The 72,089-nt window shown below is 36.9% G+C and overlaps 4 protein-coding genes across 10 annotated transcripts; 1 reads left to right on the top strand and 3 right to left on the bottom strand.

The window, feature by feature from the left end:
* Positions 1-18,191: 18,191 nt before the first annotated feature.
* On the bottom strand, positions 18,192-25,699 carry LOC137717417 (plasma membrane ATPase 4-like). 2 transcript variants are annotated; one of them, XM_068456784.2, is made up of 17 exons: positions 25,579-25,699; positions 25,343-25,437; positions 23,045-23,164; positions 22,682-22,918; positions 21,828-22,589; positions 21,611-21,733; positions 21,415-21,519; positions 21,186-21,330; positions 20,895-21,059; positions 20,315-20,553; positions 20,184-20,216; positions 20,015-20,096; positions 19,765-19,925; positions 19,479-19,652; positions 19,034-19,216; positions 18,756-18,937; positions 18,192-18,621 (listed from the first exon to the last, which is right to left on the bottom strand). In XM_068456784.2, exons 2-17 carry the CDS (start codon positions 25,397-25,399, stop codon positions 18,525-18,527), a joined length of 2,865 nt encoding a protein of 954 aa, XP_068312885.2. In that variant the 5' UTR covers positions 25,400-25,437; positions 25,579-25,699; the 3' UTR covers positions 18,192-18,524. The 2 variants fall into 2 exon arrangements, with proteins under 2 accessions (XP_068312885.2, XP_088554668.1); XM_088698542.1 differs by lacking the exons at positions 25,343-25,437; positions 25,579-25,699 and adding an exon at positions 23,272-23,406.
* Positions 25,700-47,785: 22,086 nt separating this feature from the next.
* Positions 47,786-50,801, bottom strand: LOC137717237 (COP9 signalosome complex subunit 5a). Its single transcript, XM_068456535.2, has 6 exons — positions 50,304-50,801; positions 49,715-49,996; positions 49,485-49,632; positions 49,306-49,388; positions 48,276-48,353; positions 47,786-48,158 (listed from the first exon to the last, which is right to left on the bottom strand). The coding sequence occupies exons 1-6, from the start codon at positions 50,706-50,708 to the stop codon at positions 48,051-48,053; spliced, it is 1,104 nt and encodes a 367-aa protein (XP_068312636.2). The 5' UTR covers positions 50,709-50,801; the 3' UTR covers positions 47,786-48,050.
* Positions 50,802-51,142: 341 nt separating this feature from the next.
* LOC137717235 (protein KAKU4) lies at positions 51,143-58,902 on the bottom strand. 6 transcript variants are annotated; one of them, XM_068456534.2, is made up of 13 exons: positions 58,479-58,902; positions 57,468-57,541; positions 56,794-56,909; positions 56,196-56,281; positions 55,994-56,112; positions 55,548-55,730; positions 54,502-54,721; positions 53,820-53,866; positions 53,629-53,659; positions 53,429-53,507; positions 52,753-52,826; positions 52,028-52,127; positions 51,143-51,950 (listed from the first exon to the last, which is right to left on the bottom strand). In XM_068456534.2, the coding sequence occupies exons 1-13, from the start codon at positions 58,735-58,737 to the stop codon at positions 51,524-51,526; spliced, it is 1,815 nt and encodes a 604-aa protein (XP_068312635.2). In that variant the 5' UTR covers positions 58,738-58,902; the 3' UTR covers positions 51,143-51,523. The 6 variants fall into 6 exon arrangements, with proteins under 6 accessions (XP_068312635.2, XP_068312634.2, XP_068312631.2 ...); XM_068456533.2 differs by having other exon boundaries at positions 53,617-53,659; positions 58,479-58,876; XM_068456530.2 differs by having other exon boundaries at positions 53,617-53,659; positions 54,451-54,721; positions 58,479-58,868.
* Positions 58,903-62,038: 3,136 nt separating this feature from the next.
* LOC137716837 (uncharacterized) lies at positions 62,039-62,962 on the top strand. The gene has a single exon (XM_068456206.2). It carries the CDS (start codon positions 62,354-62,356, stop codon positions 62,810-62,812), a length of 459 nt encoding a protein of 152 aa, XP_068312307.1. The 5' UTR covers positions 62,039-62,353; the 3' UTR covers positions 62,813-62,962.
* Positions 62,963-72,089: the final 9,127 nt, after the last annotated feature.

Here is a 72,089-nt window from a genome sequence, read left to right as displayed (position 1 = left end):
AGTGTTTTGTATAAATTAATAAAAAGAGTCATATTTCTACACATATTAAACATTTGCTTATATTTGTATTGTATTCTTCTCCTACCTATGGAGCTCTAGTGTTTGTTTCTTTAACTCTTCATCTCTATCCCAATTGTTGAAACACTACCACCACACTTCTCTTTACTCAGGGGCAATTGAACCAAGTGATTACTACATCAAACGCATAATTGCTGGTTTTTGTGTTGCTCTTAAATTTGTTGTTATGTTTCTTGGGTAGCAGTGGAACATCACAGTGCATCACTCTCAAACACCCACTCTTTGGAATCGACCTTCTATGCTGGGTTTCTCGAATGTCTCTCTTATTTTGTTTTTAATGTTTTTTTTTTTTTTTTCAAAACAAATCTGATTACATCTAAAGCTTATTTGGTGTTTTTCTAAGAAAAAAATAAACGGGTTTATTGTTCTGATTTTATTTAATTGAATGAATTGCAAGTTAATTAATTTGTTCCTTTTATGGACCAAGAATGTAAAAGGTATGGATCTGGCAGTTTTTTTTTTTTTTTTTTTTTTTTACGAATTGAACAATGCAAAAGGCATGGTTTTAGCAAGTTGTATTGGAAGATGCAAGACACAGGGGAGGAAAAGATAAAGAAAGGTATTCATGCATTAGTGTTTAATATTGATCAAATAGTGCATGAATTGTGTGGCAAGTATGCTGGGAAGAGAAACACCGATGGAATTTGGGGATGCAAGGATTGTGGAAAAACTGAAGGTAGCACTGCGAGTTCTTAAACCGTTAAAAGAGCAAAAGAGGAGGATTTTAGTAATTAAGGGTATATCCGTACTTTCGTTCAACTTTTGGTTATAATTATCAACATCTTAAAAAGGTGGTTATAATTCGATAGAGGGATCAAATTTTGGTTATTTTTCCAAATTTCCCTTTAACTTTAACTCAATTGAAGCAATGGTCGCTCAACTAAAAATTCATTACCATTGGTCTCTCAACTCATCAAAACGTGCAATTATGATTCCTCAACTAAAAATTCATTACTATTGGTCCCTTAACTTTAATCCAACCGGAGCAATGGTCCCTTAACTTTAACCCAATTGGAGCAATCGTCCCTCAACTTTAACCCAATTGTAGCAACGGTCCTTCCAACATAACTTGTTTTGACAAAATTCTAACAAAGTTGACGAAAAGGATCATAGCTACACATTTCGATGAGTTGAGAGACCAATGATGTTGGATTTTTAATAAGATATCATTACTCTAATTTGATTAAAGTTGAGGAACCATTGCTACAATTACTCTTGTTTTGTCATCTCCACTCCTCTTTTTGAAATTTATATATACTAAAACCCAAACCGGGTGGTACTGTTCTATAACAATGTTTTGACGTAATTGCCCTTCATTGCTGCTGAGTCTGAGGCTTTTTTCCCTGTTTAGAACAGTGAATTTACAGCTTTGCCCTCATTTGGTCCTATCTGCTGCTTATGCTTGGCTTGGACTTTGTTTCGTTTTGTTTTTAATGGGTTGTGTTTGTTTTTGCTACAGTTGCAGCACAGTTTTGTCAAGCCCACGTGTTGGTCATCGCGTGGTACTTTGATGTTGTTGTTAGCTTTTTATACAGTAAAATTACACCAGTGCTCTTTGTTTGGTTGTCTTTGACGGAATTGGACTGCGTTTCACTTTTTTTTTTTTTTTTTTTGTGTGGTTGTATTTGTTTTTGCTACAGTGCAACACAGTTTTGTCAGGCCCACGTGTTGGTTATCGCATGGTACTTTGTTTGGGTTTTGTTTTGTTCCGTTTTGTTTCCTCTCATTTTCAACTTTGCTTCATTATCGCTTTCACCCGTTTTGTTTCCTCAAATTTCCGTGCTGTTGCTTTCAGTTGGTGTTTTGTGCGATTCTGCTGCCTGTGGTTGCTCGGAAAATACGAAATCAATGTAAGGTTTTTATTTACACCCTGGGAAGACATCTGTGTTTAAGGTGACAAGTTTTGAAATTATGTGCTTTTAATTCGAAGGATAGTGTGTTTGCTTATTGTTAATTATTTTTATTTCGTTTTGAATTTGTTAGTTTATCTTTTGTGCATCTGAGTATATGATTCGATGTTTTAGACTGGATTTTTGTGGTTTTGAGTTTGTGGGTTTTTTTGGGTGCGTGCGAAGATGTTATCCAATGGTTTGATTCAACATTTTTCCTCAATCTGTTGCAACTTTGCTGTCCCTGTGCCCCTTTGTCAAACTTTGTTTTCTGTTTTTTTTATTTTTGTGTTGCTTTTGTAAAATTGAAGTGGGAGTTTGACGGATGTTGATGAATCCCGCAGTTTATCGGCAAAGAGAACAACACCTTTTGTAATGTTTGTAGTCATTTACCCACATATTCATAAAGTGGTGTTATTTTTATGGAGGATGGTTGTTAATCTTTTGTATTGTTAATTTCGCAGCGTGTGGGTTGCTCAGAGACCACTGGGTTATGCTTTTGTTCACTTGGATCATAGTAGAAATACAGAGGATGCATTTGGTGAATTAGATGATATGTTTAGTATTTGGCTATTGATTTTTAATATGGGGTTTTCTTAGTTTATATCATTTGAATCCAGCATAAGGGAGAAGCATAAGTTCATCGGTAGCATTGTTGTGAAGCAGCATAATTAGATGGTATCTATTTTCAGATGCATATTTCAAAATCTTCCTTATACAACCTGTGATTTTTCACAAATTATACATGTTCAACTAGGTCTAGGTTTCTTCTTTATATAATGTGGTTGTCACCTTCGTTGGAATTTCTTCACTTTTTGACATGAGATATCTCAATCAAAATAATGCTCATCATATAACGTATAATTTAGTAAAACAATATTGATACCATTGCTTGAGTTGTGAGCATTCTGTTTTCCTCTTCTAGAATTGTGACTTGCGGTCTTGCTTTTTATGATTCACTGTTTTATTTTTTCTGTCAATCCTTTACTTATGCATTGATGGGTAACTCTTTGGTTCCGTTTTTTGTTGAGCTTTTTAATTAGCCCAAGCTAGCTGTCCATTCCTAATGGATGGGTTTGGTTTCTGGATTAAAAATGTAGTTTCTAACTATGATATCTAAGAAAAGTAGTCTTTTTTTCTCCTTTTCAGCTTATTAAATATGATTTCCTAAGTGTTTATGTTTTTAATTTGTCTATTTGCAGTGTGGGAAAATTCTTATTATCTCCTTGACTCTACAGTTTACTGTCTGCACACATGTTTGACTTTTTGTTCTGCTTTTGGTAAGTGATGTTTGTTCTTTGTAATATGTGGTTTCTTTTTTAGTCTTCCCTTTTGAATCATTGCTTTGCTGCTTTTATCAAACGTTCCCTATTTGATAATAATGTTAATTCAGGTTTAACATCTTATATTATTTTTGAACTTAAATAAGTTCACAGTATTAGATTGTTAGTGGGGGTTCAATTCAAGATCACAATGCAATGTGCTTTGTTCTACAATTGTGTTCAAACGTTTTGGATTTCTTTCTTTATCTATAGATTTGCATTAATATTGTTTGTTGTCAAGTTAGTTCTCTTCCATGCACATCGATATATAAAGCTTGAGATTTAGGTTATCAATCATGTGATCTTCAAATGATTTATTAATTAGTTGGTTAAATGTGTAGTGATCATTTGGGGCTATAGAATATTAAATTTGTTGTCGATGCTTTGAAATTTAGCTGAGTACCATGGATACCTGATTGTTTCAAATTTGTGTTTATTTCCGCTTCACATTAATGTAAAGTTATATTTATGGAAGGAAAAAAAAAACAACAGTTTACACCCATGCCACCTGACAGACATAGTTGTTTTTTATTTATTTCTTAACTTATTAAAACTAACTTAGTAAGTATTTTTCTTTTTCGTTTATGCATTTGCAGTGTGGGAAAGTAATTGATTATATCTGCTTAACCCTGCTTTTCCCTTTTGGGACAAGTGCTTCAGATTTTGTTGTACTTTTGGTAATTGATTATTTGGTTTCCTCTTTAGTTTGCTTTTTCCAACTATTGTTTTATTGCTTTCATAATGTGTTAAGTGTTTCATAATAGTTATTTTTTGTCATGTGTTAATTTCTGATCATTTGTTTTACTATCCTAATATGAAATGTATTTTTTTTTGTCAAATTTAGTTCTTTAATTACTTTTGGTTGGCTTATTTCTTTTCTGAGTCCTTTTTATTTTTGAAATTTCGAGTTTATGTAGTGGTTATCGGTTTTGTAATAGTTATGTTAAAATTATTTTAACCATTTATTTAATTAGGAATGAAAGAAATCAATCCTTTCTTTCATATTTGTTTACAGATTTGTGTTATACTAATTCTTATCTTTATAAAATTTATTTCTCTTTTAACAGATTCAATGGAAACAATTGAGGTCAACCCTATTGCAAAATTGCGTCCTTACATTAAAGCGGAGAAAATAAAGATTCGTGTATGTAGGATATGGAAATATAGCATTTCTGCAACTGTTCGCAAATACGTTACACTACAGTGTATCTTGGTTGATGAAACGGTAAGCCATCATTATCTCATAATTCAAATTAAGTATTTTAACAGTTATAGTTATGTCGTAAGTTTTTTTTATTTTTCATTTGTTAGTTTGTCAATTTATATTTATGTTTATATATATATATATATATATTTAACAGTTTGATTTTTTTAACATGTCTAAAGTGTTTTGTAAATCTTGGTTGTGATAGTTGACATAATTTCAGTTAGTTTATTTACCCACTGTGCTCATTCAATCTCTCTGTACCAAAATATAATGTTTTTCGCTATTTACTTTGTGACATCCCACACCGTCCAGGGGAGTGATCCTTATATGTATATTCCCATCTCTACCTAGGACGAGGCCTTTTGGGAGCTCACTAGCTTCGGGTTCCGTAGGAACTTCGAAGTTAAGCGAGAAGGGGGCTAGAGCAATCCCATGATGGGTGACCTACTAGGAAGTTGCTCGTGAGTTCCCAAAAACAAAACCGTAAAGGAATGGTAAGCCCAAAGCGGACAATATCGTGCTACGGTGGTGGAACGGGCCCGGGAAGTGATCCGCCCCGGACTGGGATGTGACATACTTGCTCATAAGTCTTTTAATTCTGTTATTATTCTTTTTTTTTTCTTAATATGGCATGTGATCAATTACGAAGAACAATGCAGTTGAAGCATCTGCGTCAGACATCGATTATGAACTGGTAGCCTCAAAGATTGATGTTGGTAGTTGTTACGAAATCATGAATTTTCGTACGATCAAAATCATAGAACAGTATAAAGTGGTGCCGCATAAAACCCAGGTTATATTCACTGGTACAACAGTGTTTAAAAAATTGTCTACCGTCTTTCCACCCATCCCTCGACATAGGTTTTTCATACTAGATTTCAACATGCTTTATTCACGTCTGAACAGAGATGATATTCTTACAGGTAACATCAATACGTGTGTATTTGTCTATATATGTATATATGTGTGTGTGTGTGTGTGTGTGTGTGTATCTACATGTCCATCGATTAAAAACATTTATGTTGTTTGTTTTTTCACTGAAATGAGTTTTGATATTATTTTTGTATTAACTTTTTAAATTGTAAGATGTGATTGGCCATATAACTGCGGTCCAGCAATTGGAATCAAAACAGATTAATCAAAGAATAGTGCAGAAGTGTGATATACACATTGAGAATATCAGGTTGTTCTTTTCTTTAACTGTTGCAATTCCAATTTGTTAATATCATTTTCTCTGTTAGGCTGGGAAGAAAATTTAGTGTTTGTTTCTCATTTGTTTTGTGCACAGAAAAAAAGAATTGTCTGTTACATTGTGGGCAGATATTGCAGAAGCTTTTTGTTCTTTATCGATCCAAAAGTTGTCTTTGCCGATTATTGTTGTATTTACAAGTTTAAAAGTCAAGATTTACCTAGGTAAGCTCATCTAACTAATACCCATTTTTTCTGTCTTTATTTGGATATGTTCTTACATTTCTTGCTGTAAACTGTTCCACTATTTTATCATTATGGAATTTTAGTGTATTGGATTGTTACTCTTTATGATAGAATTTTGATGTCTTATTTTTTTTCTTTTTTCTTTCTTATTTATAAACTGTTAGAACCTGTTTGTTACAATTTGTATTTCGTTTCTAGCATTATATGTTCAAATTATTTTACCACATTTTTATGTGCATCCATTACAATATTTTCCTCACATTTAAACATCTATCATCCAATTAAAAATATTTACTCATCTATCATATTTGCTAATATTTGTTTTACAATTCTGTTATTATTTTTTGCCATCAACAGAGAACATCGTCTTGAATAGTACTAGCTCCTCCCTTTTTTTCATTGATCCAGACTGTAACATCCCGTCCCAAATTCCATTTTAACGTACGTGTGAATTTACAATTTTACCCCCTAGTTCGTTAAACTTACGTGTAGTTTTGTGTAGTGTGGTGTTGTAGGACCACACACACACTCATACACCTCGTCTCACTCCCCCGGGATTCCCTCACTCCCTGTCTCTTCTCTGTCTCTTTCCTGTCTCTCTCTCTCTCTCACTCTCCCCGAGTTCTTCTTCTTCTTCCTTCTGCAAACACACAGACACACATACAAACATACTCAAACCTTCATCAATCAAGAAACCAAGACCACCCTCGTGCTCGTGAGGCTGAGAAGAGTCCAGTGGTGCCATTTCCAGGTAAGAACTTTGACGTTTTCACGTCGATATCACCATGGCCGATTTGAACACTGTTCATGCAAACCTAATCTAGCTTGTTTTAGGAGATTCTAAGCTTGTAGTTGTGTTTGTGAGGTTCCCAGGAGCTTGGGAGTAGTTCGTTGGACGAATTTTGATGTCGGGAAGGCTAAGTTCAAAGTTGGCCGACTTTTGAAGTTGTGGACAGGTATGATCGAGCAATTTTTAGCCCTTGAAACTAGTCTATCGTGATTCTACTAGTCCTAAGCTTCATTTTGGCTTTTGAATCGTGAAAAATGGTTGAAAAACGAAGGAGAAAACTAAGTTTGAATTTTTCCCAGTTTTCCGGCGCCGGCGACGGCGCCGGAGTCTCGCCGGAGAAGGAAGGGGAATATTCCGTTAAGTTTAACGGAATATTCCTAACGGCAGTGACGGCGTCAGTTAAGGGAATATTCCGTCAGTTTAACGGAATATTCCTGACAGCGTCAGTTGACGCCGTCAGTGTGCAGGTCACGTGGCCGCGCGTGGGGGCGCGTGCGTGGTCCAAAAATTATTTTAAAAATATGGGTGTGATCCTGAGGTTGTGTAGATCACATTGGTATATTCATTTGTCCAATTTGAGCAATGTATGAGAAGTTATTACGAGAAGTTACTTAGGTACTTTTAAATTAACGTTTTCGTAGCTTTTTCGCGTATAGGTGATTCGTTTTCCGAAGACGAGCGTTCATACTCGAGGCAGGGGGGCTACGACCCTTCTAATTATCAGTGAGTGGGCTTTTGTTTTCCGTATATACCTATATACATATTAATTCCCAGAAATAGATTAAAAAGAGTAATTGTTTTATGCCATACATTTTATTATTATTACTTATGCATCATCACATGTATTAGTAGTGGCATACATACATATATATATGTGTATTTGGTGCTGTGGACGCACAGGTAAGTGCCAGGTAAGCGGTGTTCACGTTGTTATGCATTCCTGTTTATTATGCAATAGTAGTTTGAGATGCTTAGAGAGCTCATAATCTGCACCCCCGGTGTTAGTGCTCCCGCCCGAGGCCAGGGCACAGCCTTCACGTGTATGTTCACCAGCACCGCATGCTCGCCTTGGATCCAAGATAGGTGCAAGCCTGTCGTACAGACCACGTTAGGTGGTTCCGACTTGTAGATGACCCGCGATTTATCGCCCAGCTTCACGTGATCGTAGCACTAGAGCATACATATATATATTACACCCAGCCTGTCGTACAGACCACAATAGGTGGTTCCGACTCGTGTGCAGATTCATTTATTGAGTTGAGAGTGGAGCTCTAGATGCAGTCGTACAGGTCACGTTAGGTGACTCCCGGCTGCTAGATTATATGTTATTGATGTGATTTACGCTTGAGCATTTATATTTGATTATGAGTTTCCGTTATGGCATATTCTCGAGCATGAATGGCATATCATGGAGCATGATTGACATATCTATACATACGTATATATGTTCATTTTCTGGGAAGTATACAGGTTTTACGGCGAGGGGTTAGAATGTATTTTGCTAAAGAGTTTTCAAAGAACTTTGTTTTTGCCCACTCACGCTTTTGTTTTTGCGCCCCTCCAGGTTCTAGTGGTCTAGCAAGTTCGGTGGTTTATCCCAGAGGGCGTCCCGGCATTTCTGACAGACATTCACCATTGTAGGGTCACCTTCGGGTGTAAATATGTCGTATCTTTTCCTTTTGGACTGTTGTAGACTTGCTCTGAATTGTGTCTCACATACACTAGTACTTTGTATGCTAGTTAGTTTTTAATTATTCGTACTTTTATATTACTATCTTAATAGCTTCCGCACGCACACATGGTTACGTCACATTCGTGTGACGGCCAGCATGCCCTGATCTCGATCGGGGTGTGTCAGCTTGGTATCAGAGCTTAGGTTTTGGCAGTCCTATGTCTTTGTGAGTAATCTAATAGTTGGTGTCTTCTGTCAGAACCATGCCGCCTCGTCGGGAACCACGTCGCTCAGATGAGCCTAGTTTCCCTGATCTTACTCAGTTGGGGGAAGTGATTGCTACAGCCCTTCAAACAGTGATGCGCCCTCCCCAGAGGACTCCTCTGGAGACTATGTATAATTTGAAGTTGGAAAAGTTTAAAGGTAACGAGGGTCACAAAGGCGCAGAACGTTGGTTGGAACACATAGAAAAGACTTTCCGTGTGTTGCATAACCAAGGGAACCTTCCTATGGAAAGGTGGGTTGAGACAACCTCTTGGTTTCTGGAGATGGAGTCTGCAGCTTGGTGGGAGCAAGAACTTCGTAGGTTGACTCCAGCTCAGAGGACCGATTGGAATGTTTTCAAGGATGTGTTTCAGAGGAGATTTGTACCCCCTGAGTATATTGATCGTAAGAAACAGGAATTCACCGAGTTAAAACAGCGAAAGATGACGGCTAACGAGTATTATCGTAAGTTCACTGATTTGTCTCGTTACTATCCTGATGTCGCTGGTAATCCGGCGGAGATGCTTCGTCGTTTTCGCTTAGGCACTAGGAAGAGATGGCGTTCTATGGCGACCACTACTCACTGTGAGTCCTACCAGGAGTTCTATGAGATACTGTTGAGGATAGAGGACTCAGAGAATATGTCGAGTAACAGTGATGAGAAGAAAGATGACAAAGGGAAAAGTCAAGTGTCGCTTGGGCCTCGTCAAACTCAGAACTTTAAAAGGGGTGGTGCCAGTTCGAGTTCGTCTAGTGGTGGTTTCAGTGCCTCTGGACAAGGACGTGGAGGTAGGTTTTATGGAGGTGCTCGAGGCCAGAGACAAGGTGATGGTGGTCGAAACCGAGTCCCATTTTGCCGTAGGTGTAATAACCGACACTTCGGCGAGTGCAGGCAGATTAGCGGTAATTGTTTCACGTGTGGACAGGTGGGACATAGAGCGGTGAATTGTCCCCAGAGTCAGCAGCAGAAGCCGCAGCAGACCTTTATGCCGCCACCTGCACCAATTCGGCAAATCCAGGGTCCGAGTAATTATGGTCAAGCAGGTAGAGGTGGTGCCTATCACTATAAGGGTGATGTTGTTCCCTATGCCCCGGGACCGTATCCGTACCCCCAGGACCCGTATTCACAAGGTGGTTATCCCCCGTATCCCAGCAACTTCATGCCGTATCCTCCAGCTCCAGTTAGTGGTTCTCAGTGGTACCAAGGAGGACAGTATCAGCAGAGTGAGAATGCTACTAGTAGTGCAGGGTCTTCGAGACAGATGGGTCAGCCCAGTCAGGGGCGTGGAGCTCAAGGTCGCGGTGTTCAAGCGAGCAGAGGTCCCGGTGGACGACAGCAGGGCCAGGGGCGTATTCACAATATTTCCCTGCAGGATGCTCAGAACAACCCAGACTTGATTATGGGTACGTTAAACATTCTTGGTTATTTTGCTAGAGTCTTAATTGATTGTGGAGCTACACACTCCGTAATTTCTCATACATTTGCTCAAGTAATGCAACCTCGCCCCACACCTCTAGGGTACGATTTAGAATTCGCTATGCCTAGAGGAGAGAGATGTGTTGTAGATTGTATGTACCCAGGATGTCCAGTGATAGTAGAGGGTGTTGTTATGCCCGCTGATCTTATCCCGTTAGATATTGTCGATTTTGATGTGATTTTGGGCACAGATTGGTTGCACTTCTATCGTGCCAACATTGATTGTTATGGGAAAGTAGTTACGTTTCACCGTCCTGGATTACCTGAGGTTACTTTTGTGGGTGAGCAGAGTGGAGTAAGACACGGCGTTATTTCTGCTTTGCGAGCAAAGAAGTTGTTGTCTAAAGGTTGTCAGGGGTATCTAGCTCATGTGGTGCTAGAAGAGACCGTTCCTAGCAGAATTGAAGATGTGAGAGTGGTTAGACACTTCCCTGATGTTTTTCCTGAGGATTTACCTGGTTTACCCCCAGATCGAGATGTGGAGTTCACTGTTGAGTTGCTTCCAGGTACTAATCCTATTTCATTAACTCCTTATCGTATGGCTCCCGCTGAGTTAAGGGAATTAAAAGTGCAGTTACAGGAATTAGTGGATAAGGGATTTATTCAGCCTAGTACTTCACCTTGGGGCGCTCCAGTGTTGTTTGTGAGGAAGAAAGATAGGACTTTGAGGCTGTGTATCGACTACAGGCAATTGAATCGGGTGACGATTAAAAACCGTTATCCATTGCCTCGTATCGACGATTTGTTTGATCAGCTGAGAGGTGCTTGTGTATTTTCTAAGATAGACTTGAGGTCTGGGTACTATCAGCTGAAGATTAGTAGGGATGATGTTCCTAAGACGGCGTTCAGGACTCGTTACGGTCATTACGAGTTTCTGGTTATGCCGTTTGGGTTGACGAATGCACCAGCAGCTTTTATGGATTTAATGAACCGGGTATTCCAGCCTTACCTGGATAGATTTGTCATTGTCTTCATTGACGATATTCTGGTGTATTCTAAGTCCAAAGCGGAGCATGTCCGACATCTTACTTTGGTGTTGAAAAGGTTGAGGGAACACCAATTGTATGCTAAGTTTAGCAAGTGTCAGTTCTGGTTGGATCAAGTTGCGTTTTTGGGGCACATCATTTCTGTTCAAGGTATTCTGGTTGATCCTCAGAAAGTTGCAGCTGTGGAGAGTTGGGAGCAACCACGAACCGTCACTGAGGTGAGAAGTTTCATTGGTTTGGCGGGATATTATCGGAGATTCGTTAAGGATTTTTCGGTAATTGCTTTGCCACTGACGAGGTTAACAAGGAAAGACGTTAAGTTTGAGTGGAATGATAAGTGTGAGCAGAGTTTCCAGCAGTTGAAGCATTGTCTCACTCATGCACCTGTTTTGGCACTCCCGGACGATAATAGTGATTTCGAGGTTTATAGCGATGCTTCCTTGAATGGTCTGGGATGTGTATTGATGCAGCATGGTAGGGTGATTGCTTATGCTTCGCGACAGTTGAAACCCCATGAGATGAATTACCCTACACATGATTTGGAGTTAGCTGCTATCATCTTTGCGTTGAAGTTGTGGAGACACTATCTTTACGGAGAGAAGTGTAGGATCTTTACAGATCACAAAAGTCTTCAGTATCTTTTCACCCAGAAGGAACTTAATCTTCGTCAACGGAGGTGGTTGGAGTTGCTCAGCGATTACGATTGCACGATTGATTATCACCCTGGTCGTGCGAACGTAGTAGCCGATGCACTTAGCAGGAAGTCACATGGCCGTATCAATGCGTTGTACGCTAGTCGTATTCCTCTTTTGGTGGACTTGCGTGCTACGGGAGTAAGGTTAGAAGCAGAAGATCAAGAAGTGGCGTTACTTGCTAATTTTCAAGTTAGGCCAATCTTGGTTGATCGGGTGCTTGAAGCTCAGGTAGCTGATGAACAGATTCAAGAACTAATTCGAGCTCGAGATCGAGGAAGGAGGCGAGATCTCAGAGTACGTGATTCTGATGGCATGTTGATGTTAGAGGGCAGAATGTTCGTGCCTAGTAATGTGGAGTTGAAGAAGGAAATTCTTGATGAAGCACATATCTCGGCTTACGCCATGCACCCAGGAGCAACTAAAATGTACCATACCATTCGACCATTTTACTATTGGCCGGGTATAAAAAGGGAGATAGCCGAGTATGTGAGCAGTTGTGCTGTTTGTCAGCAGGTTAAAGCAGAAAGAAAGAAGCCGTTTGGATTGTTGCAACCGCTTCCCGTTCCAGAGTGGAAATGGGAAAATATCACTATGGATTTTGTGTACAAGTTGCCGCGTACACATAATGGCTTTGATGGAATTTGGGTGATCGTTGATCGGCTCACTAAATCGGCACATTTTATTCCAGTAAGAGAGAAGTACTCTTTGAGCCGGTTAGCAGAATTGTTTATCTCAAAGGTTGTGAAGTACCATGGTGTCCCTGTAAGTATCGTCTCGGATCGTGATCCACGATTCACATCGAAGTTTTGGGTAGCTTTTCAGGAAGCTTTGGGTACGAGACTACTTTACAGTACGGCATATCATCCACAGACGGACGGACAGTCCGAGAGAACTATTCAGACCTTGGAAGATATGCTGCGAGCATCAGTGTTACAGTTCAGTGATGCTTGGCACCAGCGGTTAGATTTGATGGAATTTGCTTACAACAACAGTTTCCATTCGAGCATTGGCATGGCGCCATTTGAAGCCTTGTATGGTAGATCTTGTCGCACTCCGTTATGTTGGTCAGAGGTTGGCGAAAGAGTCTTAGTAGGTCCGAAGATTGTTGAGGAGACTACTCAAAATGTTCAGGTAATTAGGTCTAACCTGAAAGCAGCTCAGGACAGACAGAAAAGTTTAGCAGATCGACATGCTACAGACAGAGTGTATGAAGTCGGAGATTGGGTATTTCTAAAGCTGTCACCATGGAGAGGTGTTGTGCGGTTTGGAAAGAAGGGGAAGTTGAGTCCCAGGTACATCGGACCGTACATAGTCACAGAAAGAGTTGGTGAGGTAGCTTACAGGTTGGAGTTGCCTCCGGAGTTGGCTAAAGTGCATAACGTTTTTCACGTGTCTATGCTCCGACATTATGTTGCTGATCCGTCGCATGTGATACCTCCTCAACCGTTAGAGATAAATCCAGATTTGACGTATGACGAGGAACCGTTAACGATCTTAGATTGGAAAGAGAAGGTTCTGAGGAACAAAACGGTGAATTTGGTGAAAGTTCTGTGGAGGAATCACTCGGTTGAAGAAGCGACATGGGAGACAGAAAATAGGATGAGGGATTTGTATCCTAGATTGTTCTTCGATCATTAGAGGTGTATTTGGTTATTTTGAATTTCGGGACGAAATTCTATTAAGGTGGGTAGGTTGTAACATCCCGTCCCAAATTCCATTTTAACGTACGTGTGAATTTACAATTTTACCCCCTAGTTCGTTAAACTTACGTGTAGTTTTGTGTAGTGTGGTGTTGTAGGACCACACACACACTCATACACCTCGTCTCACTCCCCCGGGATTCCCTCACTCCCTGTCTCTTCTCTGTCTCTTTCCTGTCTCTCTCTCTCTCTCTCACTCTCCCCGAGTTCTTCTTCTTCTTCCTTCTGCAAACACACAGACACACATACAAACATACTCAAACCTTCATCAATCATGAAACCAAGACCACCCTCGTGCTCGTGAGGCTGAGAGGAGTCCAGTGGTGCCATTTCCAGGTAAGAACTTTGACGTTTTCACGTCGATATCACCATGGCCGATTTGAACACTATTCATGCAAACCTAATCTAGCTTGTTTTAGGAGATTCTAAGCTTGTAGTTGTGTTTGTGAGGTTCCCAGGAGCTTGGGAGTAGTTCGTTGGACGAATTTTGACGTCGGGAAGGCTAAGTTCAAAGTTGGCCGACTTTTGAAGTTGTGGACAGGTATGATCGAGCAATTTTTAGCCCTTGAAACTAGTCTATCGTGATTCTACTAGTCCTAAGCTTCATTTTGGCTTTTGAATCGTGAAAAATGGTTGAAAAACGAAGGAGAAAACTAAGTTTGAATTTTTCCCAGTTTTCCGGCGCCGTCGCCGGCGCCGGAGTCTCGCCGGAGAAGGAAGGGGAATATTCCGTTAAGTTTAACGGAATATTCCTAACGGCAGTGACGGCGTCAGTTAAGGGAATATTCCGTCAGTTTAACGGAATATTCCTGACGGCGTCAGTTGACGCCGTCAGTGTGCAGGTCACGTGGCCGCGCGTGGGGGCGCGTGGGTCCGTGCCTATTCAGGCGCGTGGGGGCGCGTGCGTGGTCCAAAAATTATTTTAAAAATATGGGTGTGATCCTGAGGTTGTGTAGATCACATTGGTATATTCATTTGTCCAATTTGAGCAATGTATGAGAAGTTATTACGAGAAGTTACTTAGGTGCTTTTAAATTAACGTTTTCGTAGCTTTTTCGCGTATAGGTGATTCGTTTTCCGAAGACGAGCGTTCATACTCGAGGCAAGGGGGCTACGACCCTTCTAATTATCAGTGAATGGGCTTTTGTTTTCCGTATATACCTATATACATATTAATTCCCAGAAATAGATTAAAAAGAGTAATTGTTTTATGCCATACATTTTATTATTATTACTTATGCATCATCACATGTATTAGTAGTGGCATACATACATATATATATGTGTATTTGGTGCTGTGGACGCACAGGTAAGTGCCAGGTAAGCGGTGTTCACGTTGTTATGCATTCCTGTTTATTATGCAATAGTAGTTTGAGATGCTTAGAGAGCTCATAATCTGCACCCCCGGTGTTAGTGCTCCCGCCCGAGGCCAGGGCACAGCCTTCACGTGTATGTTCACCAGCACCGCATGCTCGCCTTGGATCCAAGATAGGTGCAAGCCTGTCGTACAGACCACATTAGGTGGTTCCGACTTGTAGGTGACCCGCGATTTATCGCCCAGCTTCACGTGATCGTAGCACTAGAGCATACATATATATATTACACCCAGCCTGTCGTACAGACCACAATAGGTGGTTCCGACTCATGTGCAGATTCAGTTATTGAGTTGAGAGTGGAGCTCTAGATGCAGCCGTACAGGTCACGTTAGGTGACTCCCGGCTGCTAGATTATATGTTATTGATGTGATTTACGCTTGAGCATTTATATTTGATTATGAGTTTCCGTTATGGCATATTCTCGAGCATGAATGGCATATCATGGAGCATGATTGACATATCTATACATACGTATATATGTTCATTTTCTGGGAAGTATACAGGTTTTACGGCGAGGGGTTAGAGTGTATTTTGCTAAAGAGTTTTCAAATAACTTTGTTTTTGCCCACTCACGCTTTTGTTTTTGCGCCCCTCCAGGTTCTAGTGGTCTAGCAAGTTCGGTGGTTTATCCCAGAGGGCGTCCCGGCATTTCTGACAGACATTCACCATTGTAGGGTCACCTTCGGGTGTAAATATGTCGTATCTTTTCCTTTTGGACTGTTGTAGACTTGCTCTGAATTGTGTCTCACATACACTAGTACTTTGTATGCTAGTTAGTTTTTAATTATTCGTACTTTTATATTACTATCTTAATAGCTTCCGCACGCGCACATGGTTACCTCACATTCGTGTGACGGCTAGCATGCCCTGATCTCGGTCGGGGTGTGTCACAGACATCCCGGAGGTTAACTCATATAAATCAATGTTAGTGCACTTCTAAAATCGTCATTCCTGTTCAAACCTCTAAACATGCTAATTTTTCAAAATTTCTTATTTTCTTTTTAAACTTGCAGGTTCTCAACCTGTAAAGTCCCTGTAAAAATACTACCTCCTTCTTCAAGGCAGGCAAATGAGGCTGAAATTCTGCGTACAGCAAGCAGAGTAACAATAGATGAGCTGGCCATTTTGGATCCTGATTTGTATAAGGTATACAAACGATTTATGCTTTTCTATCTTTTTTTTTTTTTTAAAACATTTACCTTCATTTTTACATATTGAACAGAAACTAATTTTGTTGTTACTCTTTTATGATACACATGTCATAAAACATGTGACAGAATGATACATTCCTATGTAAAGCATCTATCAAACGTTTTGACACACGTTATGATTTGTGGTACAATGCTTGCCCTAGCTATGTCAAACAAATGCATAAGGACCCGTCGACCGGACAACTCATCTGTGAGAAACACCCCAACCAAATTCCAACACCATGGTAACATTCAACATGCAAGTTTGTTATTCTGTCTTTTTTTACTTTTTCTACGATTTTCAATGCCATGCTATTTCTTTCCAACTAAAAAATGACTTCAAATCTGTAACCTCTGTTCTTTAAACTTCTTTGCTCTGATTGTTAACAATGAGTTATAAGCCATAAAAAAAACTCATGGAATTCAGTTTTTAAATATAGGTACAAAGTTAATTTGATTCTTGAAGATAGCACTAATGAAATTAGTGCTTTGATAATTGGCAAAGCTGGAGAAAAACTCTTTGGTATGCCTTGCAAAGATTTGGTCATGAATTAGAGATTGATTGACCAACAACAACTGCCAAATGAGTTTTTGCGACTGATTGGACAAAAGAAGATTTTCCACTTGCGATTCGGAAATAGAAAAAATAGTTTCAACTCAAGTGACGTGTTGGTTTACAATGTGTCTGATGATACAGCTATAGAACCAATAACTCCACAAATCTTACCAAGAGCTGTCACAGTATCTTCCACTACTGTATTATCTTTGACCTCACCACCTAAAACAAGCAGAGAATCACATAAACGAAAGAGGAAGTCTGTGAGGAAAGCTCTTTTTACTGGGAGTGAACAAAGGTATAGATTCAAACTCCATAGTATCATAAAATCTGATACTTTTATTTTACTTCCCTGTGTTCAAATATTCATATGTTCTGGCTATCTTGCTTTGCTTAATATATACCTGTCAAGAATCTTTTCCTTTTTTTTTAAAGACACAATTTGAGTAAAGAGACACGAATTATAGTTGGACAACATTTTTTATGTTTTATCCAATAAAATGTGCTCATCTGTCATCGTCATTTTAAACAGTGAAGCAGGAGAAATTTCAGAAGTTGACCCGAAAGAATTTGATGAAATACCTATCAAATTGCTGGAAAAAAAAAATCACTTCCAGCTTCTGCAAAAACAGATAGTCCCTCCAAAAATTAACTAGGTCAGTATGGTTTCATTTTGCTAAATTCTTTGCTTCAAAACTGCTCAGCTGTGAACTTAATCACTATCTAAATGCCTTGCATTATTTTTCTCTGTACAGGTTGGTTTCTCAATGTCAACATTGATAATGGTCCTGCTATAAGACATTTCCTATTTTGCATCTTTTGCTACTCTGTATTAAACATTGTCTAATATCTTTGGTGGTTTGTAAATACCACTTTCTGCACAATACTGGACAATATTTTTTGCACCTCCATATACCAGCATTTGTTAATTTTTTGTGTACAGAAGCTGGTTTAGTTTTTAGAGCACAAAGAACAACTAAAGTAGAATATATAGCTCTAATATTTTTTGTATCCCTGTATGAAAGTATCTGCTAATATTTTGTTTGTAAGTATGATCATCCTAATCCAAAAACACTTATAAGTGCTGTGATCCAATCATAAACTTTCATGTTTATACCTACCTTCTCACAATTCAAGCTTTTCTCCAACATTTCCATTTTCTTTGTTATTAATGTTGTCATTGCTTTGCAAATTCATTTTTCAAGTCTTTAATAGCATTTCATTCTGTTTTAAAACCCGCAGCAACGCGTGGGTATAAATAACTAGTTGTTACTATTTTTTAAATCCTTTCTTGGGCTGCCCTATATTCAAACAAAATAATATATACCTCACGCCCAGAACTCGAGGTAAATACTTTTAGTACATATGTTTGTTCCAGAGCATCACGGAAATGACTAAGTTTGGACGAATTGGAGTTAAGACTGGAAAGTCAGATGAGATTAGGCATGATTGTATTGCTATGAATTAGATTTTTGCATACACAGTAAGACAGCTGCAATAATTTAGAATCAAACTCATCTTTCATTAAAACCTAACGTAAAAATTCCAACACGAATTTTGCAAATTTCATATCGAATGCTTCCTTATTACTTGTTTTGTATTGTCCTACTCTGTACAATAATAATGCAAAAGCATTCGCAGCAGCTTTCACATTGAAAAGCCGATATTTGAGTAAAAACAACCAAACTGTAAACTTCAAGTTATTTGGCTACAAAAGAGGATAATCCTCTGGACAAATTTAACATCAAAAGTAAACTAGTTGTAACCTAATCTAAAGACACAAGGTTATTGCTACGCGCTTCATCATCATCGTCATTAATTTTCGCTAATCGCTCTTCAAGGTACAAGCTCAAGCCTCTCTCTCTGTGTTTCCCTTCTGAAAAGCTCATCAAACTGTATAATGCTGTTGAATTGTATCGATGTCAAGTCCTTTCAGCTTCACAACTGACTCAACATGACCCTTCAGAGTATGCAACTCACGAAGCCTGCAACCAAAATGAAAAGCTCTTAAACAATGCAAGACGAAGCATTTTCCCGGAAACAAGAAACAGAACCGGCTGACATCACTACTGAGACAAGCATGTTTCTTTATCTATGTACGAGTGCAATTGGTCCTTACCTTGCAACCTCAGCCCTCCTCTTGGCTTGTTCTGCAATCTCGGAAAGCTCCCTGTAACTGTTCTTCTCATTGAAAAGGTTGTTCGTTTCAGGTGGCTGAAGACCGTGAAGGGTCCTCTGCGCTGCAGCCCACTGTGCTTCTCTCTCCTCTTTTCCATAATCTTTCTTTGTAGTGAAGGCAGTCTGGTAGGAAGACACAATAAGGTAAATTGTGGCAAGAAACATGAATCTAACTTATAATGCCGAGTAGCGCTTATAATGTAGCAGAAAGCAACATACCTTGTTCTCCAAAAGATTATTCCACGCTTTTCCGCTTTGAATGTATCGGATTGCGAATTTAAGAAAGTCAAGAGGGAAATATGTCACTATACTGTAAAGCCAGATGACACCAGCCCACCCCCAGCCAGCTCCCTTTATCCGTGCAAAACCCCAGTTTGCATAGACTGCTATGAGAGTTGCAACCTGCCATTTTGCGGAATGAGTTATTATAAAATAAAAATAAAAGGGAAATTATTTTGTCATACGCGTACCAGTGCAACCAATTGAAGCATCAAACAGGTTTTTAAGCTAGCTAACAGAGTAAAAATCTTGCTTTGAAATGTACAAATTTCTAGATTAATCGCCTTAACATTAGTGAAAATTACTACAAATTATAAAACTTCAACACATCCAGTAGAGCAATTAGGTAAAATTGTAAAGGTACTCGGTTGGCAAAAATGCTTACCAGTTGAGCAACCATGAAAGCTCCAAGTAAGAGAAGTCCAGGGCGTTCAACAAAAGACCAGCTACGAGACCTTGTGACGAAAATAAGAGCTTGGCTCACAATACTCACTTGTAAGTACAACGCCGCCATCATTTGCTCAGGCCTATCCCTCAAAGATCTCACATGAAACTTTTCCTGCATTATGAAAATAATTAAATAAAATCAGAAGAATGAACATATTTGCCAAAATAACTGTGACCTAAATAGCTTATGTATTAATGTAAAACAAAGAACTATATATTCCTACCGAGAAGAAGTCGGTATCATTCATAAGCCAGAAGAACACTACTGTCATTAGTGCCAAGTAACCTCCAAGGACAATGCCAGTAGCAAAGATCTCCCTCAGTTTCCAGCTGTCTGGCTGTGGAGATGGCTTCACTCGATCCTTTGAGATTGTCATGATAGTTCCTAGCAGATTCGTAAAAACAAAGTCAGACTCGTTTAAAACTATGGTGTTCTAATGGTAACTGATACAAACAGATGGTGGATAATCTTACCATCATTTAGGATGGCGATGATCAATACCATGAAGGGTGCAAAGTCAAACTTCCATATCAAAGCAATTAACATAAATCCAAACTGCATATAACTTAGCAACATGAGAACAAACCACAACCAAAAATAGGAAAACTCTAACATCTAAATACCGATCATTGCTTCACTTACCACTATACGTATGGTAATTGAAACAGCATAGATCTGCAAATAGAACAAACGAATTAGAATGACCTGAGAAGATTAACAAATTATCTATGGACCATCTACAGCTCCACTCAATGAACATAAAAGTAACTTACAGTATAGTTCTTCATCCTCTGGAATATGGCTCTGCTTGTCAGTACTGCACTTATGATCACACTTAGCCCTGGTTCAGTGAGAACAATATCCGAAGCACCTCTTGCAGCATCAGTAGCATCAGCTACGGCAATACCAATATCTGCTTTTTTCAAAGCAGGAGCGTCATTGACACCATCTCCAGTCATTCCACAGATGTGCTTCCTCTCTTGCAGCCTCTTTACAATTTCATATTTGTGTTCTATTATATTAAAAAAGACGTGTCAGAACAATGGTCAATGACTCAATATCAAGTTAACAACATTCACAAACCGTGCACATTTAATTAATATGAAACAAAAAAATCAAATTAAAAAGTGGACAATTGTGATAGTATCGCCAAACAAGCACTGAAGGCAGAGCAACATGCCCAATAACTTTCATGCTGTGAGCAATCATGAGTCTAGGCTGAATTTAAACCAATAACAATTGATTTGGAAATGCAAACTACTACCAAGAATGTGAGGTTTATAACTTCTCATTAAAGAGTTTGCATGTTTAATTAGAAAGTGGAAAGCACAAAGAAACTCCGGTAGAACCCACCAGGAAATACTCCAGCAAATCCATCAGCCTTCTCAATCAACTCGTCCACGGGGAGGGAAGCTATGGCTGCATCCTTGTCTTGGCCAAGCAATGCGGAGGATGGGTACATGTTTGTTCCCATACCAAGCCTCCTTCCAGTTTCCTTGCCAATGGCAAGCTGATCCCCTACACAATAGGAGCACAAATTATACTGACTGAATAGAGCATCGAAATTCCCCGGGCAGGAGAAAAATAGGAGGGATTACATGTAGCCACTGTGTAATGCACGGTTTTAAGGGAAACTGAGCTTACCTGTAATCATCTTCACATTCACACCGAGATTGAGTGCCCTGCGAATTGTTTCTGCACTGTCATGCCTGGGAGGATCAAATAACGGCAATAAACCAACGAACTGCCATGGTGTCCCTGGACTCTCTTTTGTTTTTTCTGGTACTTGCTGGAGATAAATCAAGGACAGAAATGATATCAGAAATTCAGTTTACACAGCAATAAGCATATGATAAAGGTTTTTCTTACAAACCTGTCTTGCAACACCCAGAGAACGAAGTCCACGTTCAGCAAACTTATCAATCACCCCATGCACCTTTTTCTTGAAATCTTCCTTGCAGTTGCATAGGGTTAATATCTGAGGATAAGAAATATCTGCATTTGTTATGTCCGGGGAGGAATATTTCTTCCCCAAATCAATGCCTAGAATTGACTTAAGACAAGGTTACCTGCTCAGGGGCACCTTTACTAGCGCGATGCCAATTTCCATCGGAATCGATGTAGGTCAGAGCAGTCCTCTTGTCTACGGGGTTGAACGGTAGGAAATGGACTTCTCTTATACCAGCTCGTGCCTGCCCAAATTATTATATGACACCTAAAATTAGAATTATTAACGCTTGGACCACAAAGTAATGATATAGAAAAGAAAAGCGAGAGACCAACTACCTCCTTAGGATCAGCAAGCATTCCTACAATTGCAGCATCAATAGCATCCTGATTTTCAGTCCTAGAAGCCCTTGCTGCAAGAAGCATAACATGCTCTTTCTCCACACCCTTGGCAAACACTTCAATCAGATTTCTATCAACTGAGAGCTTGTTCAGGGTCAAAGTCCCAGTCTTGTCACTGCAGAGGACGTCCATGCCAGCCATTTCCTCAATGGCAGTCATTCTCTTGGTGATAGCTCCCTGCTGAGCAAGCCTGTGGGAGCCAATAGCCATGGTGACTGATAAAACAGTTGGCATGGCAATTGGGATTCCTCCAATCAAGAGAACCAGCAAATTATCAATCCCTTGCCTGTACTTGCGCTTCTGTATTGGGTACATTACTATTATCTCAATTAGTATCCCCACAGCAATTGAACAAATGCAGAAGTTCCCGATGGCAGTGAGAACTTTCTGGAAGTGCCCAACTTGATTGGTGTTGTCCACCAGATGTGCAGCCTTGCCAAAGAAGGTGTGCACACCAGTAGCAATAACAACTGCTTCAATTTCTCCCTGTTTACATGTTGAGCCAGAAAACACTTCATCCGAAGGATTCTTAGTAACTGGAAGGGACTCGCCAGTAAGGGCAGATTGATCAATTTTCAGAGGATCACCCTCGAGAAGGCGGGCATCAGCAGGAACAATATCTCCCAATTTGATACTGATTATGTCTCCAGGCACCAAAATTGAAGCATCTTGCTCAGTCCATCGACCATCTCTAAGAACCTACATCAGGTAATGATAAAAAAATAAGCAAATCTTCAAAAGAATATTTGCAGTAACAATAGAAGCATTGTTCAACAATTTTATTTCATCACCTTAGTCTTGGGAGCTAGACCGGCCATAAGGGCTGCAGCAGCATTACCAGCGTTGTTTTCTTCGATGAAACTGATAGTAGAGTTAATGACCAGAAGAACAACAATGCCAACAAAGTCCTGCCAATCAGGAGGCCTTCCATCACCATTTGCCAAGACAATAGCCATCAGAGCAGCAGCTTCCATGACCCATGACAAAGGATTCCACATAAATCCCAAGAACTTGAGCAGTTTGCTCTCCTGTTTACAGAAGACGAAATCATCATCATGTCACACCATAAAAAATAAAAAAATAAAAAAAAAAATAAAAAAATAAAAAACAGAGGAGGAACAAAAGATTTCAATATGTCAGAAATTATAACAGACCTTTTTCTCTTCTAGTTTGTTTGGTCCAAAGACTTGAAGCCTGTTGGCTCCTTCTTCTCCAGTCAGACCTTCTCTTGTACATTTCAGCTGCTCAAAGACTTCCTCTACCGGAATCCGTTCCTGTGAACAAAAATGAACAAATACACATGAACGAACAGTTTCACTTCTTAGGGGTAACTGCATGCAACCAACTGTTTTCTGCAATACGAAATTCAAACAATACCTACTTTCTTTACATGAAACTTTCAGACGATTCCTATAATATAAACATTTCCATTTCAAAATTATTCTGAATTGTTTGTATGCAGCACCGACATAAGCAGTTTCACGCATACAATTATAGAAACATTTCTTTTAAAGCCAACCCGACATGATATTTAAACCGCATTTGTCATGATTAAGTTCGGTGCTACACGCATACAATTATTTCAATCTAAAAACTTAATGTAAGAATTCACCACTGAACCATAGTAAACAAACAGTTCACGATATTTTAAGATTTTTCTTCGGTAAACCAAAGCCCACCCCAACAGCTAGGATTCACAGATTAACGATCAATAGAATCACGAAATACATGTGTTAACAGAAGACAATTTGATTTCATAGACAAAAAGTCAAACATTTCTGTCTCCCTTATTGACTCCAAGACATAGTGAATTAAAATAATTAAATACTTATAAATGATATTTCAACTGCTTACGAACACACTTTTGACCTCATCTAGCTTAAACCAAACAAGACCATGGGATACGTGACAATCATACATATCAACAACACGCTTTGTTTAGTATCTACGCGCCTATATTTAAGGATAATGCATGTTATTTAATTTTTTTGGATTTAAAAAATAAGGAATACAATAATATTTTTTATTAGACCAAATCAGAAAATGAATACATAGAGTGGGCACCTAAATGTTATCCTCATGCTTAATCGTGTCGCTTGTTTTTTTTTTTTTTTTTTTTCTCCTATTGGAGAAAAATGATGTGAGATTATCATTTACTAAACAATTTAGGTATTCAATAGAAATTTAATGTTTGACCAAATAAAAAAGTTAGAAATATATAAATGAAAGATCCAAGCATATATGTAGTACAAAGGGTTAGGGATCCTCTCCAAATCCCTTTCCACCAAATCTACCTAATTCGGATCCGGATCATTAGAATTTGATACAACGATCACAGTTATTATCACTTTTAAAAAAATCTCCTATTTATAGCCCTTTAATCAAATTTCAACTATCCGAATACTAGATGAAAAGGAAGGAACTCAAAACGCCCAAATCCCAAAACAAGAAAACTAATAAAATACAACCGTATACAATAAAATAAATAAAATCATCAACACAGGTCATCAGATAGAATAATTCAATCAATAAATTAATTTCCAAATCAAAAAGATATTATTTTCTTTTATATAAAACCACTTAAGAATCGCCCAATAAAAGGGTGCGTGACGAACACGCATTCAATAGGACACGTGACGGACACGTGACGGACACGTGACGGACACGCGTCCAATAGGGCGCGTGAGGGTAAACTAATATTCAGTTGTCAGCCATGTTCTCTGGTAAAGCAGCGTTGCGTTTGTCAAGCCGCTGATTTCATGTGATTTCGGAAAAGCCCAGACCATACAAATATTTTAAAAACATTTTCGAAAACAAAAACAAAACTGCAATCTTTTTTTAAAAATAAAAAGTGCTTGAAGCAGAAGCGATGGTAGGGAAGCATCTGGGCCGTTCGTTCTGGGATCTGGGCCCACCAGAAGGCGAGGACAAACGGCCCCAACGATTCGGATGGCCTGAAAAGGTTTTTCGTGTGCAGCCTCTCTATGATCATCGCCGAAGTGACAGACTCAAAAAAACTGAAACGTCCCGCCGCCGATCAATCACGAAAAAAAAAAGATGATTTATTAGTTTTTATTTTTTTTATTTAATTTTTGAAGAATCGCAACGAAGGAGCGAAATCTCCTGCTTAAAATATCAACAACCGTTTGGTAGGTGAGAAAATTAGCGAAAATAATAAAATAAAAGTAGAGCACCGAGAAAATATTAAGAAAAAGCAACAAATTAATTGTAAATTAATTTTCGCGAAAGAAAAAAAAAAACTATAAAAATCTTCAAAGTGAGTGAGATGAACTGACGATAGTGATACAGAAATCTCTAAAATTTCAAGTAGATCAATTTTTGTTTGAGTAATTTTTCTCTGTAACCCTTTTTAGTCATTTTTTTCCCGGGAACCAAACACATGCAGCAGAGCTCAACAGAGAAAAGGAAAGCATATAGATATATGTATATACCAGATCGACGGACTCGTTTTTTATCTCTTCGAGGCTGATGGCCTTATCGCCGGCCATGGTGGGGGAGTAGCGGGGGAGCTCGGAGGAGCTCAGAGCTGCAGACAGAGAGCGCTTGATTAGTTTTTGAGCAAAAAATTTGGAGAAAGGAGGGGGACTATATATAGTGTAAAAAAATAAAGGCCTAGAATCTAGAGAGAGAGAGCCATAGTGAGAGAAGAAGACGAACGAACACCCACCATGAAAAGTCTACAGAGGATGAAAAGTCTACGGAGGATCAAGGATTGTGGGAATCGGGTTTTCCGGTATCGGAGCCTCCGGGTCGGGTGAAAAGGCGGAAGTGAAAATGAATGAAGGAGAAAAGAGTCGACACTGGTTTGATTTATATAGACCTGACTTTCGGAGGGGGTGAGGGCCCACTTGGGGCCCAAATGTAAGCGTTTTTGACTTGCCACCCTTTCGCGCAATGCGGCGCGTGGAAGTGGTGGGAATCCGTGACGGTCATTTTCTCTGTTTTATTTTTTCAGGAAAATTTTAAAATATCTTATATACTTATACATATTTTTCAATTGGAAATTGTTATTAGCATTCTAAAAATCTTTACACTTCAAACTTTCTATATTAGGTTATAAAAATACACTTGTGATGAGTGTAAAATGAAAATTTTGAAGTACCAATAACACTTCCCTTTCAATTTATCATATAAACTAAATACTCGATTTTTTATATTAACTTTTAATTTGTCATGTCTTTATTTTAAAAATAATTCGTGAGTCTTTACACATGGCTTATGTTTAGAACTATTTAGGACATTTCAAATCTCCGAAAATCTATAGTTCTACAAACTATAAAAAATGAAAATGATTACAATAAAATATTATTTTTTATTCTAAAATGAAAATAGTATAATCCTGATCGAGTTTCTCTTTAACATGATAGTCCTCGAAACATATATCGCATGTTCTTGATATATAGTTGTCCTCTAAAATAATGATATATACTAAACTTACAGTGCTTTTACTAGTTTATTGTTTTGACAAAGAATGAAATGAAAATGATGTGAAACGTCCGAAATAACCCTAAACACAAGTTATGTACACAAATTTTAGATGAAAAACTTAACAGTTTAGGATGAAATGGCAAAGTAATGATTTTGGAAAGGTGATATAACAAATTGCTTAAAATTTTAGTTCAAATGATAAATTTAAAAAATGTGTATAGGTCCTTAAAAAACATTCCTTTTTTTTTTAGTGAAGGATTGAGACATGGAACTTGCATCAAATAAGAAATTCAACTCCCTATTTAGGAGGAATTGGATTTGCATAAGTGATATTCTGATTTTGGGAGAAATAAAGGATTTGACTACAATACTAACATGTATTTGATACAATCACCATCTCAACGGTTAGATTATGATTATATCATATACATATACAGATAAATTATCTCTGACTGTCCGATGATCATTGTATTAAACACAACATGTAAATTTATTACTTTTAATATGCAAGTTTACTATTAATAGTATATACATTAATATCTTCGAATAAGGGCTTCTTAACTGGTAAGTGAGAGGTCTTAATTATGTTCGATTCTCGCCAAAAGCGAATTTGAACCACATTATTGCTAGCCCATTGTGAGGCTAAGCCCACCCACTCCCCTTAGTAAAGATAATATCAATTGTTCAAAAAAAAAAATGTTTCCATTCCGATTAAGATGAATTAGTAAACTGATTATATAACTACTTCTATTCAATAAATTTTAGTAATAATTTATAATGAAAATCTAAATTATGAATTATTAAATTGGGTTCCCTCTCAATTAATTCATCTCATTCTAAATAGTAATTGAGCCATTAGTATGGCGGTTGTTGTCATGTGTGATAGGAAGCATTTTTTCTCACCATTCTAAACTTTGGTGTATGCTTATCGTACATTTAATCATCTACCACGTGTTCTTTCATTTAACTTGGTTTATTTTTTTGCAAAATTTGAAAAAGTAGCATTTATTATGAAAGTTAACTAGAGTTAGATGAAAAGATGTATGGTATCATAATTTTTTTTTTCGATATCATATTATGTGTGAATGATAGACAGATATGTCATAAATCTAAGGTATGTGATAACATTAACAAATAATAACACATACTAATAAATGATAACATATTGTGACGCTATAATGGTAATAAAAACAATAATTAAGATAGAGGCAAAGTCTGGCTTATATATTTTTCTCTTTTTTTATTTATGTAAGAGAGAAATGTTAGTGAGATTCTCTTAAAGTGGAATTCTTTGTAAATTCTCTGTCATCTCATAGTTTAACGTCAACTCTCGTGCCAACATTATTAAATATTGTGTCAAAACATGATGTGGTAGAGAGTCGGCGAGTCCTACTTTGAGAGAGTTTGCTTAGCATTTCTCAATTTTTATAGTGCTAAAAAGGCTACATATTTATATTATATTCTTGTACTATCTAATGTGGCAAGTGATGCATATAATTAACATCTAATTAGATAAATTTATTAATTGATGTGGCACATAAACAACACTTCTCACATCAAATGAATGGTACACAAATATAGTACAAAAATATAGTATTCTTAGCATTTTTATTAAGAATTTAATTTCTTTATATATTGCCAAATATTCATTTAAAGGCTTCCAACTGACGATATTTCTCTTATTTTTATGAGGGGAAGAATCTAAATATGAATTTAATCATTTTGTTCTCTACCTCTTTAAAATATGATGCTCCAACATGTACTTGTTTTGAGTGTTTAATTACTTTCTATCGGTATCTATGGATTAATTAAGCTGGAATATGGTTAGAGCAGTGTCTTGGACTTATATTGAATGCAGTTAATATAAATTTTGTAACCTTTTCTGTTTAATCATTTTTTTTCTTTTCCTCTTTAAAATAAGCAAATTCATTGTACAATAACTTCTTGCATGATTTTTGTTACAAACACAAATTATCGGTTCGTTTAGGAAGAGCTTTTAAAATGTTTTTGAAATTAATTCTTAGTTAAAATGCAAATGACGTATACAATCAACATCTAATTAGATAAATTCATTAATTGACGTGGTATGAACACATCACTTGTCACGTCAGATGGTACATAATGTGGTACAAAAAAATGATCTTCCTAACAATTTTTTTTTTTTAAGAATTTAATTTCTTCATATAATGCCCGAAATACATTTATAGGTTTCCAACTGACGATATTTTTCTTAATTTTTAAGATGGGAAGAATCCAAATATGAATTTAATCGTTTTGTTCTCTACCTCTTTGAAAAATGCAAATTCATTGTACAATAATTTCTCGCATGAATGTTGTTACAACCAAGTGTGTTTGTAACTGTTTTTTAAATGACTGAAAACATTTTAATGAAAATGTTTTTGGAATCAATCCTTAATTAAAATGCAAGTAAATTCAAAAAAAACATTTCAAGTGCTACCTACAATGAAGCACATAACTAGTGCTTTTAAAACCTAAAACCATTTTCACCAAAACGTTTTCAGTTTTTTTAAAAGCACTTTCAAACAAGCTCTCAAATTATTTGCTCATTTGGAAAATGCTTTTAAAATGTTTTTAAAATCTATTCTTAGTAAAAATGCAAGTTACTCACAGAAAATCACTTAAAATGCTTCTTACAAAAAGCACCTTGTGTGGAGCAAAAAATAATCCAAAAAATTATGAAGGTGACACGTGGACTTTTGGGTAAGAATGACAAAATTACCCTCGAAACACACCGGAATTCCCACGCACATGCAACGAACAATAACCACTCAATCAAGGAAGAGTCAAAGGTGATCAATATGGTATTTATTCAAATCCCTCTCATCACTCCTCCTCAATCCCTTATTGATTTTATTCCAAAAGTAACTCCCAAAACTTCCTATTTAATTTAGAAATAATTGTCATGTTAATTGCAAGATATTATTTCACATAATATCTTTTAATTATTCTCCAAATACCACCATATATGGCCGGTCATTCTCCACCCAAAGGGTCGGCCACCCTCCTATAAATACACATCTTATCCCACTAAAATGCTAAGTCATTTGCTACCCACAAACTCCTAAACATATTCTTTTTCATAATTTAACTTTGACATCGGAGATTCTTCGGCCAAAGCCCCCCATTCATTGTGGGCGCGTGAGGCTTGTGGCCTTAATCTTAGGTGTTATTATTTGGCAGGTGCATTTTCGTCAAATGAGAAGATGGTGGAAATTTGCATCCACAAATTGGTGCTTTCATTGAGAGTTTGATTCACATGCTCAAAGAAGACTCTCGCATTCAAAGTTTCTTATTTCTCTTTCGTTCGTAAATTTTTCATACATTCTTATTCCTATATTTTTTTTAATTCTTTGAAAAGATGTAGGAGAAAAATGCAATGGCGGGAAATTCAGAAACTACAATGAACGAAACTTCCTATGTTCAAAGATCCGGATCAAATGATGGAGGACGCGATGTAGCCTCACCACGACGATCCACAAGACTCACCACGATAAGAAAAGTAACCTTGCCACCACAGAGCACCACCACCATGGCTGCCACGACAATTGTCGTGGTAGTGGAGAGTGGGACGGCTCAATGGCAGCTGGGCCACGAAACAACGATAGTTGCAGCCCAGTGTTCATTCATGGCTAGACCCGCAAGGAGCATCATCCACCTTACATCGGAGTAGGCAACACAGCTAGACCTAGCATTTTGCACCCGACCCGACCTAACCCGTTAATATTAGTATTTGGATGGATCCTTCACGGGTTGGGTTGCTAACGGGTCACTTTGGGTCAAACCGTTACACCCGTTAGCACCTGTTAGTTGAGGATATTTGAGTAATTTCAATAAAGATTTAGATTAGTCTAAAGTGCTCTAATAATAGTTTTCTTAAGTTTTGATCACTCTCTGAGTTTAAAAGATTCAAACATAGAATAAAGAAAGATATCCCATGAGATCACTGAAGCCTACACGATTTTACCCTCTAAATCTTATCATAAAATCATTTGCAGCCTATTATATTAATGCAAAAAGCAGTAGAAGAATCAACATCTAAGTTTCTAACGCAAAATAATTCACAACATTATTCCAGATGGACAACATAGAAGGTGAATCAGAATGCCATCCTACTGAGTTGTAAAGGTTCACTTGGCAATGAAATTTGTAGTTAATATGTGCAAGTGTATTGGAATGCAGAAGAACAATATATATATATATATATGTGTGTGTGTGTGTGTGTGTGTGTGTCTTGAAATGCAAAAAAACCAAAAAAAAAAAAAAAATTGTTAACGGGTGACCTATTAGATTAACAGGTTAGGTTCGGGTAACCTGTTAGCTTAATGGGTCGGATTGAACCCGACCTGACCCGTTTACAGGTCTAAGCACAACGGACAAAGAGAAGCAATCACTCAATCCAGCTCAAGTGCAACCGGCAGCTTATGAGTGACCCGCTCGCCAGCTAGGAACGTACCACATACACCACAGCAGCAACATAAATGAGCCGAGTACAGGGAAAAGCAACCTAGACCAACAGGTCACGAACAGGGGCAGCAGAGCTTCTGGCTGCCCTAGAGAGGCAAATTCAGGAAGAAGTTGAGAAGCTCAAGACTGCACCATTGCGTGGTTTCCAACGTAACAAAGCTATTGACAAAGCGCTCCGATGAGACATGACCAACATAAATAGGTCACCTTTCATTGACAAGATCGAGTAGACGAAACCATCACACACACACACACTAGAGGATACAATGATTACTTTTGTTCTGACAAACACAGCAACTCAACCTAATCGAGCGCCGGGGGCAAACCGATACCAGAATGACACATCAGCCCAACCACCAAAAACCAGGGGCATGTCTTGTTTTCATCACAACTCTGTGCTCAAAGTCGTGCCTACCTGCTCCACGGCCCCCGACCGACCTTGATTTATCTCCATGGCTCCTAGTCGTGCCATCTTGCGGCTTCTATCGGGGCCCACCAAGCCCACAACACTTCAAACTTTAAAGCATCAAACGACGAAGCATAATACGAGACCTTACTAGCAGCTTCTGCTAGTGAAAAACTTAGCGGTGGAGAAGCTTGCAATCCATTTAAATTCTCAGCTGACCACCAACCAAGCCTCAGAAGAACACACGATGAAACATCTAAGGATGACGCAATACTTGGAGAAGGTCCAAGAACAGCTTACTATGCTTCCCACTTACACCCTAACGCGAGTTCCACAAGCAGTTCGAAGTCTCAAGTAGATCGCCGAACAAGACCTCACAGGCTGAGGATTATTGCAGTTGTCCAGTTTTCCTTAGCTGCACTCATGACAATGACTTCCATACTCTCTAGTGCGAGAAGGTAAACCAATTTCCCAACACCCATGTGGATCAGCTATCTAATGCGTGAGGGTAAACTAATTGCTTTCTAGTGCGAGAGGGTAAACCAATTCCCCAACACCCATATGGGTCTGCTCTCCAGTACGAGATGGTAAACTTGACACCCATATGGGTCTGCTCTACAGTGCGAGAGGGTAAATTAATTACTCTCCAATGCTAGAGGGTAAACCAATTCCTCGACACCTATATAAGTCTATTATCTAGTAGCGAGCGCGAGAAGGTAAACTAACTCCCATACACCTATATGGGTAAGTTCTCTAGTGCAAAAGGGTAAACTAATTCCCTAACACCCATATGGGTAAACTCTTTAATGAGAGAGGATAAACTAATTGCTCTCCAATGCAATATGGTAAAGTAATTCCGCGACATCCATCTAGGTAAGCTCTCCAGCGTGAGAGGATAAACCAGTTTCCTGACACCCATCTAGGTAAGCTCTCTAGTGTGAGAGGGAAAATCAATTCCCCACACCCATCTGGGCCACACAGCTCAAATGATCGAATACTCGAATACTAGCTAAACATCAAATGGTTAGGGGGCAGCAGCCGACGACGAACTCAACAGCTCAACACCCCAAGAAGCCAAATCTCACGGCCATAGTGACTCATTGGGATCGTCAGCCTTTTTCGAAGCAGCGTGCTCAACCGATGGTTTTATGGCTAAAAGTTTTGCAAGACACTTCAAGCAAGCAAAGTTTCAAGAAAAGAAAAGATGGAGTAAAGTGAAAGCGGTTTATTAAATTTCTAGCAAATTGATAAACTTAGACGAAGGTCACCAAAATCCAACACAAGCTAAACACAGCAGACTACTCATTTAGCAGCTTGGATGACTATGGGCTCTCCAGCAGCCATTATGCCTTCAGCAGCCACTTCGCACTCAATAGTTTGCTCACCTAACACTTCATCTTCAACAGCTCTGATCTTGGTAGCACCATCTTCGATTACTCCATCTACGGCAGCTGAGAAATCAAACTCAAGTAGTTTATTCCTTCTTGACAAGCAGCACAAACATGGAAGTCGAAACCGTGGCCTCTGCCATGCCACTTCCTTGACTCATGCCGAGCCAACCCTTGGGTCCAGCTACGCCGATCAGCCCAAGTCGTGACCCTTGCCACACCACATCCTTGACCCATGCTAAGCTAACTTCTGGCCTATGCCAAGCCGACTCTTAGCCCCTACCATCCGACGTGCTGCACCACCCCGACGGCTGCCTCGTAGTAGCACCACCTAAGAAGAAGACAAAGAAAATTAATTTTTTCTTACCTTACTGTGGCGTGGAGAAGACAAAAAAATCAACAGAATACGGTTCTTTGCATGGGCAAGCAAAGAAGAATACTAGGGGAGGGAACAAATATCCTCTAACTTTCTCTCTTTCTTGTAGGGATAAATAATTGCCCTCCGAATTTGATTTAATCCCCTACTTAAGGTAGACTTAAATAGGCTTTGGAGAAGATTTATTTCCTAGAAGAATCTAATTCCAAGTCTAAGTGAGATTTCTACACTTGCTGGTTGCTGCCCTTTCCTTCAAGTAGCCCAACAGGTGTGGGGTCATTTGTGGAGCCAAAAATAATTCAAAATTTATGGAGGTGACACATGGATTTTTGGGTAAGAATGACAAAATTACCCTCGAGACACACCAAGATTCCCATGCGCATGCAACAGACAATAACGGCTCAATTAAGGAAGAGTCAAAGGTGATCAATATGACATTTATTCAAATCCCTCTCATCACTCCTCATCAATCCGTTATTGATTTTATTCAAAAGGTAACTCCCAAGACTTCCTATTTAATTTAGGAATAATTGCCATGTTAATTGCAAGATATTATTTCACATAATATCTTGTAATTATTCTCCAAATACGACCATATATGGCCAACCATTCTCCACCTTAAGGGTCGGCCACCCTCCTATAAATACACCTCTTATACCACTAAAATGCTAAGCCATTTGCTACCCACAAACTTCTAAACTTCTAAACACATTTTTTTTCATAATTTAACTTTGACATCGGAGATTCTTCGGCCAAAGCCCCCCCCCCCCCACCCCCAAATTCATCGTGGGCGTGTGAGACTTTTGGCCTTAATCTTAGGTGTTATTATTTTGCAGGTGCATTTTCGTCAAATGAGAAGATGGCTGAAATTTGCATCCACACCTGAAACCCAAAACATTTTCTCTAAAAAATGCTCCCAATCATTTAAAAACACCTCTCAAACGAACCCTATAACATAAAACATAATTTATCAATAAGAAACAAGGATTCGAACTTAAAACAAGAAGAACTAGTGGTTTTTAATACTCAAATATAGTACATGTTTTCACATTTTCAGTACTTAATCATAAAACAAAAAAGGGTTTTTGAGTTCTTCCCCATGCATTTGGTAGAACATTGATGACAATAATTTGCGGTGATAATATGCTCAAATTAATTTGCAAAAATAATGCCAACATGTTAAGGTTTTCCATCATGTCAACTTACAATACTCCTTACAAGCTTCGCTGAGATTACCGCATGGCATTTCGATGCCAAAATTAGCCAAGCAAAAACATGTCCCCTTCTTGTCTTCTGGTCAACAACAAAATCTTTGCATTCGCAACTTTTTCTTTTTAATATTCGTATGAGCTAAAAAACAGTAACAATCTTTTATCTCACAAACTTATTGTACTATTATCTTCGGCTTTGGATTATGATCACATGACATAATTAACATTATCCGGTTTCTGTCTATGTTATTATACATGATTGAATTATTAATACTATAAAGTACAAGCTATAAAATCGTAAACTGTTCATACTATAACTAAGGCCAGTCCTAATTTATACAAAAATAAGAAGCACGAGAATAATTACACCAAATAGTTTATACACGAATAAAATAGAATTTTAAATTGGGGCCGTACTAAGGGTCCTGACCTTGTTTGATACGTCATACATAGCATCGCATAAGACTGACTATTAATACAAAATCAGGTGTTTGGTGCATTATGTAGTACCGGAGTAATTATCCGGCTCCACCAGTTTAGTACGTGTTACGTCCGCTTAATTATAGACCCCAAAAGGAGTGTATTATTAGTCCGACTCCCTCCCTCCCTTTACCCGCACCCTCTTCCAATTCGGTTGTGTCGAAGACTAGAAGGTGTCTGAGCCAAACCCTCCAGGTCACAGTCATGGAACTCGGCAGTTAACCGGCCCCAATCTGATGGTGGTGGATTGACGTTGGTTTCTCTCGGTTCACTTCGGAGCTCTATTCGATTTGCAGCATCCATGAAGTTCTCTATCCTGCAAATAGTTTTAACGCACTAGACCCTAAGTTCAAGCAACAGTTCTTGACAGGGATTTTCAATTTGACAGAAACCCAGTTTGCGGACGGTTCATTTTTGTCAACCACGAAGCAAATGGTTTCAGCAGAGCCCAGCACGAATTTTACGACACCTTTCGCCCTTCATTTTTTTCTAATAGTAATTAAGTTTCCTTATTTCTGGGTAATTTGGGATTCGTTTCAGATGTATATAAGGGGAAGATTTACTTGAACTGGTAAGAGAAGGGAGTGAGGGTGTCTAGGGGCGGTGCGGTGGAGAAGATCTGGGGAAGAAAGGATTTTTTATTTGTTTTTTTTACAATTTGGTTTAAATAAAAGACAAATAGAAAACGCAATATCAAAGTTAAAATGACAAACAAGATTATTTTTATTTTATTTTTTAATTTGATGCATTTGGTTGTTGTGAATTTTTGTCAAAAAAAAAAAATCCCTTTCTTCTCCGATCTCTTATCTGGTACAGTACCAAACACATTATAAATAAGAGGTTTTGATACAGATGCCTAGGTTTTAAAATTTTGAAATTAAACATTTATGCCTTTTAGAGTTTTGATTAAACATCTTCCTACAATTTAGGTGCCAAATGGATTAGAAGTAGCCTTTTTTATAATTTAAATTACCCAACTTGCCATTATATAAATATACCTTTTAATTCCTAGATAATACATCAAAACTCCTAAAATCTTGTTGATAAGTATTGTAGAATTTAATTCCAATAAAAAGTCTTTCAAAATACACATAAATGCGACTTGCCATTATACTTAATATACCTTTTAATTTTCTTAGATAATATCTCAAAACTACTTAGATCTTGTAGATAAATATTGTAGTATTCAATTTTAGTAAAAAGTCTTTCAAGTTACACATGAAACGTTGATTTCTTCTTGGTACATATTTGATACGTTACTTAATATATCTTCTTGGTACATATTTGGTATGTTTGTTTTATTTTATGTATTTGGTACGTTTATATTTATTTAAAAAAAAAACATATTTGGGACATATATTTCCTCTTGATTAAACATATATTTCTCCTTGTTACATATTTGGTACATGTAATCTAAATAAATATAAAAATGCTAACATGGCTATTGTTTAGGCATCCTAATCAAATTTCAAAATAGAACTAATGTTTAATCTAAAGAGTATTAGAAAAGTGCAGGGGATTCTAATTTTCCCTTATAAATAATATGATCATTAGTATGATACTGAACAAAATGCCCGACTAATTTAGTCAGTACAGTTCGATGGCAGATTATCCTATCCGTATAAAATAGTCAGTATAATCCGAGCTGCCAAACGAGATCATAATGAACTATATAATCCAATAACATAAAATAATTTTTCATTTATAGGTCATACAATGTTTTTATAAATTTCTATCATACAATAATTTGATATAGAATTTGGTCTTTCGTTCAGGAATTGACGAAAAGCGCATCATCATCCTTTCATGCGGTTCTAGTGTTCCACTATTGAAGGTGCAGCTTCTTAGCGTTAGGTCAAAGGTGACACACTTATCAGAAAACTCTTATGCAATTTACTTTTAATTTAAATAATTTTATGAGACTCTACAATTAACCTACATAAAAAAACATGATTTTAAAATTTATTAACTACATTTGCAAGTTAATCTACATACCTGCAATGGCTAGAAAACTACGACAGATATGGATCCAAGTATATTACTTTTGCATCTTATTGTATTGTATAATTATAAACCAAGCAAAGTAGAGATCTTATTTCAATCATGTTAAGAAACTTCTGAACTTCTTATTTTATTTGCTTACTAAAAAAGAATTCAAGTATGTTTTCCAAAAAAATAAAAAGAAAAAAGAATTCAAGTATTTTCGCACTTTTATTTTTTCTATATCCATAGCTTCTGTGACTCCTCCTTCCTCGGATTCATTCAATTATTGAAGCTTAGAAACTAGAGGCGAGTGCATATGGAGGAAACAGGTGTAAAAATTGATACCCATAATTTTTTCTTGATGCAACTCTCTTGTAAGTAGTGGATAGTCTTCGTTGATAAAGCTTTCTTCTCCATCTCATTTGCGTCTCAAGTACAAATTCTCAACTCTCCCTCAGTATAGCTTATAAAAAATCATCATTGTTTAAAAAGAAAAACAAGTAGTTTCAATTTAAAGGATAAATTATATTTTACCATCTCAGGTTTGAAGTCAACTGCAATCTCATACTAAAAATATGAACCCCCATTTAAGACTTCATCACTTAACTAACAAATTACGTAATTAATATGACATTAAAATAAAATAGTAATTAATATATAAAATTGAAATATTTTAAAGATGTTGAATAATGTTATAAAAATTCTTTACGAAACAAATAAACATCTAATTTAGTCACTAACGCATGCAAGGAGTGTGGAAGTGACGGTGGCCGACAATTTTCAGAAACCTTCTTTTCTTTACTGTTCACCTTCACCGGAGAGAGAGTTTCTTTACACTATTATTATTCTCTCCAAGAAAATGGTGGCATGTGTTAAATGCGAAGAATAATATTTAACATATATTATTTGAAGAACAATACTACTTGATACGTGTAAACATCTTTTGACATATACTAATGCAAGCGAAAGATACTTCAACAAATTAAACTATAAAAATATCACTACCTATCACTATGTATATGTTAAAATATTAATCAGTGTTACAATATACTTTTCTTTTATACATATTATATCACGTATACTAATTATCAATCAAATGTTAACATGTGAATAGTATACGTAACTAGATAAGACTTTTAATTTCACGAAGATAAGATTTTTTTCTGTGCTTGTAACCACGTTTTCATGTCATATATTATATAGTGGTAGAATTTTATTTCATGTTTTAATATTGCATAAATTCCTCATTTCACATTTTATAACCGTAGACATTTTGCATTCAAGATTAAAAATATATTTCTTGTAAATTTTGACTCTTTATTAAAGATATAAAGAAGGGTTATGTCAGAATTACAAATTGTTCGAGTTTCACATGTTTTCGAGGAAGCAAACATGGTGGCAGATGAGCTTGCATGCATCGGCAACATCGTTCAAACTTGTGTATTTTATAAATTAAGGACTCAACTAATTTTTAAGCCAATTTTTCCTTACCTCTATTTTCTAAATGTTCCATACAAATTACTAATTACCTTAAACTATTTATATGTTATGAACGTGACTAAATTCAACGAAAATTTGAAGAAAATAGACACTAAAAAGGGAAATTTGCTAAAAAGTTAATTTGAGTCATTAATTTATATTATATACATATAAGTATAATTTAAAATAAAAAATTCAAAGTTCAAGTACCAAATTCAGGAAGTAATTGGGCAATTTACTCTTATTTCCTTCGTCATAAAAATATTTATATAAAAAAAAAAACAGATATGCAACCATAGAATTAGACCATAAAGCCTCGTTTGGTGAATTGGATGGAATAAGTTGTGACAATTAAAATAGATTTGAGTTCAATTTTTTATTTGTTATGTCAAATATAAGATAAATAGAACTGAACATAATGAGTTATAAGTTCATAATAAAATAAACTATCCAATCTATCTTTATCCAGAATTACAAGTCTCATTTTACAAATTTTTGCTAATCCAATTTTATCCTTAAAACTCGATCCCTACGTATAATAGAGCTGCACATAACTGAGTCGGATAGGAACCGCAGAGCTAAATGTTAAGACTCAAACTGGTTCGTGATGACAACGCGCCCAACCTGCACGCCTGGGTGACATAATCCCGCGCATAACAGAAATCTCTCTCTGTCAATTAACCCTCGAATCCTGCCTTCTTAAAGGGATTACGTATGAAACAGTGGTTGCTCAAGGCAGGAAACTTCCGTGCCCTTTCGGTCCCCCAACGACAATCACATAAGATTTTCCATGTGTTCCAAACCAAAATTCAAATACAGTGCACCCAAAACTCTTCGTAACTTCTATGTGATTTTGCTCATTTGTTAACATCCGAACATGTATTTAAATTTCACTTAATAGTGTTTTTTTTTTAACTTATTTTCTCAATAAAAAAATTATAAACTAAAGATAAGTTAAGTCAAAATAACACATGTCACTCAAGTATACAGGTCTTAGAGAGATCAATGAGAATTTTGAGAGCAGAGGATTTGCACTCGCTAAACCATGCATTTCGAAGCTATTGACCTATTTTCTATATAAAAATTAGGATAGAAAACCGGTTATTTGAGCTATTATGATTTTATTTTATTTTTAAGACGAAAAAAAATAATTTACAGTAAATATTTTATTTATTGAGAAAATATCACCTTGTTATAATTAACTTAACTTTTTTTTTTTTAATTCCAAAGGAAATATTTTTGCTGCATTCTGGTATTTCTCTTCTTTGGGCCTCGGGTGTCCGATGATCAGCTATTTGTCTTCGTTTGATTGTCTCAATACATTTAATATTTGTACTTATAATGTAAAATAGTTGCGCAACATCTAATAATCTTTTTGTGTAGTTTTTGTTAAAGAATGATAATAATGTCTTTGTATAGTTTTAGTTAATAATCTTCATCTTATTCAAGTTTTAGTAAATAATCTCATCTTACTTTCCAAATTTGGATCCTTTATCGTGAACCATTCAATCCAAATATACCCGTGATTCCATAGCTAATTTGATAATAAGTCGTGATTTATTTGTAAGAATGTTCAATTTGGTGGGAAATTATAGAAGGAAATTCCTTTTTTATGTATGAATTAAGAACCCCTCTTGAGGAAATGAAATTAGAAATAGCCGCGCTAATTCGGAATTTACCATATTGGGGGTAACGTACGTTGAATGAATTCATTAGGTCCAAGTTGCCGTGTAAATTTCATTGCTATATTAGTATGTATGAAATGGTTTACCTACACTACATGCACATGGAGCGGGTTAGAATGAAGTAAAACCTACCCAAACCCAATCCGACCTCAACCAGATTATTTATTGGGTTGGGTTGAGTTGATGCTTTGCCCTTCCATGTCAACCCAAACCCAACCCGATTTCTAGCCCGAATTGCTCATGCATAGATTACCCGTCCCACTTCTTATTATACAAGCTAGATCCAAGTTTGGGAAAGGTGTACTTGAAGTTTGTTGTTTGCTTTTCATTTGAACAAACGAAATTATTGCTTTTACGTTTCTTCTTTTTTTGGTTAAAACAGTGGTATTGTTTTGTCATTTAATTTGAACTTTGCATGGTTTAAACTTTAGAAATGCGTCTCATGCTATTTGGTTTATTTTTTATATGGATGGTGATGTGTAAAATTGAATTTTAAATAATTTTGTGGTATTTTGTTCAAAATTTGAGACGTGTCTTACAAAATAATGCGTTACAAGATTGAATTTGATAAAATTGGGCAAACCCGAACCCAACTTAAATTGGAATCCGAATATAACCGCATGACCCAAATCCGAATCAAGAATGTTGAGTTAAGGTTGGTTTGACCATCTAACCTGCCTAATCCGCTGGAATTGCACCACTAACATAGATAATGAATTTCATACTAGTTTATTATGGCATGTTTAATACCAATGTGTTACGACTAATGACTTCTGGATCATCTGTTTGGTTTTTTCTTTGCTTATATATGCTTCGAACCAGAAAGCCAAATTCCTCTCTAGCTCCTGAACAAAATACAACTGCAAATTGATTGCTTTCGATGGCTTTTTAAGGTGTAATTATTATCTTCTTTCTTCTATAAACCACTTCTATTTCTTCTATTTTTATCCTTTTAAAGGTCAAATTAGTTGTAACTAGCGAAGGCTTCATACAAGAAAATGACCTTAAGAAATGTGATGGTTTTGACTTAAAATTGCAGTCTTGCACGAGGCACGACCATAATATAATATAAATGCTTTTCGAAGACAAACCCTAAATATGCCATAATTGGATATTTCTCAAGCAATTGGTGTACATTTTTATAATGTTTAAATTAATTTGTTTTGTGTGGTGATAAAAAATTTCAAGGTCTAATTGACCCTTAATTTTTGAAGAACCCTACACCAGAAAATGCCTAACCATCTTTTTCTCTTAATTGGGCGGTTGAAAACTTAGAAAGTTGACAGGTCTTAGTCTACTCTTTCACATACAACTGCAGCGGCAAAGTTTTGACCTAAATTTTTTTAGCTTATCTGTTTAGGGTTTATAAAAACATATGTGATTACGAATAGAACAATTAAAAATGACTAACTCTTTGATAGAACGACTTTTCGTCCTCTATCTCCGAAATATGTAATGACTTGATGACGCTATATCAAAAGCAAATAGGAATGTCTTTTGGGAGATAAAATCTTACTTTTTTTTTTTGTTTTATGAAACTTATCCAAGGAACAGAAGAAATATCAATATGCCAATGATATTTGAAAACAATAATTTTGATAACCATTTCGTTTTTTTTTTTTTTTTTTAATTTTTTTAATTTTTTAATTTTGTGTTACATATAGAGGAAACCAAAGAACTGTAGAAGAGTGGATGAAGAATATTGAGAGAGATGTATAATAAATGTTTAAAAAAAAAAAAAAGACGAAATAATTAGCAAACGGGTTCTAAAATTTTATCTCCCAAAAAAAGAGATTGACATTTGATTATGCTTTCAGATCACAGACTTTATAGCCATATTCTATATGTCTACAATGCCTTGGCGTGATAGTTTTGTTGTCCAACTTTTTGTATGGCCAAAAAAAAGATTCATTGTTCTAAACATATGAAATCCAATCTTTCCAGTAACACATAAAAGAAAAGCATACTTAAAAAGAAAACTGAAGGTAAGATCTCATGTGATATCCAACGGTTGAGATTTAGTAACACACAGAATATTATGAGGTTTGGTGAAAATAATACAACCACCGTCCACGTGGAGCCTTGGACTATATAGATTTCACACACGTTAGACTATAGTGATAGAGAAGAATACTTGAAACTTTATTTCTTTTAGACTTATTGAATCCTTGGAACTTAATTGAAAAAAGAATTAATTAGTATAACACCCTAATTTTATATTGTGAAGGCTTCTAAGTTAAGCGATACAGTGGTGCTATCTACGTCCTTTTTTTATTCTTACATCTCTTTTAATTTTCATTCGTCCGATCAATTAAATTGAAGAAGATTAAATAACATAAATTAATATGGTGCATAAAAAGTAAAAATGTGTATGCAAATAATATCATCCAAGTGATATAAGACACATTACCCTCACGCTGACAACAAGAAATTAAGCAGATCTTGGTGTAGCCAAGTTTTCCACGATAATGTGCTTATGTCACTCATGTTTGAATATTATAAACTCATTTGTAAAATGAATATAATTTATGAGATAAATATATTAATTTAGCGGTCTTAAAATGATGGTGAATGATGCTAATTGAGCGTGACTGACTTAATTATACCGAAGAAAAGCAACCTCTTACACATATTTCCGTGCAGAAGAACCCTCCAAATGACTTTCATCACCTGCTTTTCCGTCAGTATCTGATTAGCAAAGTCCTTATCCTCCAATTTACGTTCATTTTGGGGACACGTGGCTCGATGGAAATATATTTTTATTTATTTATCTTAGCAATTAGCATTGCTTTATTTTCAATCGAGTTATGCGGAGCATCAGGCCAGAAACAGAAGATAAAAATGAAGTCATAGCAACATTGTACTTGAAGCCGGTACCTTGCGTTGAACATTGAGAATTGGATTCATTTGGATTTTATTGTCTACAGTTTAAGGATCAACATATCTGAGCTACATAAAGTGAATCCGACGATTTTCAGTAACTCATTTCGCTGGTACACCACACAAATCAACAGCTCTGATTTCTTTTACACACTAATCAGCAGCTCAAATGTGTTGATCATTAAGCTCTGGACACTAAGGTTCAGAGCTGATCCAATTCCACAACGTTGTACATGAACTTTCCACAGGGAAAAGTCAGTCTACAGTTTTGGACACTAAGGTCCAGAGCCGATCAAATTCCACAACATTGTACATGAACTTTCCACGGGGAAAAGTCAGTCTACAGTGATCAATTTAGTATACTTGTAGCTTTTTATTTTCTAATTTGATTGCTCGGATAGATATTTAGTGATGTAGAGTTGTTTGTCACGTGATTAAGTTTATTACTGAATAACTGAACAATTCAATTGAAGACATGTTTAAAGTTTATGATGTGTTTTCATGCTTATAACTTGGAAGTAATGATTCGGTCACTCGAAATCTTTTGTGTCCTTTGAGAACTGCATACATATTTTGCATGATTTTCATCCTTTGAGACCCGTATGCATGCATCAGGCTTAGTTTTTTATTGAATGATATATTATGCAAGAAGGTTTTCATATCAGAGACCATATTAAACGGGAAAGGATCCTCTCCCGACCCCTTCCAGCCGGATCCTCAGGATTCAGAAGATTGCCTGCAAGGCTTGCCTCCAGCAGAGCCGGGAAGCAATCGCAGCTTCTTCTCCTTCCCCAAACAGGGTCGCGAAGCCACAGTCGCAAACTTGCCTTGAAATAGCTAGGACCGCGAAGCCATCGATCCCGACTACGATTTCGATGACGCCATCGTCTCCTCCACATCCGTGCCCCTCTCTCAACCCTCCCACCATCAAAACCAACGCCGCTGCTGTGATCACAGCTTCTCCTCATTCCAATGGCGTCAAGGTCGGCCGAATGTTTTCTGGCCGTTCGATTTTCTTTTGAACGGATAGGATTGAAGGATCCTCTGGATCTGGATGGAAGGAATCCGGAGATGATCATTTCCTATATTAAACAGCATCTTTGCTTTGCCACTCAAAACCGTAGCTAGCAAAACATATATGGTTCAATATTATTATGCAAAAAATGTATATCAAAGTCGTACTGGTCCATGGTTTTTGGTTCCACAGGGCCCGACTACGTACGTCTGCGTCCCACCAAATGGAAACCTTTACGACCAAATAAGAAGAGATTCTTAACGTGGAAATGCAAAAGCAGACAATACTGGGAGAAAAGAAAGGTGGAGAGCAAAGATGCCGTGAGAATAATTGGTTCTGCTGCTGTTGCTCAAGATATGAAGCCCTATATGACCTCCAATTTTATTGGCACCAATGCTTTTTTCCACATCACTAGGAAGATGATTCTCAGAAGTAGGCACGGGTCTTGTCCCAATTACGTAAAGAACAACTTTTACGGCACGGGTGCACTAGTATCGCGACGTTTTGTATCAATAATACAATTACAAGTGTAAGTTTTTCTCTAATAACATTGTATCATTGACACGAAATATAAGAATAATAATGTATTTGTACCATGTAAGTTGCTCACAAAGAAACTTTTTACCCTAAATTGCAAACTATTTTACCAGGAAATCAGAAATGTTTTCGGTGTTGTTCCTGTGGTACGGTAGAAATAATGCAAGTCCCCGCATGTGACTATTTTGCAGAGTTGATATGGATTAGACAACCCACTTACTAAGTGGGATGAGCATTTCATGAGTATTCCTTCTCACCACCTCTCCCTAGCAACCTCCACTTTTTCGAAGGGTTCTTGGAGCATTTCATCAAGTTGAAACTAGTAATTTTCAAACACCAAATTTATTCGTCCAATGATGCTTTTGATCGATTCGAATTTGAGATATTGAAACTTGTAATTAGTGTTCCATAATTCAAAAATAAAATGATGTTTTCAAAACCTTATTTGTATCAAATAAATAATATACTGATCATGTATACTGACACATTATTTAATGAACAAATCTTATAACTCTAACATTATTGTGATTCAAATTTGTGCAAAACTAATAGAATTTGAACTTAACCATTCATTATAATAATTCCTTGCGGTTGCCAGGTTGTAACCTTATGTTCCAATAAAGGACAGTGATCCTCTTCCTGGGAATTGGATCCCCTCCTAAGCAAATGGTGGGGATCCTCATGATCCACTATCACGGGCCGTTGGATTTTGATCCAACGGTTACAAACAGGAGGTCCCTCTAAAAATTATAATAATTGTAGCCCTTTTATCAAAATTCAACAACCTGTGTTAGTGGATCATGAGAATTCCCACCATTTACTCAGGAGGGGATCCAATGGACGTGTGAAAGAAAAAGATGTTGCAAAATCCAAATTGGGGTCCTCTCATATCCTGAAGTTGACTTTGTATTGGGAACTTGATTTTATTGAGAATTTTACACAAACACTATATACACATTATAGTATAGTTTTCAACTTTTCAAATATTAATGGCTCGTTTAAAAGTACTTTTAAATAACTAAAATCACTTTTAGAGAAAATATTTTCAGGATTTACTTGCATTTTTACTAATAATTTGTTCCAAAATTTTTTTTACTAAAAACGCTTTTAACCATTTTAAAAATATTTCCAAACGAGCTTTAAAACTATTTTATTAAACCCCTAATAATAAAGTGCATGTAGATGTTGAAACATTTTAGATTTCACTTTCAAAAGATTACTTGATTAAACCATTTGGTGCTTTTAGATTTACAAGCAAAAGAAGACAAGAAAATGAAGGATTTGGTCCCAAAGCGTCTCCCTATCTATGTGCAATTATAGGGGTTAAACAACACATTGCACGCCATGCAAATTGAATATATAGTTAGAGAGATGAACAATTCAATAAGGGACATGAAAGAAAGAAGATAGATGATAAGTTGGGCAAATATTTGATGGGTCACAGAGGTGAATGAGAGACACAAATTAGCCTAATGCAGGTAGCACACTTTGTGGTGGGAAAGTGTTCAAAGTAAAGCATTATATTTTTCTATTTGGAAAAGTCATAAGCTCATGAATGTTTCCAACTATTAGGGTACAAAAATTGAAGCACACAAGACAATGGCATGCACCTAACCCTAGCTAGTTAAGTGGTGGAGGGATTTTGGCATGTGAAGTCGTCACAAGTGCAAAGAAAGTTGTACACTACAACATGGCTAGCTACATTGAAAGATTTTGCGTGTGAACAAACCTTTTTGTTATCTTGTAACAATCTAATTCTACCAAAAAATGGTGGAGAGAGAGAGAGAGAGAGAGAGGGAAAGTCATGATTTGCTTGGGGAGAGAGAGACCACAAAAGAACCCGCTAAAGAGATAGAAAATGGAAGATTTGCTTAGGTTTTTAGTTCATGGAACTTCTCTTTCTCTCTATGATGGGATGGTGATTGTGAAAAAGATGGTTTTGAGGTCCCAACTTTGCAGCAGCAGCATTTGCAACAAAACCTACACAAAGTAGGAAAAAGACCCACGAGTGAAGCCTTCTGTTTCATTTGCATGTGAAACCCACTAATATACACTAAACGTGTGTGTGTGTATATATACACACACATATACATATATATATATATATATATATATATTGTGACTGTGTGTATATGTGTATATATACATAAAATGGGGTGTCCCTTATTTCCCTCCCTCAAAAGTCGTTTCATTTATTTCCTCCAATCTTATTGGATGCTTGTATAAATAAGTAGCAATTGCATTTGCCTTCCTCATCCTCCCAATTTTCTTGCCTACCGCGTATGGTTTTTGGCTATCTTTTAGACCCTTTTTTCTTAAATCTTTTGTAGCATGCATGCTCATGTTAGGGTGCTCCATCTGTTAGAATTTCCTACACATTTAGCAATGGACCAGAACGAATAGTGACCCGCTTAGCCATCCCACGTAAAAATTTGTATGAGAGAAGCATTTTTTACCTACTTTGATGTTTAATGAGGATACCCAATTTAACCCCAACAATAGAGTTTTATAAAGAAAATTGTTTGTGGTTTGTTTTTGAAACGGTAGGGAATCAAATTTGAGTGACTTGTTCAATGTTTTAAAAGGCAAAGGCGCAAGCAAGGTGATTTTGTTAGCCCCGCCTAGGCCAAGGCCTTGAAGCGTAAGGCTAAGCCTTACTGGATTTAAATAACTGGGGACTGCTATGGGTTATTAAAAAATGGGAGACTATTGTAGGTTATTAAAAAAAAAATGACTTGGCCAAAACGACATGAAGAAGAAAACCTTTTTTTTTTTTTTTTTTTGACAAACGATAGTATCTACACTAAAATGGTAAGGAAACTATCGTTTGTTCAAAAAAGCTTTCTTAGAAAGAAAAAAAAAAAAATTTCTCTTCCCTGTTGTGGTCGTCTTCTTCATGAAACGTCGCCACACAGTAACAATTATAAAGTAAAGGATAGAGCCCTTTGATTTCGATTCCGATCATTGATGGATCTAGGAACACCCAATCAACCGCCTCAAGCACACCTTGACCACATCTAAGCAAGTTTTCGCCTACTCCCACTGGGTAGAGGTGTTATCGCTCCTGCTCCGTCTCCAAAGCCACCTAGGCGCACCTCGGGGTGTGTTTTTAAAAACATTGGACTTGTTACATATAAAGAGTCAAATAGTGTTCAAATGTCAGTAGTCATTCCTTCTTATAGACAAATCATAATTTGAGTGATTTATTACGTGTAAGGAACCAAACAATATTAAAAATAAAAACTCACTCATTCCAGAAATACAAAAACAAAGAAAGTCAAAATAATAGTTTCCCACCCAAAAGCTACTTTACCATATTCTAAATTCAATGTTTTTAATAAACTCCCTGCTTAGTAGGTTACGAGTAAATCAAACCCCAAAAAGGGCAAAAAAAATGGTTATGCAAAGATTTTGAATAAAAATTCAATTTAAGCTTTACAAGATCCATTATTTCTTAAATTCATATATTTCCATGAGGTAGTTTGGGCCTCATAGAATTGCAAAGGCAACACAATTCACCATTCGAGCCCCAAAGCCTAATTCCAATAGAAGGATTAATTTTGTCAACCATACAGTATATAGATAATATGATTAGCAAAATGGAAATTCCGAAGAAAACAAAAATAAAGCACCAGCACCTCGAGGATTTACAAAAGTATAGCAACAGAATTTCAGCAACAATGGACTCAAAATATCGGGATCATAAACAGTGACCCGGACTCCATCAAGGTTTCCTTCCGGCAGTGAATCGTCTCCGCCATCAGTGCTGCCGCCAGAATGCCAAAATCAACTTTCAACCATTGGTTCGGGGTCAGAAGATGGTTCCGTGAGAGATGGCTGTAGGAGAGATCTGTTGGATTGGCGTACAGAATTGAAAAGAATGTCCTTGATAACCTGAGCAAAGACAAATAAGAGCAACTGTGTTAATTAAGGACAAATTGGACGTTGCTATAAGAATCCACTGCACTAGCAAACAGAGGATATATGAAGATTGGCACGGCCAGGGGTTACCTGTGACATCAGACCATGCACCTGCTCGACAGTTATCTTTGCACTGTCACGAGTAATTTTGGCAAGTTGGGATTCTTCCTGCAAATTCATGAAGCCATTCAAATTCAACTACTGGCAATATAGGTAATCAGCGTGAATGATGGTTAAATAATAACAAGATTCTCATTATCTAACATTCTTCTCTTAATCACAAATCTCTCCTGCACATGAATGAAATCACCCAGGCATGCATTCTAACATTACCTGGATCTAAAATGCCTATCTATATGGGGGCAAGTGGGACCCGCATAGAAAGGATAGCAGAAGAAAAGCTGTGGGTACTATAATTCTAAACAGTTGAATTTGTTGAACAAAAACGTTTTTTTTTAACGAGTGGCAGGCAAACGAGTTGAATTTCCAAATAGCATGATATCCAGTGGCTGCTAAATTTTAAAACAGAGGCCAATGTTCCAGAGAAGATTCAAAAGTGCTATATTTTTGTTTTCCTGGTTTCTTTTGGAAAAATAAATAAATACAAAAACTTAAAAACTGTTTCAAAGCTGAGAACAAGAATCAAGAATACAAGAAACAACACAAAGGCCAGTCCACATGATTCTCAGACTAGGCAAATAATTTGGTTCTTTATCCTTTTGTTTTTCTTCTTAATATCTACAGAACTAGGTATACATATATTTATCAGTTTGGTTTCATGAAAGAGAGAGAATAGAACTCAATGAAGAGAGAGAATAGAACTCAATGAAAAGGGAGAACGACACTATGTTCACACATCAAGTTTGCATGTAAATCCACTCATAGACATATAGAATGACGAATTTTATAAATGTGTATTTTGCATAGACTAGATGAATATAAGGAGTGGCACTGGAATCCATATCACCTTCCTGCCCTAACCTTCTCTATGTATATATATATATATATATGAGTAACAGATTCCACTTAGCAGTTATACTTGTATGGTCCAAATCCATTTAAAAGATAGATCTTCTAAATCAAATCAGCAATATAGAGGGAAATGGGAAGAGAGACTTACCTCTCTCTTTCTTTGTGGGGGTGTTATTAATGGCCCAAAGCGAGAATGAGCCAAATGATTCTCTGCTTGCTCTAGCTTTTCAGCTGGCATGATTCAAAGAACACGACTTAATATTCAGTAAATAATCTAAGATATACGGAAAATACTTGAATAGGTAATATGGACAGGTAAGAAAGTACCTAGATCAGAAATTTGTCCAGCAACATAGTCTCCATTACCCAATAAAGGTGAGGAAGAAAGAGTATTCACCCAATACTTGTTCCAGAGCAGATCCAAGAGGTGAGTGTCAAGAGAAGACTTGAAATAAGTGATATCCAGAGAATAATACTGCATACACAAATACAAAAGAAGTTTCAGATAATAGCAAACCAAAGTTCCGCAAAAGAACTCTAGGATAATAACATCATACCTGTTTACAGTGAACACCAAAGTCCTCAATTTTGTTCAGAGGAATGGTCTGATACTCGGAGACAGGATCGTCTGGAGGCTTATATCCATCTGGGTACGTCCTGAATGCACCAATGTCAACTTTTCCAGCAGACACAGTTCGAGTTGGATCAATAACAACAGCCAAAAAGGGCTCCTGATATTGCTGGTTAAGCATCTGCGTCGAAACATCAATACCCGAAAGCCAGCATCCATAACCCGGATGAGAATGGTACCACCCAACCACATTCTCCAACCGCCCCGCCTAGGCAATGAAACACTCAGTAAGCAGATTACCTTGCACAAATAGAACTAATACATGGACTCCAATACAAGAATCCTACTCCACAAATTAACAAAAACGAAATTTGAGAAACTATGTCTTAACACAAACCCCACTAAGAAACCTAGCAAATTCAATTTCTCAGCAACTATGTAAGAAAAGAGCAGCAACTCGATGACGCAATAGCCCAACAACAACAGCAATTAGGGTTTATGAAAGCCCAAAAGTTCATGCCTTAAACATTGAAAAACACAAATAATTTGAAAAAAAAATCTAAAAAATCACATACCTGCTTATTGGTTTGGGAATATTCCACCATATACTCATAGGCATCAGCCTGAGCATTAACCCTAGTCTCAGTCCCTTCAACAGGCAAAGCAAAAGCGTCCATGACGATAATGGCGTCGCCGTCGGTCTTGCCCTGCATGAGGCCCATAACCTCGATGGTCCCGCCGGACCGGGCGTGCACAACCATCTTCAAGAGCGCGAGGGCGGAGATCTTGACGCGCTTGAAGTAGTGAGGGTCGTTGGCCCAGGGCTTCTCCTGCTGGAACTTGGCCTGAGCCGCCTCGTCGTAGTAGAATATGGCGTCGGCCGTCGGGTCCGCCTTCGGCTTCGCCACGCTCGGCGGCGTGTCCATGGGGATTATGTTGTTCTCGAGCTCCCATGTCTGCTGGGCTATTTGCGCGTCCATGGTGTCTGCGAAAATGTCTCTGAGAGACACTACTGCGTCCTTTGATGTTAATATACGACTCTGACCGTGCGAGTAATTAAGCGAAGTCGATTTCTACTAAGAAAATAAATAAATCGCCATTGGGCTGCCTTTTGTGTTTTCAGGGCTCCTTCGGAGAAGAGAAAGCCCAAGGAGCAAAAAACAGTTTTTTTTTTTTTTTTTTTTTTTAAAGATCGATATTATATTTTAAACTAGGGTGTAACTTGGCCGGGTTGGTCGGATTAGATGGTCAACCAATCCTAACCCAACATTCGGGTGTGGGTGGGGTTCAGGTTCATGTAGGTTTATTCGAGTTCGACTTTAAATTAGGTTGGAGCTTACTTAGATTGGGTTCAGATTTACCCAACTTTATCGAGTTCAATCCTACAACACCTTATTTTATAAAATGTTTCAAATTTTCATCAAACAACATCAATATATATTAGATCCCGGCAATATCAGCCACTATAAAATTGCCTACAAGGAGGAACAAAATCATTACAATTAGCGAACCATGCAAATGTAAGGATCACTCAACATGAGAAAATTTGGAGAGCTGTTACAACACATCGTGCAAACTCAAACAGGCGGTTTTCACAATTCCAATCAATTAGGAACATTCTCTACAACTTTTTAAGTCTAGCTAAACGTGGACAACGACCCGTGGCGTAAATACCTGACAGTAATTCCTACCCTGTTCCTGTTGACATGGAACCCGAACAAAACGAAACACATTTGCCAAATTACATTAGTATACAATAAATTACACTGTAAGGTACAGAAACCACAATTCTGTGTCATTTGCCCCGCGACCTGCCTCTCCTGTTGGATCTAGTTGGTCTCTTTCCCTTCTGCTTCTCCACAACAATGTCAGTCTTGGCTACCGGGCTTGGCTGGGTCAGCTCCTGTGATAACTCATTGGGCATACTAGAGCTGTTTTGGGAGCCACTGGCAACGAAATCTTTGTCCTTCGTGACATCAATATAATTTTCAATCAGTTCGTGGACCTCAAAAGTAGCTTCATTCAAATGTGCACCATCGTTTTCCGTTGTGGCACCAATATCGTTTCCGTTTTTGTTGGTGACCTCGCCAGTAGGTTCATTAAAAAACTCACGGTTATCATTTAAAGTGAGATCTGCAGCTGCAATCTCATGACTCGAGCTGACTGGATTACTTTCCCCATTGAGCACAGCGTTTTCTTCTGTGCCCAACTGTGCAGACAAACTGAAACGAAGAAAGGCAATGCAATAAGATTATGCAGATAATGCAGCGCCAAAACAATGACCTCAACAACCGCTTACTCAGCTACTGAAGAACGGAAACCATTTGTGGTATAAGCACTTCTTGATGCAGTCGCTTCTGTTGTCAAGCACGTTACATCGTCTAATTTTGAATCTGAAACTGAAAAGTAAATAGAATATATATAAATACGAACGCCTGATGCACAACCAAAATGCCTAGTCAAATGTCAACTGCTATCCAACAACTGAACTTCAAAGATTTATGAATGGCATCTTTCAGACTCGATAAATTATTCAGTACAAAATAGAACTGCGTCATCCAAGCTACATACATAGTGTTCTATCCCAATAAAACAATGATATAACTGGAATTGTATTACTTGCTGACACAATATGGTGAGAGTATTATGCATGACACGACAAGTAAAATAGTTTTGGTGATGGGCTGATAGCACATATAATTCCATTGGAAACGAAGACCAAGTGAGATGAACTTGTCCTCCCACAGTATCTAATTTTTTGAGTAAGTCTACCTGGATAAAGTGTTGACATTCAGAGTTTAAAGCACATATACTTAACAATGATATACTACCGAACAGTAAAGACACAGTTCACACTAGTTATTCAGCCAGACAAACAAAATTTCTTTGCTACATATACATATTAGTACAATACATTTGAATGCCGAAATGGCCAGCACAATATCAAACATATAACCTGTACGATAACAACACAAATGTGTATGCTTATATAACCCACACAACGACAGGGTCGAAAAAGTTCACCTTGTATGGTTGAATTTTGTTGTTCAGACCCATTAGTGTCCTTATGTCCATCAAAATCACCAGAACCAGCATCACTGTGACGTACAAGGGGAATTGAATGTGATAAACCAAACAAATATCGAGGGTACAAAATGGAAAAATAAAGGAGGAGGAGGGGAAGAGGGGGGAGGAGAGGGGGAGGGGGGGAAGGTGAAGGAAAGATCAAAATCACCGACCCAAACTGTACAGAATGGGAGTTAGGCGCAGCTTGGCCCTTGTATCAGACATGCTCAACAATAGTAGTTTCTAAGTTACTACAAGAATATGAGGATGCTAGGAAGATGAAATATCAACTATTTCTTGTAATTTTTAAGTTTTTATTTAGAACTGCTCCTCAAACACAGGAGCCATGGTATTTGGAGACAAAGAGTAGATGTTGCCTGACAAGTATTGCCGTGTCTTATCATGCTGAGGTCAGATGACACCCTTAAGTAAACTACAAGTTGACATGCATAAACAACAATTTTAGGTTAACCACAAGCTGATATTTGAAGAATCATAAGCTTGCTTTCAAATGGTACCTGTAATCTAATAACGATTTTTGGGTATGCATTGAATAATTTTTTAAGAAGCTATAAGAATTAGTTGACAGAAGTTTTCTTGGCTAAATAAGAAACAATTCCGTGAAGGAGCAAACCTGGGAGCAGTCTTGATATCTTCAGATGCCTCGAGTCGTTGTCCAGAGCTTAACATCTCTTCTAAGGCATTCTGAGAACCTATTTGATGGACAAACTTAGTGAGTAAAAGATGAATTAAAGGTATAGTATACTCATACATATGCATTAATATGAATGTCCAAAGGAAGAAGATAAAAGTGAAAATTACAAGAAGCATCACCCTTGCCACCCATAGAAGCGGCATCTGAATCCTTCACAAAAAGAAAAGAAAAGGTTATAACAAGACATCTGGTAGCACAATCTTTATCAGACTTAAAGAAAAAATAAATAAACCATATGTTAGTAGTCAGGTTGCAACAAAATGATACATATGCATAAACAGTTGTGATTTTCTTCAGAACTGATAATTACCGGAAGTGGCAAATCTTTCTGCAATCCATATTGTGTCTTCTCCGAAACTGAGAAAGCAGAAGATGGGTTATTTCCTGTAATTTATTTTCCTTAACTCTAAAAATTTATAGGGGAGTGTTAATGGCATTCCAAAGCAGTCATCTTACACTACTCTTTCATTCATTTTTCTATAAACTCATTTTCGTTGAAGTGTTTTTGGAAATTGTTGAATTAAGAAATTTTTTAATTGGTTGACTGAAAAGAAAGAGAATCCCTAGTGTCTTCCCCAAAACTATACGAGCAGAAGATAAGGTCCCACATGTTAGTTTTATTATATTTAATTTCCTTATATTCTAGAAGTTCAAGGCAAGTGTTATTGGAACTCCAAAATAGTCATTTTGCACCACTGTTCTACGATTATTCTCCTTTCATTAATATCATCTTCATAGTAGTGTTAATGGAAATTGTATCAATAAATTCTGAGATTAAAATAATTAAAGAGAATATAAACGAGGAGCGTATGCAGACTCTTTTGGAAAGCCAACAAAATCTCCCATAAACTATGAAATTATGCAATTTATTCATCTACTGATGACAATGGATTATTGGACTAAACCAACAGATTTACTGCATTCCAGTCAAGAAAAGATACCGTTGGAGCCATTGAACGCAGTTATTCCTAAGGACAAGTTCAAATTCGAACCTATGGCATTTTTAGAATTGTGAAGTTTATCTCCCACATCATCTTCTCGTTGACCACCCGGAAAAGAACCCAAGACACTTCTCTTTTCTAAAGCAGATGTGGACCAATCAATTCTTGTAGAAGGTAGGGACCTCAGTAGTTCTTCTGATGCCTTAGATCGTACTCTTCGTATTTCCTCCTGAATATTCCAGGACCCAGTAGCAGGGGCATCCCTTTTCAGCTGCATTAAATTTTCAGATAGCACAATCAGCATATCAATAACGACATACATTCCCTAATTTCTGTTTCACTAACTAAAACACAGAACACAGAAAGAAAGAAAGAAAGAGAGAAAGAAACATGTGAGGTTCAACATCAACATCCAATGTCTTATTTATTAAGTTGCATTTTCAATTAATATATGGTCACTACACATTTATATGAGAAAAAATTTCTGTCATGCTTCATGTTCCCAGATGTGAGTGACAACGCCATCATTGGACCCAACAAATTGTCTTGACACCTCGATAAGTTCTCTGTGGATTCACTCTACTAGGTTAATGTTTTGGCTTGTCTGCCTAAATATTAAATTTTTCAAGGTTTTCTCTGCATTTTACAACTTTCAACCTATCCTTGCTTACAAAACAAGCTATTCTTACTTGACCCAGCATACACAACACAACCTGACATTTTTTTAGTCACTGCAAATCGACAGACTCCGTAAAATCTGCAACTCAGCCTTGCTTTGCGTAACACAATTGCACATAATACAATAACCAGAACTCCCCTAACCCACATATCTTTCTGATTCAGAAAAAGTCATCATCCATTTAAACAACAAACACCCAATCTTAAACTGAGTTGGTAGTCTTTGTTCACTTTGAAAGTCGATCTCCAGCCTCAAGCTTTGTCACATACATTTATCATTAACCAAGACCTGGCATCTATATAGACTGGAGTAGTAAATAACCTCCCATTAGCAATACTGTTTGAGTTTAGAATCTACATCCTACCTGTCAGAAACCCAAAAGCGAAAAAGAAATGACAAGAAAACTTCCAAATGGTACCTTGGATGTAGACACAGAATTGCCACCAGTTGAATATGGGGTTTCTTCGTTGAACAGTTGCATCCCTATTGATGACGGAGATCTCAGTTCTCCATGCTTAATAGAAGGAGATGCCCATGGAGGACGTGCCCGCATATACACTTTGGCCACATCCACCGGTGAACCACCTTCGTCTTCACCACCCTGCCCCAACAGGATCAAATTGAAAATGTGATACATCAGACTTTGGTATCTCAACAAATTGCTAATATAAACTCAAGGAGAAGCTAATAGCATATATCTTCGATGTAGTTTTCTTTCATCAAAATATTGAAAAGCTTACAATTGCTTATTTGACATAAAAAGACAACTTATAGAAGATTTCACCCCAAAGATAAAATGCCAGACATGGGGAAAGAGACAGCACATGATAGCCATGATATAATACCAGAGGAAAGAGCACTAACTTGTGGGAACATAAGAGCGCTCAAGGTGTGGGTTCCATGATCCAAAACTGGCTTTGAAGTTGATCCCAATCTCTTCTCACTCAACCATTTTTTTGCCTCCATAACAGGACTCTCTACATCTGCAATGCAATTAATACCAAAATTAAAAAGTAATTGGTAAAATTTCTAAACCTGTTTCACTGGAAACTGTTAGGTGTCTCACCTGGTCTTGTATTCTCTGCACCTTCAGCATTGGTAAAACCTACGACTCTCGATTTAATAATCTTTATTAATCTATTACATTCTTCCCTGGTCAAAAACAAAGTTGAAGTCAAATAACTAGTTAATAGGAATGAAGAATAATTAGCAGAAAGGTTGCATGATACACAACAGTTTGTGGAAACCTCTCTATAACACAACAGATTTCAGACCAATACAGTATAGAACCCATAAAACATTATGTTCATGGTAGAGTGCTTATAAATTGAGGACAAGGCCAATGAGTCAAGACATATCCTAGCCTGGAAGTGTGAAGAACCATCTTTTACTTTGATAGAAGAACCAAGCCTAAGCACTAAACCTTAAGAAAATATTTCTAGAAATCAAGGTTCAATAACACGAGATTCTCGAAGTAGAATAAGAATTTACAGACCTCAATGCAGAAAATAAATTAGGATGATATAAATACACAAACAAATGACAAGCAAACATTACAAGTCTAATATAAGTAGAAGAAGGATGAAATGAGCAACAACCAAGGGAAATCCAAATGTGAAATATAAAATTATAATGATTCTTTAATCAAGAAAGTGCAGCATTACCTCGAGAAGGTCTCCTGCATAAGTAGTTGTTCAATTACATGCTTGTTGTTGCTCTTCCCTAGTGTTGCTGGGGGCTCCTTCTCAAGGAACTTGATCTCTTCTGATGTCCCATTCCTCTAATTCAACAACAAAAATCAACATTGCATGTCTAATGCAAGAAAATGAAACTGTAGAAGCTAAGAAAAACTGAAAAAGTGGTTTAACTACACGTATTGTGTTACTGTTCATAGTCCCTGGACAGCCCTGAAATTTACACCTCACAAAATTCTTGGTAGCCCCACATCATATCCCTTTCTTACTCAACTAAATCGCTTACCACAAGCTTTTTCCACAACTTTAGTTCCCAAATAACCCATTGAAACCATCCTTAAAGATCACCTTCAGTGCTGTAAAATATTCACAGCCTCCCTTTTGTTCCTTATCATCCCCATGAGTATAAAAACTTCAAACTAGTTTTCTACAACCTAAGTAAGGATATGACTACAACCTCTTGTAGAGCCCCATACACGAGCCTAAATTTGTACGTTCATCAATGGGAAATTGGGCATGAGTCAAATGACCAAACTGTTTGAAACATCTAGCATAAGTTCTTTCAAATGCTCAAAAAATTGCCCAATTGTAAGCATACCAATGCGTGCAGAACAACAGAACAATACAACATGTAGAGCTATTACCTTATTCAATCCATCATCTTCCTGGGTCGAAATATCTTCATTATCATCATCAGCCTCATCGTCAGTCCCATCCTCTGAAAAATTAGACAAGAAATCCAGTAAAAGGCCACGAAAACCAAAGGGCAGCATTCTTTTTTCTTCACTAAAGCACAAAACTGCCATACTCTTTAATACATCAGACAAACCAAAATCCACCACTGCTATGTACAGATATAACAAGATTAAGAAGGGAAAAAAAAGAGTAAATTGTAGCAATTGTCCCTTAACTTTAACTCAATTGGAGCAATGGTTTCTCAACTAAATATTCATTACCATTGGTCCCTCAACTCATCAAAATGTGCAGCTATGATCCCTCAACTAAAAATCTATTTCCCATTGGTCTCTCAACTTTAATCCAACTGGAAAAATGGTCCCTCAACTTTAACCTAATTGGAGCAATGGTCCTTCAACCTTAACGCAATTGTAGCAATGGTTCTTCCAACATAATTCATTTTGACAAAATTCTAACGAAGTTGACAAAAATGACTATAGCTACAGATTTTGATGAGTTGAGGGACCCCAATTGTAGCAATGGTCCTTCCAACATAACTCATTTTGACAAAATTCTAACAAAGTTGACGAAAATGACCATAGCTACACATTTTGATGAGTTGAGGAACCAATAGTAATGGATTTTAGTTGAGGGACCATTGCTCCAATTTGATTAAAGTTGAAGCAACATTGCTATAATTTACTCGGAAAAAAATGCCATCTTTAAAATAATTTATTTTCCAAAAAAATTACGTTTACTCCTAAATTCCAAGCATGTAGCACACAATTAGAACAGTAACTCCAATTTTCTTAGCACCAAAACCTAATCGACCTACACATTCAACCTATCAAAACTAATTTCCGGATCGGAACTAAGTACAGTATCGATTTCCGGCATTTCAACTACGAAATTACCAAAACATACACAAATTGAGCTTCATATAATCACTGTAAACACATACAAATGCAAAATTAGATTACCTGAGGAGGAAGAAGAGGAGGAGGAAGAATCAGGACCAAAGACGGAGGAAATAATATTCCCGGCGCCGCTGGCAATCTTACGAGTAGGCGAGTAGATGAGCCGGGAGAACCAATTAGGGTTTTCGGGTGGTGCGGGATTGGCAAACCTACGCCGGTCGTAGGGAGTCCTAGCACCGTCGTACCGTCGAGGGCGGACAATTTTGCCGCCGGATCGGGAGTCTAGTGCTCGGCGAGATCTGGAAGTGGCGGCAGTGGCCATGGCCGCTCTCTCATGTGAAGGAGGGAGCCAAATAGGGAGGGAATGAGAAATAGACAGAAGAAGTCCGTTGTGGAGGTTAAAAAGGGGGTTGGGGGTTTGTTTGTGTGTTTTTCGCAGTCTGTCTCATCAGAACATTCTATTGTTGAGGTTTGTAATGTGACGGTTATAACTATTTTGTTTTTTTGTTGACTATTTTATTTGGATTTTCAGTTCTAAATAAGTCATTGTTGATGTACTTTACTAATCGGAACCATTCAGTATTATATATATACATATATATATATATATACATCTATTGACGGAGTCAGAATTTTATAACAACGAGATTATAATTTGAGCCAATGGAACATCATCGGATCATTTCGTCTAGCTTCTGTTGAGTATCTGCCTAGTTATGCTGCATTTGTCCATTTTATGGAGGACTACCATGTGAGCTTTTTATCAAACATAAGAAATAAAAGAAGAAAGACAAAGGAAAGAAAGATAAAAATTCTACAAATAACTATACATGGGGTTGCACAAAAGAAATAGTGGTTTGTAATTCAGTGTTTTTGACTTATTTTTTCAGTTTGTCGCAATCATGTATGGTGTCATACACAAATATACAAGTAAATACATATTAAAATTATGAAGCTATTAGGGTCATGAGCAGCTAATGATCTCATGTTGGCTCCGCCACTGTATATACTAGCTTTTTGTCACACATCTATGCAGGGCAATTGGCTTTTTTTTTATTCTTTTAATTTTATTTATTTTAGATATTTTTTGTTAAAATATATTTTGAAAAATAATGAATTTACTAGTCATAAATGTTTCGAGGGTACTCGGCTAAAATCAAAATTAAACAAAAAAAAAAAAAAAAAAATTGGTGAAGATGAAGAATTCGACTTTGACTTTTAGAATCTTACCTTTGTTGGAGAGCGAGGCAAACGGTACGAGCAGTCTGGAAACGGGCAGTGGCCGAGGGGGCGATTGATCCACGAAATAACAAGTTGATCCTTGTGAACCCAGTCAGGTACTGGGGATTGGCTTTGGTAGTGACCTTGCCATTGTGGTCGGTGAGAAACTCCGATGGACGCTTGGATGAGCCATTAACAAGGGGGAGTAATTGACGACTCATGAGAACCGGAAGAATTTAAGCCAGCCATAAGGGATAGTTTGAGGAGTCAAGTTTGATGTTGATGGAGTGAGAGACGGATGGAAAGGCATCAAAAGTAGCAGCAGCCGTGGTGGTGGTGGTGATGGCGGCGGCCATTGGGAAGCTTGTGACGGAGAAGGAGGATCGGGAAAAAAAAAATGGCAATGAGTCAAAGTCTCTGATACCATAAAAGATTACTCAACAATTGAACGCAAAGTTAAAGAAGAGAGACAGTTCAATGGCTAACCTCGATTATTTTGAGGACTCTATTCATCTCCAATATATAAGGTACATTGCTCGATTTACAAGAATATAGAAAATGCACAAACATTACAATTAAGGGAAATAGAATACCGGAGATATTCCTACAAGTAAAGAGATTGACAAAACAAGTCAGAATCTATATGTGCAGGAAATCAGTGATTACTTCTATCACCTCTTCTCCTCAGTCCACAGAGACAAAATGTAGGAATTAGACGGTCTTGTTGAGCATGCCTTTTATTTGGTAGGTAACATCGATGAAGCTACTGTAAAAGCTACGACCTTAGGAAAACTCAAGAATAAATTTAGGGGTGTGTTTACTTCTCACACACCATTTGATAATTTATATCCGTTGATCTTCTTAAATTCATCTAATCCGACGGTCGAAAATTAAAAAGTTGTGTGACAAGTAAAATGAGGTGTGTGGATATCACACCCCTAAATTTAATTGGAGGCTCCGTTGTACATTTAGACCTAATCATTAGTCGCCACTTGAAGCACAGTGGGGAGAAGGGAAAAGATTGGGGAAGGAAGGTGTCTGAGCAAACAAAGAAAAAATTGAGAAAAATTGAAGAAAAAAGAAAATTGAACTAGAAAACAGAAGAATAAAGGTCACACGAGGTAGCGGGGGTGGCGAAAGGGGAGAGAGAGGCAGATGTAGAGGGATGACGGGAAGGCGGAGGGAGAGGGGGGGGGAAGAATCTGAGAGATAGGGAGGTGGGAGGAAACATAAAGGGACGGAGGGAGAGAAGGAAGAAAGAAGTAAAGAGACGGCACTGTGGGAAATATACTGAGGGGAGGCGGGAAGGTCTGCCACTTAACTAAATTCATTTTAATTACGGGGATTGAAATTCGAACTTCAGTGCAAAAGAAAAACACATTAGTCTAGCACTTAAGTAAGCCTAAATATTGTAACACTTTGATGGGTTTCATAGTTCCTTTTATTAATGTTAGGGTGGATGAATTTTTAAACCACATTTGTAAATTATGTGATGTGTTACTAATAAAAAAATAAGCACGTTAATCAATATTTAAATACTAGTTTAATAATTAATAACCACCCCAAAATATAATTTAAATAGATGACCATCATAAGATTACCTTAATTTTTATTTTTAGGCAATTAAATCCACTCCAAAAATCCAAGCTGTTTCTTAAATTGAGTCCAACCGTAACATATCTATATCCTAACTACAAAAAATTTCACGCAAAACATATTTAAGACAAACTTGAATACAACTAAATCTGAAGAGGTAGATTACAAGCAAAACATATCTATAATATAGGTAGCTGAAAATGATTTATTTTTTATATAGGTAGATTATTCAACAAGTGTGAAAAAAAATTGAATGTAACATTATTGAACGGATTTAGTTATTATAATTTAAGATTCTATGATTCTATAAAATTTTCAATTCTATCACAAAATAATAATTTACAAAACTGAATTTATATTGAAGTTACCTTTTTATATTGGTCTCGGATAAGTTTAAAAAAGGTAACATTTTTTTATCAACAAGTGTGAAAAATTAGGTTTTTTAGTCAAAATGGTTCCTAAAATTAGCAAAATTATTCATTTTGATTTATGAGATTTGAAATTGATAAAAATTGTCCTGAATTGTCCACCATCAATTATTTTAGTTTTTATGTAGAAAATCTTCATTAAATAAGGATAAACTGACAAAAATACATCAAATTTTGTCAAATATTTTTCACCCATTGTTTATTAAACTGATGGTATTTTTATCATTTTGATCTTTATTTAATAGAATTTTTTCACGAAATGATCAAAATAATTGATGTTGGTCAAACTTAGATATAATCTCAAAAATTATTTTAACTAAAAGAATCGAAAAAATAAAAATTACACGAGTCATCCTTCATTAAAATTACGATTTTGCCTAACGATTCGCTCCTCCCTGGATCCCTTCCGTTTCGCTGTCTTCTCCTTCTGTCTCCCGTCCGTTTCTCTCTCCCTCTCTCTCTACATCCATTCGCATTGGCATTCGCATTTGTCTTCCCCCCTGTCTCTCTCTCTCTCTCTGAATTTTGGGTTTTGGATTCTCTAGCTTTCTGGGAAAATTTATCTTTCCCCATGAAACACAATGAATCCACAAAATACCCAATCTACCCCGCCTCCAATTCTCCATTAATCCCTACTCCCAACAATTTCAATTCCCGATCAATCTAAAATCTCCTCTGCCATTCGGCTCAGAGATGACACGGGATGCTTTGCTTCTATCGCCACCGCTAACTCGGCCTCCGCCTCGCGAGAGGCGCAGGGTAGGCGAGGTGGCCGGCGGCGCCGCGGCGGAGTGCGCGGCGGTGTGCTGCTGCTGCCCGTTCAGCGTGATGAATTTACTGATATTGACGGTGTACAAAGTCCCGAAAGGTATTTGCAGGAGGGCCTTGGCCCACAGGAGGAACAAGCGGCGGTGCTTGGCGGCCCAGAAGAAGGCGCTGTTGCAGCCCAGGCCCAATGGGCTCGCCGGCGGCGGGCTTTATAGCGACGACGACGAATTCTTGAGGAGAGCGAGCAGCTACAGCGACGGCGACGTAGATGACCGAAAGGGCAGCGAGGATGAATCGGAGGGCGCTGATTTGTTGGAGAAGGAGATGTGGGACCGATTCGATGGTGCCGGCTTTTGGAGGAGTGCTTCTCGGAGAGATTTGTGATGATCAATGTCGTGGTTTTGGGACTCGCATGTCGTTTTCATTTGAATTCGAATCTGGGTGAGGACGGTTGGGCAAATTGGTCATTCGATGATTTGTAAATGTGAAAATTTTGAGATTAATGAAGAATTTTAAAACAAAAGTGAATATAAATTCGGGCATCATTTTTGGATTTTGAGTTTAATCTACCAACGGTATATAAGCCAATTGATTCATTGACCACAACTGTGTGTCAAGCTAGTTCATTCGGTCGGCAAAGAATTCGACTTGAAATTCATTAACATTTTGTTTCATTTTTTCTGAAATGACCATTTTATTTTCATTTTTTTCTCAAAGTTCAAAACAAGTTGCGTAGATAGTTTAGAAACAAATATTCAATACCTGAAAACTTACTTCTCTTAAAAAGCTTGCAGCTCATAGTTAAGAGTGTTTGAGACATTTGAGACACTGTTCAATTCTGTATGAAATTCACAAGAGTCGATTTCCAATGCCAAAACAAACCGCCTCCTTCAATTGTCGAAGAGGTAGACGAAGAGTTCATGTCACTAATACATGGTGGTTTGAGCACAACTTTGCCAAATGAATACAAGTAATGAAAAGGTTTAGGAGGAGGAAGCTGCCATTGACATTCTTTTTGTTTTGTTTTGGTTTTTTTTTTTTTTTTTTTTTAATAAAACGGCATTAAATTCATTGAAAGCGTCATAAGAGGCTCGACAGTACAAGAGTAGGATTCTTCCTTTACAATAACATCCCTAATAATAGAGGGAGGATTATCAATCCAAGCAACATTCACCATCGGAGTGGAGAGCAAATCGAGCCAAACGATGAGCTACGGAATTGGCTTGGCAGCGGATATAGGAAGCAATAGCTTCAATGGCCAAAGTTAGCAAGAACTTCACATCCTCAATGGTAGGTCCCAAAGGAGAGACATTTAGAGAAGCATCCCGAATTCCTGAAATGGTCTGAAGTGAATCACTTTCAAGAATAATGTTATGTAAACCCCTTTCTACCACCAGCTCAATTGATTTCGGTTTGGACTCAAAATAAACATTAGATTTAAACAAGGCTCAATTGCCTTTATTCCACTTAAAATTTAAATGGATATTTACTTTAGCAAAAATGTCATTTTCATAAGGAATTTGAAAGAAGGTAGCCTGTAGAGCATTAAAATCTTTTTGTGTTATGAGTTGAGTGTTATTTTCTTATTCCTTATTCATTATATATTTCATTTGAGAAAATGTCATTTTCAAACACTTCAGCAGCCTACAAGAACTTGCTCGATTAGGTCTAAACTTGCCTAATCTCTTGTATTTCGTATCTCTTTTATGTTAGTATTTTGTATTGGGGTATTTCCTAAGTATTTAACTTCATTTCCCTTCCCTTTTTTTCATTTTCATATAGTCTTTCATACATTTCAATAATCACATCTATGTGAAAATTGCAAACTAAGTTCAACTAAGAGTTGATCAATTTGTAGTTATCATCTGATAGTGATAGTGAATGATTCTTTGTCAGCATTGTTTATTTAAGAAGAAAATGCCTTATGTTGTCCCAATTCCAATCCCATGCAGCTTCTCCTATTCCAAGACTTGAACTTTTTTTTTACCAAACAAGTACTTGTCAAGTGATCTAATTTTGCTTCAACATTTTTACTTTTATTGACGTTGTCTCTAACTGAAGGTGCTAAACATAATCTTGTTCAAAATTATAGCCTTGCAATAATTTTTTTTTTTTAAATGAACAGTGATAGGTCATGTTAATATATCATCTCTAACGTAGGAGCTAAACATAGCCTCTCAATAATTTATTAGTTTAAAGTTTATCTTTAAATTTACTGGTTAATTTAATTACTACCATTATTAAAATAAGGTTATCCGAACATAACTTTTTAGTGCTACCTACACTAAATGAATCAGTCTCCAGATTATTATCTTTATATAATTCCATAATTTTTCAAATAGGATTTTTGAGCGAGGTATATGTGTATAAAAAAGAGTATTTGATGTTATCGGGGTATTTCCTAAGACAAACTAACGTTTTTGAGATCAATCACGATATATTCGAGCCGTTGATGTTATCCAGATATTTCCTAAGACAAGTTAACTCTTTTGAGATATTCCGAGACTTGGAACGAATCTGCACCAAGGGAGACAAGATGACGTTCTCAAAGCCCAAGTCCACCTCGACCTAAAAGTCCCCCAACATATAGTATGTAAAGGAGAAGAGGATGTGAGAAATGGAATATAAATGAGATAAGTATTTATAGAAAAAATTAGATTTTTTTTTTTTAATTTCACCTAAGAAAATTCTAACGGGTAGCTGACGTCAGCTAGCAGCTAGCAGTTACCTTATGAGCTGTTGGATTTGAATTATTTTATGAAGTAGCGGTGCTAGGCCCTAGAAAATGGGCTGGGATGGGATTTCACTTGGCCTGCTTGATGCCCTCTTGGCCAAAATATTGCCTGGTGGGCTTCATAATATTATTCCCCAATCATCCATTTGATTGAGTTTTTAGGCAAATCTCATTTTTTTTGGCTTTTAAACCTTTAGCATTCTTCATTGTAGATGGCTTGAGCGAGCATATCAAAATCGGAATAACCCGATTAGTTTTACTTGGTACATTCACCTGATGCTTGATGGTGCAGATTTCATGAACTATGCCTTAGTTGTAACTAGTAAATTTTACCCCCAAGTTGTTGCAGGAGCGAAAATATAACTATAGATTATGTTTTTAACATATAAATAAGTGAAGACTAAGATAAACATTAAGTGGAAAATGGAGCAAATATTTTTACAAAGTTGTCTAAGTTTATTTAATTACAAAAAAGATATTATCAAATGCCTTGTCATTGATATACAAAAATGGCTAGCCTAGTATTCCCCATTGACAGTCATCCCAGTGCTTCATTTGTATAACTACTTGAACATAGAATATCCCTGAATAGCACGTTGCTTATATACACAAAAAAAATGGGGAGTTCATGTAAAATCCTTTAACACTTCAGGAAAACCTTTTTCCTTGAAGCAGTCACTGCAAATAAAACAATTTGGATCATCAGAAAAAATTTGGATCATCAAAAGAAAAAAAGCAGGAAGTTCAAACTGAAACAAAACGTTAAAACAGTTGCAATAAATTTTGGAGATGAATAGATTTATAACATGGAAAAACTGATAGTAATCCAAAGTTACCTAGTTATTTTTTGTGTGGAGCAAGATTTGTTTTTGAGTTGATTGGGGAGGATTTTCTTTTCAACAACTTGATCAGAACCTAATCAACACCTTGTATATTTGTTTCAGATATTTCTTCTACTTCACTGTATTAAAAATATTAAAAACATTGAAAACATAAATTTAGATTAGATTGAGATCAATTTGAGATGGAATTAAAAATATTGTTATGCAAAGTATAACCATTTTTCAAATCCTATAAAAAGAGCTCTTCTAACTGACTCTCTATCTTTTATGCGATTCGCCAGTTGTGTCAACATGTGTAGTGAAAGATGAAACTATTGTAGAAGAGAATGTAACTTCTCTGGCCAGAGATTGTGGAGTTGTTGGCTTAATGGTTAGGTCCTCAGAAACGTTGTAAATGAGAAAATCATTTGAGTTCAACGAATTTCTCTTGCTTCCAAAACGAAGGTGGAAATTTGTTTTTGTCCTATAAGCCTAAGAAACTCACTTGGCAATTGTTTTTGGTCTGCTGATCTTTGATTGAAAACCAAATCGTTACAGGGCATGCCAAAAAAAATTTCACCTGATTTCCCAATAATTAGAGCATTGATCTCGTCAATTTCATCTTCAATGACCAAAAACTCATTTAAAAACATAATGCATAGATTAGAAAGCATGAATTCTTTAATGAGTTTAAAGCTGGATTCGTATTAATTTTTTAAATGTTGTAGTTTAATGTTAAGATGAACCATATGCTAAAATTGAAGTATACTATGATTCTTTATTTTAGTGTATCCAGTATGTTTAATTATTTTTTAATACCTTTTTTTTCATGAAGGTATAATCATTATAGTATTTTCCAACATAAAATATACATTGAATAGACATTTAAAAGAATGCTCATCTATGAAAGTGCATTGCGATACAATAATGCTTTAACCAATTATCATCTATCAAAGTAATAAACAACAACAAATTATTTTCCAACTTTGTATTTTTAAAAAAGTTTGGATTTAATGTAATCTAAGTTTAGGAAGATTCATAAGACACATAATAATATGTTGAACAATTGTGATTTATCAAAGTAATAAACAACAGCAAATTATTTTGTAACTTTGTATTGGTAAAAAAGTTTGGATTTAATGCAATATGTGCTCAAGAAGATTCATAAGACATAAAATTGAAATACAATTTAGAGTTGTTACCTTGGAGTGGGAATCTGATTTGGATGCTTTTGGCAAATTAGTTGACCACTTGTCGGATCTTTGTACATTTGTTTTGCACATGTAGGACAAGCAGTGTACCACCATTCATACATTGTGTTATATTGCTTGATTGACGCTTTGCAAAAAAACATATCATTCTGTAAAATGTTAAAAAATTATATTTGCACACACACCAATTATTAAATAGGTAAGTTTTATCAAATGAGTTAAAAACAACTGAAAGGGTTTTGATTGAACACAATAAAATAAAAGCATTGGATATACCTCATATAAATCAGGATCCAAATAGCCTAACTCCTCAATTGTAACCTTTTTCCCAATTTGTAAAATCTCTTGCTCATTTGCTTTCTTGGAAGAAGGAGGCAATGTTCTAATAGAATGAGGCCAATCTGAAAACCTGTAATACTTTAGATTGAACATGAGTTAAATACAGAGATAAACATAATAAGTTTTTTATTTTTTATTTTTATTTTTATTTTTTTTTAAGAATCTTAACCACATGATGATTCTCATTTTATGAGAATGAATGGACCCACTCTAATTTGTACGAATTCAATTCTGGAATGTCTGGATGTATATATAAAAAAAAAATGTTGAACCAGTGCTGTTCAAGATGATGGTGTCAGGGCAATAAACAAAAGTAAAGATAAGAAAAGGGAAAAATTATGTAGGGTAAATTACACTTTACCACCTCAGGTTTAAGGTGTATTGCAACCTCATACAACATCTTCAAAAAATTTCATTTTCATACCTCAAGTACTATTTTATTTCAATATAATACATCCGTTACATTTTCTATCTATTGGTCCATTAAGAGCTAACGTGGCTGCCACATTTGTGCCACGTGGCTAAACACTTAATTAAAAAATTTAAAATATTAATAATTAATTAAAGAAAAGTAAAACAAAATAAACAAAATAAAAATCCCAGAAACCCATCCCTTCCCCTTCCCCGTAACTCCCACCCTTCTCCTCCACTCTCTTCACCTCCCATAACCGATTCCTTCCCCTTCCCTGCAACCCAAACCCCCCTATCCCATCCCACCCCACCCCCACCTCCCCCGCAAACCCTCACCCCACCCTACCTAGATTACCCATATTACCCAGATTTGTTCTAAAACAGATTACCCAGCTTTCCCATCAATTTTCCCTCGTTTTCTAGGCAACCAAACAATAAATAACTCCAAAAATTCAATGAATTCCAACCCCATTTTTTCAGAATCCGAACCCAAGAACAAAAATGCAGAAAATTCAAATTTTGCAAAAGACTAAAACTAAAAAATTTGGAATTAGGTGGCGTGCGAGCGTGGCAGCAGAGCGGGAGGGATAGAGGATAATGTGGAGAGAAAGATGGTGGGCAAGGTCACCAGATTCACTTGGTGAGTGGATAGGAGAGAATTGGAGGATGAGAAGGCGGGGGAAGGCGCAAGGCGACTGATAGGAGCATATTCATGCGACTTAAATGGCTTGTTCTCGTGCATTTACGTTATGTTTCTCTAGTTATTTTAGTCCTTTATGCTTCTTTTGTGTGTTTTCAGGTTCTAAGGGCAAGGTATGCAAAAGGATGCCTTTTGGAGCCTTTTGGAGCAAATTAGAGATTGGAATGGATATCATATGCTTGGAGCCAAAAGGATGGACGAAATTAAAGACTTGAAGTAGGAAAGTTAAATCCTAAAAGACCTCATGTTTAAGCATCATTGAAGACTCCTACGCATTTTAGAACACAAAAACAACATTCCTTGCAGCCTTAGGACATTGTCGTGTGTTTCCTTGTGTCTCCCTTCCTTGCCATGCAAGGAAGGGCTTTGTTCCCTATTTTAAACACTTAAATCATTCACTTATCATATCATTCACTTATTATAAGCATTCACTTATCATATCATTCACTTATCAAACCATTCACTTATCACTTATCACTTCCATTCACTTATCACTCACCACATATCATTCATTTATCACTTAACATATCATTCATTTATCACTTAACATATCATTCATTTATCACTTAATACATCATTCACTTATCACTTATCATACTCATAATCATCTACACATTTCAACCATTTAAACATATGCATTTCAACTCACATGCATCATCATCATGCAACCAACCTTGCCACATGCTTTCCAAGCTTTCCCCCTTCATCATTAAGCCACATTCACTCCCATTTCTCTCCCCTTAACAGCCCTAAACCGTGCATAATTAAAGGACACCATTCAACACACACATGCACCAAAAGACAACATTGGCATGCATCACATGCATTTCCAACACTTCCCCCTTTGTGCCGTGCCTTCCCTTCCACTTTCCAACCACATTCTTTCAATTCCCACTTCATCATTACACCACCTAAGCCACATGCACTCCCATTCTTTAATTAAGCCACTTAAACCACAAAACAATCACACAACACACCAACACACATGCATCCTGAAATTCTTTGCCATGCAATCACATGCATTTCCCTTGACATTTTCAGCCATCACACTTCATCATTACACCACCATTCACTCTTTAACCCACACACACTTCACACAAACAACATTCACATGCATTCACATGCATTTCCAACACAAAACACACTCAAAACCGTGGCCACCTTTGCATTTCAGGATTCCCATTTGCATTTTCAGATTTCCAGCTTTCCCTTTTATTTTCCAGCTTTCATTCTTCATCATTGCAGCCATTCCACATGCAATTCTCCATAATTCCTCCACACAAACACCTTAAACAAATAGCCATATACATCTCCACTCCTCCTATAAATACCCTTGCATTCCCATCATTCAAAACATCTCATTCACAACACAACACCCCTCAAACACTTCCATTCTTTCCTTAGCCGTGAGTCCCCCCTCCCTACTAATCCAAACACCAACCATTTTTCCATTCCCCTTCCACTTCTCCACCACTCCTTTTCCATTCCACACTTCCATCCCCCAAACCAATTATCCCTAGACCTTATGCTACAATAAAGAGGAAGAGAAGAGAGCCTAAACGTTCGTACAATTCAAGTTTGAGTTGTTGGAATGTTTAGGCGTTTCTTTGATTTCAATGTTTAATTTCGATTCTCTTTGTTTTGTATGAGGAACTAAACCCCCCTTTAGCTAGGGGGGGATTCGAAATATATGTTTATGCTTGCATTTTGATTTGATTACTTCTAATTGCGTTTCATAAGTTGTGGATTCAATTTGTTTAACCGTTTGATTGATAACTTATTTATGTATGTTTATTAAGAATGCGCGCTTAATTTTCATGCATGAATATGACGCTAGAATATAAGTGAGTTTCACCTAATCGTTATGAACTTATATTCACAAGTAGTGAAGGTTGCTTATAAACAATCGCGTTAAACGAATTCTTGGCATAAGTTTCATGCAATCATAGTAACGAATGCCTCGTCAACACTTATAGTTTTCATGATGCTTAATGATTCTTGCTTGTTTCTCTATTATGCAATTCATGTAGGAAACTTGTGAGGAATGCTTTGGGTTGTCGTATGCAATCATCCAATTCATTAACTTAAGGAAAACTTGACGGTTAATTTAAGCGGACCTAATTAACCCGGGGTGTTGAGAATTCATGGTTTATTGAAATGCAATTGGAAATCATTTTATTATGCAAGTGTAACATGTATGGAGATGAACCCCTTAGCTAGCCATACCATCCATTCATTTCCGTCAATTTCATATTTACAATTTGTTTTCTTTACAATCTATCCATTTTAGTTTAAATTCGTCCAAAATCAATCCCCCCATATTTCGTTTAAGTCTTAGTCTTAATCTTTCTTATTTTTAGTTTTGAATTCTTCGAGTTTAGTATAGCATTTTAGTTTGTGTTTTTAAAAGCATTTTGAGTCTTTTGATTTGTTTTAATGTTTTAAAGTTTAGTTTTACATTCTTTGAGTCTAGTTTAGTGTTTTATATTATGTTTTTACATTTTTAAGTCAAATCCAAGTGATTAACAATCCCTCCTAATCCCCGGTCCAGAACGATCCCTACTTGCACCTATACTACAATTGATAAAAAGAGGGTTTAATTTGTGTGCGTATAAATCTCGCATCAAATTTTGGCGCCGTTGCCGGGGATTAGAAAATTTGCTAATCCCTTGGATTGTTTGTTTCTGTATTGTCTTTTAGATTTAGTTTTTTTTTTATTTGTGTTTTGTTTGTTAAGAACAAGATGGCACTTGATAATGCTTCTCTTTTGTCACAACTCATGGAAAGGTCCCAAATGCAAAGAGTTGATATATTTAATCTTCAATCAAGGAATAACGTGTTTTCCAATACTTACAATTCGGATTGGAGTGATCATTCAAACTCTATGTGGTGGGAACCTCAAAATGCTCAACAAGGAGGATATTGGCAGCCACCACAACCTCATATTCAATATGCCCAACCAAATTTAAGTTCGTCAATAAATTATAACCAAAAGCTTGATGAATTAATTTGTTTGGTGCAGGGCTTACAAAATCAAGACAATGAGGCTCAACAAGAAGGATATTGGCAGCCGTATGAGGAGTTCTATTCAACGCCTATGCAGCCACCACAACCTGCCCAAAGTAATGTAGGTAATTCAAATGATAATGATACGATTTTTCAATTACTTACTACTCTGGAAAAGCAAATTGGGTAGATAGCGGAGTTCGAAGGACAATTTTGCGACCAAGGCGAACTCCCTAGTTCAACCATTGCAAATCAGAAGGGAGAATTTGAAACTGCCAAGGAAATCATGTTGAGAAGTGACAAGGAGGTTGGAACGGACCCTCAACCATCAAAATCAAATCACAAGGAAGAGGAATACACCCAACCCACGGAAAGGGTGGAAACACCTTTACCGGAGGCTCCTATTGCTCCTATGCCATCTAATACAGGTATGGTTGTT

The sequence above is a fragment of the Pyrus communis genome, chromosome 8, assembly GCF_041283825.1.
Source record: "Pyrus communis isolate YQ-2024b chromosome 8, ASM4128382v1, whole genome shotgun sequence".
In the NCBI taxonomy this organism is placed as follows: Eukaryota; Viridiplantae; Streptophyta; class Magnoliopsida; order Rosales; family Rosaceae; genus Pyrus; species Pyrus communis.
The sequence above is the reverse complement of the archived record's forward strand: the minus strand, read 5'-3'. Positions and strand labels throughout refer to the sequence as shown.

Bases quoted from the DNA above. Each gene is read 5' to 3' on its own strand.
- LOC137717417 (XM_068456784.2), bottom strand. From the start codon at position 25,399: ATGGCCGGCGATAAGGCCATCAGCCTCGAAGAGATAAAAAACGAGTCC. The intron at 21,520-21,610 runs GTAACCTTGTCT...TCTTATCCTCAG, and splicing joins GTAAAGGTGCCCCTGAGCAG to ATATTAACCCTATGCAACTG. The intron at 20,097-20,183 runs GTAAGTGAAGCA...AGTTATATGCAG, and splicing joins CAATTACCATACGTATAGTG to TTTGGATTTATGTTAATTGC.
- LOC137717237 (XM_068456535.2), bottom strand. From the start codon at position 50,708: ATGGACGCGCAAATAGCCCAGCAGACATGGGAGCTCGAGAACAACATA. The intron at 49,997-50,303 runs GTATGTGATTTT...TTCATTGCCTAG, and splicing joins ATTCCCAAACCAATAAGCAG to GCGGGGCGGTTGGAGAATGT. The intron at 49,389-49,484 runs GTACTTTCTTAC...GAATCATGCCAG, and splicing joins TGGACAAATTTCTGATCTAG to CTGAAAAGCTAGAGCAAGCA.
- LOC137717235 (XM_068456530.2), bottom strand. From the start codon at position 58,737: ATGGCCACTGCCGCCACTTCCAGATCTCGCCGAGCACTAGACTCCCGA. The intron at 54,722-55,547 runs GTACCATTTGGA...AATTTAATGCAG, and splicing joins ATTCTGTGTCTACATCCAAG to CTGAAAAGGGATGCCCCTGC. The intron at 53,508-53,616 runs GTAATTTTCACT...TCCATCAAATAG, and splicing joins TGGCAAGGGTGATGCTTCTT to GTTCTCAGAATGCCTTAGAA.
- LOC137716837 (XM_068456206.2), top strand. From the start codon at position 62,354: ATGACACGGGATGCTTTGCTTCTATCGCCACCGCTAACTCGGCCTCCG.